This window comes from Acipenser ruthenus, chromosome 14, assembly GCF_902713425.1.
Source record: "Acipenser ruthenus chromosome 14, fAciRut3.2 maternal haplotype, whole genome shotgun sequence".
NCBI lineage: Eukaryota > Metazoa > Chordata > Actinopteri > Acipenseriformes > Acipenseridae > Acipenser > Acipenser ruthenus.
The window spans coordinates 38138915-38211003 of NC_081202.1; the positions used below are offsets into that span (position 1 = coordinate 38138915).

The window sequence follows — 72089 nt, forward strand, 5'->3', positions numbered from 1 at the left end:
CCTGCACAGATTCAAGGCACCCTGTGCCAGGCGCAGCAAAGCAGCCCCAAAACATAACCGAGCCTCCTCCATGTTTCACTGTAGGTATGGTGTTCTTTTCTTTGAAAGCTTCATTTTTTCGTCTGTGAACATAGAGCTGATGTAACTTGCCAAAAAGCTCCAGTTTTGACTCATCTGTCCAAAGGACATTCTCCCAGAAGGATTGTGGCTTGTCAATATGCATTTTAGCAAATTCCAGTCTGGCTTTTTTATGTTTTTCTTTCAAAAGTGGAGTCCTCCTGGGTCTTCTTCCATGGAGCCCACTTTCGCTCACAAAGTGTCGGATGGTGCGATCAGAAACTGACGTACCTTCACCTTGGAGTTCAGCTTGTATCTCTTTGGCAGTTATCCTTGGTTCTTTTTCTACCATTCGCACTATCCTTCTGTTCACTCTGGGGTCGATTTTCCTCTTGCGGCCGCGCCCAGGGAGGTTGGCTACAGTTCCATGGACCTTAAACTTCTTAATAATATTTGCAACTGTTGTCACAGGAACATCAAGCTGCTTGGAGATGGTCTTGTAGCCTTTACCTTTACCATGCTTGTCTATTATTTTCTTTCTGATCTCCTCAGACAACTCTCTCCTTTGCTTTCTCTGGTCCATGTTCAGTGTGGTGCACACAATGATACCAAACAGCACAGTGACTACTTTTCTCCATTTAAATAGGCTGAATGACTGATTACAAGATTGGAGACATGTGTGATACTAATTAAAGAAACTAATTAGTTTGAAATGTCACTATAATCCAATTATTTATTATCTTTTCTAAGGGGTACCAACAAATGTGTCCAGACCATTTTAGAATATCTTTGTAGAATAAGCAATAATTCATCTCTTTTCACAGCTTCTTTGCTTTATTCTATGACATACCAAAGGCATGTAAGTATACATGATAAAATAGCTTTTAATGAGGAATGAAGCATTATTTCAATGAGCTGTAAGGGTACCAACAAATTTGAGCACGTCTGTAGTTCACAGAAAACACTAACAGCTATGTATTGTGCTAGTATTATGTTGTTTTGACTTAGTTGTTTTAAGTGTAGCATTTTTGTCCCCTGTGCAACTTCGGAAGCTAGTGTTCCGGGCATTTTTTTAATAAAGCTATTAATTGACCAGACTGGGAGCCGTTTGCCACAAGGTACTTGAACCAAACCGATGTCGTAAGACCATCGTAAGATCAACGTCAAAAGCAGAAACACAACAGCTCGGCAAAGAAAAATGACTGCTTGTCAGGATGTGTGTGGTGAAGTGCAGAAAGGGAATGTCCACACAAGGTTCAGTAAAAAAACATGCTTTTGTTATTTTAAAAAGCTGTCAGTCAAAATAATAAAGTCACCCCTGCTACCAACCATGGTATCAGGGGGAAAGAAAAAGACAACAGTCTCCACAAAATACAATAATTAATCCGGCATAGCTGTGCCACCTGGATCCCTCCATGCATGAAAAGCTGTGCTCTCAACACCAGGTTATGGTAAGGGTCCATTACGTCCATAGCAATACGTCAAAAGAAATCCGATTAGGGGCAGTGGGGCCAATGGAGCTGGGAGAACCTGCTCCAGAGCTACCTGTTGACACTCTGGACACTCCGCCACATACCTCGGCACTGTGGTATAAACTCCCAGCCAATAAAATCGAGCCAATAGTCGTTCCAAAGTCTTTACGCTACCCAAGTGACCCGAACAGGGGATATCGTGAGCCAACCGCATGATCTCGTCTTGAAAAGGCTTTGGAACAAGCAATTGCATTACAAGCTGTCCTGTGCCCAAGGCTTGGCCTACGCTATACAGTAGATGCCCGGTTATCACATAGTGCGGAGTTACTGTTGTCAATCACTTTCCCCTCGATAGACCGAATCGGCTTCCAGAGGTTGACGAGGGTGGGGTCATTTTTCTGCTCCCACTCCAAGTCAATCTCTCGGTCCCAGAACTTCGGGATATCGAGCAGGACTATAATAGCCTCATCACCTGGGAGCCTCAGTAACCCGGCCCCACCAGTCACACTGAATACCAACCCCTTTTCCCTTGCATTTAACAGGCTGAGAGGACTCACCAGACCCCAACCTTGTCTCATTGAGAGCCCTTTGCTCCTTCTTTGTTTTTCTTGGGCAGAAACGAGTGGGGAATAGATTGGCCTGCAGCGGGAAAATGTGACTAATTGCTTCCCCCGCTGCCCCAATGGTCTTACCTGAGGCTGGCCCCACCGCTTTGGTGTCAATGCTATTAAAGTGCAGCCATTCTCAAGCCAATACAACTGGCTGTGGTAACCTTTTTGCTACCGCTACGGTTACGCAGCAGGTATGACGTCCCACCGTCAAATACATTTTTGTGGTCGGGTATGCCTTGGTGTCCCCATGGATACAGGAGATGGCCACAGTTCCTTGGGCCGTCCAAGACAAACCTTCCAACAGAGCAGCGTCAATCAAAGCGAGACCAAAAGTGAACGATCGTTTAGACCATTTATATGTGTTTCAAACATGCTGACGCCATCCAGTGTGAGTCAGACACCACTGTACGATGCACTTCAACAGATCGCTAGTTCATTTGTAGTTTCACATGGGGTTTTGGGAAGCACACGTGAATATCAATCGAAAGCAGCTACAGTGAATTTTCCAGAGTGAAAGCAGCTACAGTGAAGGAAGGCCCTTGTGCCTCCCTGGTGCATGCTACACGCTGACCAGGTGTGTGACCACGCGGTTAGGGTAGGCACCGTTGCATAGCTGCCCCCCAGTGCTTCGGTACCTCGGTAGACGCATAGCCCTTGGTGCTTCAGTATCTTGGTGCGTACGGTGCTCATTGCACATGGTACACGTTGCCCAGCGCTACAGCGTCAGTGCACGGACACAGCGCCACACAGTACACGGTGCACATAGTGCTCTCGGTACTTGGTGTGCGCGGTGCTTGGTGCCCACTCCTACAGCGCTAGTGCATGAGCACATGGTGCTGCACGGTACACGGTGCTACAGTACTCATTGCGCAGGGTACTCAATAGGTAGGTGTCTAGTACCTCATGCGCATAGCACCCTCAGGTGCTCGGTGTATGAGGTGCCTCGATGCCCTCTATCTGTAGACGGTGCTCCACTTCGCTGTAGGCTACGCACTGCCCCGGTCGTGTGACTGCACGTAGTCCAGGCCAGACACCTCTGTCCAGTTGCTGTGATCAAGACTGTGTGAAATAGCTCTCAAGTTTTCTGGAGTTCCCCTGCAATTTCATTGCTGGAAGCCAACTTGCCACTTCCCTGGAATCAGAAACCCTGCTTCTGTGAATTCAGCTATAAACGCTGCACAACTGCGCTGTGTTTACTATTTTTCTAACCTTGCTTTTCTAACTTTACGGTGTTTTCCTCTGCTATTGCAGTTAAAAAATAAGAGATGCGTGATCCTCCACGGGACCCCGACTCTGCTGCACCCCAGTAGACTCGGCTGGATTGTCTCGGCCCGCCCTCTTGGTGCGCTTAAAAATTTCAGTTCACCCGCGTTGCTGTGGTGTCTGTTGTATTTACCCTCACAGCTTTGCTGTTGTGTGCGTGTATGTGTGGTTTTATTTCACTGCCTTGCAATTGAAAAAAAAAAAAAAAGCAGTTACACGCGTTGCCGTGGTGACTGCTATTTTACCCCCACAACTTTGCTGTTGTGTGTGTGTTTTTTTGTTCTTTAATGCCTTTCAGTTTAAAAAGAAAAAGTAGTCATAGTGTGATATCCACCCAGCTCTGCTGCGCCCCGCTATTGAGTTGAATCAGCAGGCTTGTTTCAGCCCGTCTACTCGACGCTCTTAGTCACCCGCCTGGCGTAGTGAATGGGTTTCTCCCATAGCTGAATTGCTGTGTGTGTAAGCCTCTGTGTTTTCCTGTTACTGCCCTTGCAGTTTTAAAAAAACTACATTTTTCTTCCTGCCTAACACTTCGCAGCTCCTTGAGCCTGTGCTCCACTCTGGCATACGCTATGCGCTGCCACGCTGTGTGACTGCACGCGATCCAGAACCAGGTTATCCTGTGGTGCAGCACCATGCGTTCCTCTGTACTGCTCTCCTGATTGCCTACCACAGCCACTCGAGCCTGTGCATCCACCCCGGTGTATGCTATGCACTACCCCGGGTTGTGTTGACTACACACGGTTAAGGCTAGGCGCATCATGGTGCTTCAGAGCTCTCCGTGCTTAGACGCTCCATGCCTCCGTACTTAGTGCCACAGCATGTCAATAACACCTGTACTCAGTGCCACGATTCTTCGGTGCACTAATACTATATTCTACCTCACTCAGTGTCCTCGGTGCTTCTGCACCCTTGGTGCCTGAGTGCTTCAATACACAGGTCTACACCCGCCGGTGTTAAAACAACGCCCTTGGGGCTGTGCAGACATCAAGCGTGGCTAAAGTCCACGCTTGCACGTCCTGCACAATGCCCCCTGCTAGCACAGCTGAGCTGTATGCGTCGTTGGGAGTCCCTGGCCAGACAGCAGGCTCAGCTCAGCTGATAACGCCGGTCACGGTGCTGACCCCGCCTGCACCGGTGGTCACTCCGGATGTTACAGAACCGGATGTCAGCATTGCTGAGGAGGACCATGATACGATTTCGATCGAGTCCTCATGGGAAGGTAACTCCTTCCTTCAGAAGCAGCCCCCACCTCCCCTGACCATTTCTTTGGACCAGCGGTTGAGGAATTGCTGCAGCGTTCTTAACCAAAAATGCAAGGCGTCTCGGCAGGTTGCCGTACTCTGGTACGGGAGAGAATGAGACGCTGGCGTCCGCCGTACTCACCAGGTTGTTCGGCCGGGCGAATGGTTTATCACAGTGGACCGAAAGGACATGTATTCCACGTCCCTATTCGTCCAGCACACAGGAAGTATCTTCGCTTCGCTTTTCAGGGGAGTGTCTTTGAGTTTTCCATGTTGCCATTCGGCCTCTCCTCAGCCCCCTGCACGTTTTCAAAGTGCATGGATGTCATTCTAGCTCCCTGCAGCTGCAAGTGATCAGGGTGATGAATTACCTGGATGACTGGTTGATCTGTCCCAGTCGCAGGAAGCAGCAGTGGCCCACACAGCGATTGTGACGAGCCAGTTAATACAGGTCTACTTGGGTCTCCGGCTGGAGCTCTTTGTCTGTCACGGTATACGGACTCTAGGACAGCGCCTCTCAAAGCAGCGACTGTCGCATTAGATTGCGGACACAGTCTCGACTGCTTGCCCGCACCTGGGAGGGTAGCCGCACACTCCACTAGAGGGTTGGCTACATCTTGGCCCCCCTTGGGTTATGTGGTTCTGATGCGTTGCAAAAAGAGAAATGGCTTCCTCAGGATGACGGTGTTAATCCCTCAGTGGGCGGGACCCAGTGCGTCATCCCAGGAAGGGGCCTATCGGCAGCTCTGGTATAGAGAGCTCAGCAATATCCTCCCAATGGGCAGGCATATTGCATACATATTATTATTATTATTATTATTTATTTCTTAGCAGACGCCCTTATCCAGGGCGACTTACAATTGTTACAACATATCACATTATACATTATTTCACATTATACAGATATCACATTATTTTACATACAATTACCCATTTATACAGTTGGGTTTTTACTGGAGCAATCTAGGTAAAGTACCTTGCTCAAGGGTACAACAGCAGTGTCCCCCACTGGAGATTGAACCCACAACCCTCCGGTCAAGAGTCCAGAGCCCTAACCACTACTCCACACTGCTCCACACTGCTCCACATAATGTCGTTGGTGGTCGTCTTCGAACTGAAAGGGAAGCAGGGTAAGTATGACCTTTTCTGTTGTAAAAGCAGCCATTAACAACCTTATGGAAGCACACGCTCGGCCTCTTGCATTTTGTGATAACCCAGTATTACAAAATGCATCAAGTATCAGATTACATTTACACTGATATAGCAACACCAGGGGGACCCTTTTTCATAGGCTGGTCTATGAACAATAGTCCAGGAGGACCATTTTCCAGGGGGGCCCAAATTTAGCGTGACACCATCATTGGACGTTCTGCAGTGACGAATACAGGAAAAGCATTAATGACCAAAAACTGGTAACCGGTAATCCTTACTTGGATTAAGGTGAATTTACTTTAGTGTTTTGTTTTTTTTTTGGAGGGGGGGGGGTAATGTACAAGGATTATTTGATAAAGATTTGATTTTAAAATGTAAAGCCCACTGTGGCAAAGTGGTAAGTGAATACAGGTGAGTGCAGTGCAGAGTGGATACAAAACAGACAATGATTTCCAGGTGCAAGGGTGTTTATTGATTTAATTAACAATGTCCAGAGCCTTATGGCAAACACCTGTAAATAATAATGTTGGAGTGATACAGCGGCGTGTATCACTCGGTATTTGTAATTCCCCGGGTTTGACCCGTAACCAAAAAGTCCAGTTTTACACACCAGCACTAAACACAAAACACAAACACAGTTCTTAGTGATAGTGAATACGTGCAAGTGGTGTAATACAGTTCTCCGTGAAATCCAGGGGTGAAAGTGATGTCGGGGTTTATGATGGCTTTCGCTACAGCTCCGGATCTTGCAACTGGTAGTCTATTAAAAAAACAGACGACAGTTAACAAAACACTAACAAACACAAGACAAAACTCACGGTTTACGATACAGCACACAGACTCCTTGTAAGTTTTCAACACTAACCATTTACCAAGGAACAGATCACGTATGCTAAGTCCACTATTTATATCCTCGCTCATGACCCCTAGGTTAACGAGCGCATCCGCTCCTCCAATCCTCGGATGCCACACCGTATAAATTGTCGTGCCATTTAGTTAAGGGTACTCTGTTCCTTTTACACAGCGCCCTCACAGGTCGAGAGGGAGATCTAACACCAAGAATCATTCGATCTCTGTCACACCCACACACCACGCTTTTGAGGGGACATAGTAAAAAAAGACCAGAATATATATTTATTAATTACTGTATGTGTAAGAATTCATATACAGTATAGCCTAATGTGTAATATCTTTATTTCTAAAAATAGGAACCCATTAATAAGCGCAATAAGACACTCCACTCCTGGGTGTTGGGTGCACTAGAATAAATCCAGGGGCTGAAGGCGTATCCATCACCCTGTCGTGTCCTATTGCTTACTTAGAGTGTGTGTGTGTGTGTGTGTGTGTGTGTGTGTGTGTGTGTGTGTGTATGCGTCTCAGACTCTAAACGAATCTAAACAAATGTGTATCTTTTTCATAAAATACAAAATACTATGGGCATGACTGACTGATATGCAATCCTTAATTGAGTCTCCCCATCTGTTAAGGAGACTTATGTGAGAGCTTTCACACCTGCCTTGAGAGGAACATCAGAAATTGATGGTTTAGTCTACTAGATGCAAATACCAGGATCTTGAAGTTACTGAAATAAGCCTTCCGAAGCCCTACATTTGCCATGTCCCCTAGTGTTGATGGAACTGTGTGGTATCAGAGCACAAATACACAGTTAATGGAAGGTTTAAGGAAGGTATGTTGGAATGTTTTGTGTAGAGAATGCTCATAGTGTTCCTTGAGAACCTGTTAAGTCTTGTTGTGAGTGCAATTACTGGTAAAAAACCAAGGGTAAAACAAATCTCAATTCAAACACACAAATCCCTTTAACAGCTGATTGGGGCACTTAGAGGCATCATGTGTTTGGGATGTAACTGGTAAAATTATTCCCCACAAACTTTGCTTTTGTGACCAGGACAGTGATATTTTGAAATTTACCTATTTCCAATGAGAAAACGGGCGGGTTTGTCTTTTCGTTCACATAAAGTCAGGCATAGGCATATATCATCACAGAGACAGGCAGTCTATTTAAACAAACTAAAATAAACTAAACATGTCTGATGCAAAGAAATACAGTACATTTCAACTAATCGTCCACTAATTCTGGATTGTAAAATATGATGTGTTTAATTGCAGTTGTATGCAGTGAACAAATCCAGAATTAAAATCGTGTAAATCACACACCACACGGTACACCACACGGTACACCACACGTCCCGCACAAGCGCGTGATAAATAAACTACATCTTCCAGAATTCCACAAGAAGAGCGAGCAGTTACAGATTGAGCAATGTAGTCGTTGATTGGCTGAGACCAGAACCTAACATATTCAATGGAGCGACACGGAAGCCTGTTTGTTAGCGTTGCGGATCAATACAGTACTACCTAGTAACACTGATACCGAACTAGCATTGAAGTCGATTGTGGCACCTTTATTTAAATTCACCTTTTAAATATATCATTCTTTGGTAGCGTTCTTGTTACGTTTGTTTGTCGTATTGTATTTTTAGTTTTCTTGGATTCGGGTGAGTAAGGATGTCTAGAAAATTAGTTTGTCTCGAAATGTATTCACTTAATAAACTTGTAAAATAAAAAATCTTCTTTAGATTCTTCTTGTAAACAGTTTATCATTTTTAATATTAACTCATTATACAGAACTAGCAAACAAAAGATAAGTGATATACATTCGAGCACAGTACAGCAAGGTCCTGCATTTGTATAAGTTGAAATCTCCCGCTGGTGGAGGCGCCCTAACAGAAAAAACAGCGAATGGAAACGACAGATCTGTAGTACGTCCGAGTACTAGTTATTTTTATTCAAATTTGTTTTGTTTACCTGTCATATTTCGTTTTGTTTATATCTAGCATGGATGCAAGCATACAAATCTTTATACGCATTTATTTTTCAGTAATGTAGAGTCCGTGTTTATTATTGTATTTTACTTTTTAAACATAGCTGAAAAATAGAATATTTTGTATTTCATATTTTAGGTGTACGGACATTAGATCTGTAACGGAGTCCCCACGAACTCGAGACAGAGATTCTAAGCGGTAAGACTTTCCTTACATTTTTTTTGAAGAAATATAATTGGAGTAAGGTGACCACATTTTGAAGTCCTTAAACTGGGACAGTATGGAAACATTGTGAATAACTTCCAAGCGACGGTTAAGCTCTAGGGTTTTTATGTTCACTTTGTCAATGTCTGATCTAATATCACATTGAAAGTGAATTTAGAGACTCGTGGTGATATTAATTCAGAGTGGAATATTTTACTTTCAAAAACTTTGTTGTGAATAAATCCTATTGTCTTTGTAAGTTCATTTATACACAACAAGTATAGTTGTTAAATTACACAGTAGCAATTCAATAATATCAAATTCTTAGATTCTCAGTTCACAAAAAATCTATTTTATTGCTGATTACTGCTACAACTCTAGTCCCTTTTCTGCCTAAGAAACTGCATCTTCTCCTGATTTCCCCTTTCGAGTTTATCTCTCTCTCTCTCCCTTGTTCTCTATCTGTATGCTATCCTCCAGTGTTTAATCTGTAAACCAGGCCCTTCCTGTATGAAAACATTACACATCACAATATTTCTATTTATTAAATGGTTACTTCATAGAATATTTTTTCAAAATATTTAAATTCTTACCATTTAATATGCCATGGTATACATTTTTTTTCCAGCCACTTTCTACTATTAAGCAAAGTCATACATTTTCTATGATGTGGTGGAAAGCCTAAAGGTGATGAAATGTGTTAAATATCCAATCTTTTGACTTTGTGCAATAAATGAAGCCCACTGCATCACCCATAAGCTTCCCCACCATTTCACAGGTAATCAGCTTTTCTGAGTTTTGTTTAGAAGCTAACCTGATTACAGAAACAGGAATTACCTTCCGAAGTAGTTATTAAGTATGGTAAATAGTAATCTGGTTAGGCAAACCCTTTGGGTCAATTGCAGCGTACCAAATTGAGTCCACTTGATGTGTCTAACTAGTGGATTAAGCAGGTTTAGTTCACTTGGTTGGTCTACAGTTAGTACACCTGCTAATCCCGATTTGCACCGTACCACAAGTTAATCATCACAGGTAGATCATCTGATAAATCAGACTAAACAAGATCCTGATTGCAGTGTACCAAAACAGATTCGTGATCATCCTGTTCAAGTGGATTAACTCAGTACTGTGAAGGACAAGACTAACTTGGTACGCTTGCTTGTCCGAAGCATTTACTGCTTTTCCCTCTAAAATGACAAGTACATCTGAAAAATTTACTCTGTACATTTCTTATGACCGTCACCTTCGGGCAGTCAGATCTGTGAGAAGAAAGTCTCGGGCAGTATATACTGTATAGGCCCTACATTTTAAATAAACGTTTTAATCATGTACTTTTGATACAGTTTTCAGTTTAATGCAATACAATTTCAGTTAATATGCTTTAACTACAAACAAGTAATGGTCCATTATCACGCAATTAAACTTTTCTGTGCCAATGCAGCAGTGCCGGCATCTTAAATGCCAGCTTTGTGGTCCAGTGGTTAAAGAAAAGGGCTTGTAACCAGGAGGTCCCCGGTTCAAATCCCACCTCAGCCACTGACTCATTGTGTGACCCTGAGCAAGTCACTTAACCTCCTTGTGCTCTGTCTTTCGGGTGAGATGTAATTGTAGTGACTCTGCAGCTGATGCATAGTTCACACACCCTAGTCTCTGTAAGTCGCCTTGGATAAAGGCATCTGCTAAAGAAACACAATAATAATAATAATAATAATAATAATAATAATAATAATAATAATAGTGTGATCCGCCTTGAAATGTGCACGAAAAAGACATGACATTTATTTTTTCCACATATTGGATTAGTAAAGGGTTTATACAGCTATAATTTTAGGATTGAGGGAATTAAAAAAAAAATAACTAAGAACAATATGTAGTCAAAAACTACAACATGATATCGCAGAAGTCTACGGATGCCAATAACAGTAGTACAGTGTTTCGTGTTAGAAATGTCACATTTTTCAATTGTCACTTTTTTGTTAAATATATGGAAAACTGCAAAGTGGTATGCAATTTAATATGTTAATGTAACATTATTTAACAGGTTTCATCTGACTTTATGAAGCACAATGTGTTAATTCTATAGGGTGATGCAAAGCTTTTGGCTGTAGCTGTAGGTTAGTCCTCATTATCGATCTAACTTGTTCCGATCAGTTAAACCAGGGGTTCTCAAACTCTGTCCTGGGGACCCCCTGTGTCTGGTTTTCATTCCAACCAAGCTCTCAATTACTTAACTAGACCCTTAATTGAACTAATAATTAGCTTAATTAGACCTTTTTATTTGTGCTTCAGCTCTTAAACTGTAAAAAGTTACTTATAAAATGTTACAGCTAACTTGAAATCTGCAACTGTTTAAGAGCTGAAAACCAGCAGACACAGGGGGTCCCCAGGACTGAGTTTGAGAAGCCCTGAGTTAAACCAATTACCGGGATCGTCTGTTTGGTACGCTGTAATCAGGATCAAGTTAGTACAGATTGCAGGATTTTCTAGTCCGCATTTTAGTCCACTTGATGTGACTGAATCACTGGTACGTTGCAATTCACCCTTTAAGTTTCTCTGAATAGTATTTCCAAATTCTCCCTTTAACATGCTGTAAGGCAGGGGTGTCCAATCCTGGTCCTGGAGGGCCGGTGTCCCTCTTGGTTTTTGTTCCAACTGTACCCTAAATGAATTAACTGGCCCAATTAAGCTTCTAATAAGCACTTAATTTGTCCGGCCCTCCAGGACAGGATTGGACACCCCTGCTGTAAGGTATCACTTATAACGGAAAGGAACCTTGTTAAAAATTTGTTAATTGCATGTTGAAATTTCCTGCCTATTCTATTATTTTCAGTCTGCAGTTTTTTGCTACCAATCAGTGATCATGAGAAAGCATCTTCTGGCAATCTGAATTAGATAACTATGCATTTTACAAAGGCTAATTTCTTTGCTGATCTTGGCTGGAGTTAATTTTTTTTGAGTCAACAGCATAGGCTGAGACATGGATCAAGCTGTGATAAGAATACATCGTATTCCTTTTCTTATCAAATAAAATGTTGCCACTGCTTTACTTAGAAAAGGAAAACTGTTTAATCTTTCTTAATTTAAGTATTAGCCTATGTAAAATGTGCAGAGTAGTTTTCATATTGTCAGGAGATGCTTTCTCATTATCATTGATTGGTACTGAAAACAGGGTTGGCGATTATTATTATTTATTTATTTATTTATTTATTTATTTATTTTAATTATTCATTTTTTTGTAGTACTGTAGTTCTAGCTTTACAGTACCTCCAAACTGTAAATTTAAGGATGTTGGAAATGGTGGTTTGTGAATAGTTACATTCCAAACTACATTACTCACGCCAGAGAAAAATCCCCCTCACTCATCCCAGTCATTCTTTTAAATAGACCTGGTTTCAGCGATTCTTAACACAATGCTCAATTGTGTATTTAGGAATCGGTGAATATGTTAATGATGGGGCAGGCGCTCTATAACGGGGCAAGACATGTCTTCAGAATACCATTTCAGTGCAGTATTTAGTTTTTACGTCTTCCCTGCATTTATGCACCACAGAATCTGCGCCATTCGCGCTTGCCCTCACATTTGCACTGTGATCAGAATACAGCCCTAAGAGAGTTTATAGACAGTAAGAGTTTAAGATGTTTGTGTTAATAAAAGGTTTTTAAAACATACTTTTCATGTCTTTTCCTTGAGAAACTATATCAAATAGGTAGTAAATGAAAAAATGGTTTAAATCAGCCAACCCTGACTGAAAAACTAACATGTTTTTAACAGGTTCCTTTCTGTAAAGGGATATCTGTTGGCATAAAACATGTGAAAAAGGACACTTTGAAATAAAACTATTTGGAGGGATCAACCCCACCCCCAGCCCCCCAGTAATTCCAGCCCTGACAGTTGCTGAAGGAAAAACGTATGTTTTTATCAATGTGTTTTTTATCTTCTATTAAATTAATAGCAGTGATAAAGTAACATACCTTATATAACAATTATGTAACAGATAGCATTAATCTTAAATATGAGTACTACATTGTCTCAATTAAACTATACTACTTCTATAGTACAGTCAGCACTCAGATATCCGTTACCCAGCTACACGTCAGCGCTGGGATATCCATTACCCAGATACACGTCAGCGCTGGGATATCCATTACCCAGATACACGTCAGCGCTGGGATATCCGTTACCCAGAAACACGTCAGCGCTGGGATATCCGTTACCCAGAAACACGTCAGCGCTGGGATATCCGTTACCCAGAAACACGTCAGCGCTGGGATATCCGTTACCCAGAAACACGTCAGCGCTGGGATATCCGTTACCCAGATACACGTCAGCGCTGGGATATCCGTTACCCAGATGCACGTCGGCGCTGGGGTATCCGTTACCCAGAAACACGTCAGCGCTGGGATGTCCGTTACCCAGAAACACGTCGGCGCTGGGATATCCGTTACCCAGAAACACGTCGGCGCTGGGATATCCGTTACCCAGAAACACGTCGGCGCTGGGATATCCGTTACCCAGAAACACGTCAGCGCTGGGATATCCGTTACCCAGAAACACGTCAGCGCTGGGATATCCGTTACCCAGAAACACGTCAGCGCTGGGATGTCCGTTACCCAGAAACACGTCGGCGCTGGGATATCCGTTACCCAGAAACACGTCAGCGCTGGGATATCCGTTACCCAGATACACGTCAGCGCTGGGATATCCGTTACCCAGATACACGTCAGCGCTGGGATATCCGTTACCCAGAAACACGTCAGCGCTGGGATATCCGTTACCCAGATACATGTCAGCGCTGGGATATCTGTTACCCAGAAGCACGTCAGCGCTGGGATATCCGTTACCCAGATACACGTCAGTCGCGTTTTACCACCCTTGTATTAAGAATAAAATCAGTCCCCATTATATATATGTAACAAATTAATGCACTTACCCATCACACGCGATTTTCCAACTCCGTCACAAGTTTTCTGATGCAAAGCCCATCAGTCACAGCCTGCATTTAAAAAAAACAACAAAAAAAAACAAAACAAAAACAACCTAATTCTCTCTAATGCCAAACAGTTTGTCTTATATTGTGCAGTTACACAGCGCTTCTTCCAGTTTCACCTGCAGCCAAAACAAAGAGAACGAGACAAGCTAGGGTAATGTAACAGTTAATCATTAAACAGTTTTAGATACTGTGATGCATTTTTTTTATCTGTGATCATTTGTTGCTTTTGTGCATTTTCATTTGCAAGTGAACTGTGACATTAGGGCCTTATCAAGCACTCAATTCTGCAGTTTTGAATACTGACTTTGGATACTGTTTTAATTCTGGAAACTGTGTTGTTTTTTTACGTTTAACGCAGTTCTGTGCATGGATAACATTTAGATTTAATTTTGCTGTTAGGTCGTTAATGGGAAATTTTACATACCGGATTTAAAAGTATGTACTGTATTACAGTTAATGTGTTGTCTCTTTAGTTTTGGCAAGTGATATTTACAGAATCCTATCGTTCTGAATAAAAATACTACTTTTGTTAAAAATATAGTACTGTACCAACAGAACCACAGTACATCTAAATGGAAACCTTCTTTTTTTAAAACAGTCCTTTTCAGATATGTATTTTTGATATTGTCAAAAAAGATACAAGGGTTGGAACGGGCCAAAATGCAATAATCAGATATGCGTCACATGCGTTTAACCGTCACTGAAGTCAGAATTTTATAGGGTCGGATATGTGAGTGCTGACTGTACATTTAACAGAGAAATAAAAACCAAATTAAAAAGAGATGTATCCTGCCTCAGGCAGCTTATTTAGATATCTTTAAGAAAGGTCAAATGAAACAAGGGCGTTATTCTTTTTTTTGTAATTGTTTTAACTATTTGTATCATATACAGTACTCAACTATCAATGTAAATACATTTTTAAAGAAATTAAATGGGCACATGAAGACCTGAAACAATTGTATTGCTAAAAAAAAAAAAAACACACACACAAAATGTATACTTAAAGAAATCAAAACATAGAAACTAACTAGATCACACATTATTTTGTGTTATTCACAAACATATGTTTCTTAGATGGTACCTGTGATGAACTGAAAGTGAGTATAGGCTTATTTCAATAGGAAATCTGTTTCCAAATACTTTTGTCACATTTTACAGCCCTCCTATTATTGTGATGAGTTATTTTGATGCACAGTGTTCAAACCACGACACGCTTCAGTGCACTGTGTTGTAAACATGGCACGGTGATGTGACATGACATCATTGAATTTTGCAGTTGTCGCCCATCGCTACACACAAAACAAAGTCCCACAGATACACAAATGTTATTGATGAATGTCAAGAGAATAGTTCCAACACAATGCAATGGTACCTATATGAGCCGTTCATGTTAGACTACCCTAGTCTAACCTCTCAGGCAGTGAGAGTGATGATTCAGACAAGGATAGCTGCCACTTAGTTTTAGCAGCAGTCCGTGGATGAACCCGCCCGCTATTCTCTGTGATTGGTTGCAAATATGAACGTTGACTTCAATAATTCCTCAGATTTGCACAGCGCTGTACAGCTGCTTTTTAATGCTACTGGTCGTTCAACCTTCCCTTTAGTCACATCAAGTGTCATTGTACTGTAATAAGTTAGATATGGTAGTAACACAGCAGTCTGCATGAAAGTACAATATTCTGTTACCGGGGTGACGATCCGCAGGGGGGAAAAAAAGGGGACAAAATGAGCATCCCAAGAAGGGTTCTGGGGACAATGGGACCAGTGTTCCAAAAGTCGGACTGTCCCGTCCAAAACGGGACGTCTGGTCACTTCAGTTTGGAGGGGAATAAAGTTGGTTACCTGTTGCCGATTGTTTTTTCGTTTAAATGGTTGCGGATTGCTTTTTCATTTACAGATAGTGTGAAGGAGAGATGAATCGATTTAAGATTTGCTTTTTCAGAGGTTTCAGTTAACATGGAGAAAATAGATCAGACCTGTTTAAGTAGTTATAGCCATCTCAAGAAAGTTTTAGCCACCTCACGAAAGCGACTAATCCCACTATACATACATAAAATCTGCTTTAAGAAGTATTTAGGGCTGCAAGAAAGGGTACCACATCGTTATACGTAGCAACTCTAGTTTCCAAAGCACCGGGGCAGTACCTATAGCAGTTGTAGTGCTTCAGTAAAATACGTACAGAGTACATAGTGTACAAGACAGTGTATGAGAAGTGCTATGGTAGAATATGTTTGAAACATACAAACTATACGCTAACACTAATAATTTTAATTTCTAAAACGGAGCACCGTCCGCCCCTCCCACTCCAGCTTGTGTTATCAAGAGGCAAACCTTTAATTTCTTCATTCGTCATCTCAACAGCAAAGCGTTGTAGAGTGTAAGCTGTGTCTCCAGGGTCACTTGACAAGTGTAAGTTCATATTATTAATATTTGTAGTAGTAGTAAAATGTGATTGATAACCTGCTTGGAAAGGTGACTGTTAAAAAGTCTGCTGTAGTTGGTGCTGCTGCAATGCAAGCTTACTGTATATAACGCAGGCAGCATCAATTGTGTAAAATATTTTAATTTAAATTATAAAAACATGATTACTGTTCTATATAAAGTATTTTAAAATTACAATTGAATGTTTTATTCCATTTATATGGATTACCTGTAAACCAGTAGGATTTTCAATCAAATACAAACAAGTAGCTATTTTTTATTTATTTTATTTATTTCTTAGCAGACGCCCTTATCCAGGGCGACTTACAATCGTAAGCGAATACATTTCAAGTGTTACAATACAAGTAATACAATAAGAGCAAGAAATACAATAACTTTTGTTCAAGTGTGACAAACCACAATTCAATAATACAGCAGATAATAGTGATAGTTACATCAGGATATGATTAAATACAAAATACTACAGGTTAAACACTTGGCAGATTACAGTATCCTGAAGTACAGGATTAAATGCAGTAAAATAGGGGGCAGATAAGAGCAAAATAAAGCACATTTAAATGAAGGGTGATAGTGTCCCAGGATACAAACAGAGGAGTTTTACAGGTGCTGTTTGAAGAGGTGAACACCAGACGGGCAGCAGAGTTCTGGATGAGCTGGAGCGGACGGGTGGCGGACGCAGGGAGGCCAGCCAGGAGGGAGTTGCAGTAGTCTAGGTGGGAGAGTACCAGGGCCTGGACCAGGGGCTGGGTAGCATAGTTGGTGAGGAAGGGTCGGATTCTTCGGATGTTGCTCAGGAAGAATCGGCAAGTGCGTGCCAGAGTGGAGATGTGCTGGGAATAAGAGAGGTAGGGGTCCAGGGTGACTCCAAGGTTTTTAGCGGAGGAAGAGGGAGAGAGTGTGGTAGATTCCAGAGGAACAGAGATAGAGAGATCAGAGGAGGAGGGAAAGAAAAGGAGGTCAGATTTAGAGAGGTTATTGGTGACGTCATCAATAACTTGTGCAAATGAAATATCGAAGGTTTGAACATTCCTTCGGTAATGTGTGACGAACCTTCGAAGGTCAAAATGTACCCTTTGTTGCAGCCCTAAAAACTACTTGAAGCAGATTTTATGTATGTATAGTGGGATTAGTCGCTTTCGTGAGGTGGCTAAAACTTTCTTGAGATGGCTAAAACTATTTAAACAGTTCTGATCTATTTTCTCCATGTTAACTGAAACCTCTGAAAAAAGCAACTGGCAAATCTTCAGTCGATTCATCTCACCTTCACACTTTCTGTCAATGAAAAAGCAATCAGGAGCAACCGTTTGAATGAAAAAGAAATAGGCAAATCTGAAATTGATTGGCCTCTCCTTGTATGCTGATGTCTGTAAATGACAAAACAATCGGCAATAGGCATAAATTGTCAGCAAAATGTAATTTTATTATAGACAGCGTACTTAAAGGTGGGCTCCATAAAGGCAAAGGGTATTCAAATCTAAATTCAGTTATACATTCTAGGATATTTAGCAGCCTACTTTACTAAAACCCCATGCAGATAGATTTCTGAAACTTCCGCTAAATATTCTTGTTCCTAGGTATTGGAAATATGTAATCAGTTTTAGTTTGCTTTACTTTGAGGGCAACAGCAGGAAACAAATCGTTTTGTGAATCAAGAAGTTCATTTTCTTTCAAAGATCTTTTTGAAACTTTGCTGTTCACACAATTTTATTACTAAATATCTATACAAATCCTTATACCCTGGTAATTGACCAACTGATGGGTGCTCAAGTACAGTACTCTATTTCTGAATCAGGCAGTAACAGTTGACGGGTTTCCATGGAAAAAGGGTAGTGTGGGTTTCATTTGCTCTTCTTTTAGCCAGAGAAATTCTCCTTCCAAGTGGAAATAACCAAATTAATATTTAAATATGGGAGTAGTGTATTTTAAATGTTTCTGCTTGACTTGCAATTTAGGTTTGCGTGACTACTGATATCGTGCAGCTTTCTTAAACTGTGTTTCCACACTTTTAGTACTATCGTTGTACTATTTGCTAAACATTTTTAACTGCATATATACTTTATTATAAATCTATTATACATGTACATATATAATATATACAGGTTTTCCTTCAGCAGATCTGATCCTCATAGTCTATGAACTGAGCTAAAATACCAGCATTTAGGTTAATGATATAAAAATGACGCTGTCAAAATGTTTAGTACAGTACATTTTTTTTAATGATTGTATTAAATCATGGCACCCCAGCTGCAGGACACTTTGGGGTTGCGAAGACACTCCGGCAAAAACCCTCAAGCGTTCTACTGGGGGTGCTACCACCAATATGTAATGGACTATTGCCGGCGCTTCAACAAATGTGTTGCTTGGAATGGGCCCCCAGGCCAGTCCCAAGCCCCACTCCTGCAGTTTCCAGTTGGCGGGCCCATGGAGAGATTGGGGGATGATGTCATGGGACCCTTTCCTCGCTCGGTTTGGTGGAAGTGCTACATCCTGGTGGATTATTTTATGAAGTGGCAGAAACCTACACCATCCCGGACCAGGAGGGCGGGGATGATAGAGGGTGCCCTGCAGGAACTGCAGTCAGACTATGGGGCACAACTTTGAGTCAAGGGTCTTAGCTGACGTGTCAATGGCTGGGGATCCATAAGACCCGGACCACGCCCCTGCACCCCCAGAGCGATGGGCTGGCGGAGGGGTTTAACTGGACCCTCTCCACCCAGCTAGCCATCGTCACCACCAGCCATCAGCGGGATTGGGACGTCCAGCCTCCAATGGTCCTGCTAGCCTGTCGCACTGCTGTGTAAGATTCGACCAGCAGCACGTCTGCATTGCTGATGCTTGGCCGGGAGCTGCAGACCCCGGCTGAGCTGCTGTTTGGTCACCCGCCGACTCGGGAAACGGAGGCTGGAACACGCGTCCTCCGGAACCTGCTCCTGCCAAGTCGTCATTTTTCGCACTGCAGATCCACAGCAATGCCACCAGACCTATAGTGCCGGAGGACAACACAGATCTGGCGGCTCCACTGCAAAAGCACAGGCGCCCTATCGGCCACAGGGGTCGCTGATGCGCGGTGAGCTGTGGATTCCCCTGCCGACCTAAGCCCTCCCTACCCGGGCAGTGCTCAGCCAATTGTGCGTCGCCCCCTAGGAACTCCCGGTCACGGTCGGCTGTGACATAGCCTGGATTCGAACCTGCGATCTCCAGGCTATAGGGCACATCCTGCACTCCGCGCGGAGCGCCTTTACTGGATGCGCCACTCGGGAGCCCCCCCCGGGTTTTGGAACTTGTTGGAGAGATGGTTTACTGAGTAAAACTTCCACCCAGGGATTGGAAGGTGGTATTTATTTGTTTATTTAGCAGATGCCTTTATCCAAGGCGACTTACAGAGACAAGGGTGTGTGAACTATGCATCAGCTGCAGAGTCACTTACAATTACGTCTCACCCGAAAGACAGAGCACAAGGAGGTTAAGTGACTTGCTCAGGGTCACACAGTGAGTCAGTGGCTGAGGTGGGATTTGAACCGGGGACCTTCTGGTTACAAGCCCTTTTCTTTAACCACTGGACCACAGAGCCTCCTGTATCCCGCCATGACCGGCTGGGGGCAGGGAGCACAGTTCAGACCACAGCCAGGACTGAGGACCCAGCCCCACCTTCACTCAGGGTGTCTACATCATCAACCAAGGACCACATAGCGGCCAGCTGGGGACAACCCCAGTGACAGCCCTTTGTCTCCCTCACTGCAGTTCGGAGCAAACCAGCCATGGGGAACCAGACGACCACAGCGACGGCGGTACCCTCTTGCCGGGGACGAGGGGCGGGTGTGTGCAACGGCATGTCCAGTTGGGATATTGAGGTTGCATCGTTGTGCTTTGCTTACAGCAACACCATGCTGCAGCTATGCGTGCATGGAGCATGAGAGACAGAGCCTGCTGCAGGGCTGCCTCAGAAAGGACCCATTGGCTAACATTGATGTGTCACTGCACCAGCGGTGAGCCCTTGGCAGGGATGTACCTGGACTAAGAGAAGGGACCGGGGGACCCAGGGTGGGAAATTTTATTATATATATTATATTTTTGTTGGCGGGCTTTAGGCTATTTTAAGGGGAGCCTGCAGCACCTCGCGGAGTGTGAGGAAACTTGCCGTGTGTATTGTGAGCACTGTGTTCAATAAAGATCTTTTCAAACTCCACACTGTTCCTGAAAAGCTGGTATGCTACAATATATTACAAAGATGATAATTATTTACTTTGGTCTGCAGTTCCACTTATGACCAACAGGTGGCAAAACACTCCGGCGTAGACTTGTTCATAACAAAAAATGAATTAATATATTGTGGAAGAATGTTGAAAATATTTCAACCAATATCTTATTTGTAAATTGGATACTTTTCAGTCTACAGTAACACATGTTTATCTCACTGTTTTTTTCTGCAGCTCAAAGTCTGGTGGAATGTCCTGCCGTTCCCCACAGAGACAGACCCCAGAGCGGGATGTCACATCTCCCCTGCCACCCATTAATGAGCGCCTAGCATACTTGCGGCCGTCACGCGAGCTGCTTGAGTTCTACCGGCGGAAGGTGTCGGAGTTCGATGGGGAGCATGAGGACATGATGAAGGTGCTGGACACTTACAGATCCACCTATGAGGAGCAGGTAAAAGCTTTCAAACTCTTATTACTTGGCCCTGTGCAGTGATCCCATTCCCATGACATTGAATTGCTTTTTTACATTTCCTTTTTTATGGTGTTTGAGAGGTTCTGTTGCACCCATATTGAGTTTCACTGTAGTGCCTTTACCTGGCTTTCAGCTTGTGTGGAGTATCCTATGTGATGGGACTGAACAGCCTTCCTCATTCCATTCAGCCATCTACTCTAAATACATTTTGTTTATCTATACTAATTCAAGACAAGCTCAAAGCTAGGTACATACAGACGTCTAGAACAGTGCCAACAACTCAATATCGGGGCACTCAACGATTGCAAACAAATGAACACAACTGAAGCTACTTTAAAGGCTGGTAAGTGAACTGTTTGAGTCATTGTCTGACTGCTCCTGTTGCTCTCGTCTCCAGCACAAACTGCAGTGGGAGATGCGACAGCGGGAGGGAGAGATTGCAGAGCTGCAGAAGGCTTTGAGTGACATGCAGGTTTACCTGTTTCAGGAACGGGAGCATGCCCTCAGACTCTATGCTGAGAATGATCGCCTCAAAATCAGGTAACTGCTGTGGACTGTTGCAATACAGAAATAAGGGAGTGGAGGAAGTAGATTTTCAATTAAGAGTTTAAACCATAAAACAGCATTTGCATGTATTATCTTATGTTGTTTCACTTCTTGGTCAAAATTGCCTAATTGTTATGGCTGCCAGAAGAGGTACGACGGTAGAAACAGGATCCTCCGTAAAACAGACTTCATCAGGACTTCGCACTCCACAGTTTCCCTTCACATTGGCAGTGTAAAGTAATGCAAAACGGTCAAGTTTTCCTTCTGGTGATATAAAGTGTTTTCTGCTCTTGTAATGCAGGGAACTTGATGACAGAAAGAAAATTCAGCATCTACTGGCATTGGTTGGCCCTGATGACGGCGAGATCACATACTTTCATAAGGAGCCACCACATAAGGTAGGCACAGCTTTTATCTGAAACAGCCAGTAGAGGGCAGTGCCTTTTAATTCTGATCATGTTTTGGCTCCTTTCTGCAGTCCCTCATCAGCATTTACATTAGTTTTCCTGGGAATCCTGGAGTTGGCAGAGTTCTCCCTCATAATATACTTGTCTCTGCTTTTTCTGTCATTGCTTTTAATTGCATTTGATATTGCAACATCCATTTATTTTAGGTCACAATTTCTCAAAAGAAAGTACAGCCTAGTGACCAGAGTGGGCGTGAGGTCACCGGGACAACAAAACCAGGTACGATTTGATTTGCCCATTTTGAAAGTAAAAGAAATTGCAGTGAAGCAAACAGCAGTATGTCATCCATCTACATTTCCACCTGAATCATGTTTTGTGGAGATGACGGTTTAGTTACTTCTGAAACAAACACACATTGGAAATGTGAAAAAACGGCAAGTTATCAAAAGTGCCCAGCCATTTAAAGTGGAGATATGAAAAACACAGGCCAAGTTTCAAGAAACCATTGGGGCAACCTTACCCAGCACAAAGTATAGGCACAAATGTTTCTTCTGACTTGTATAAAAAAAACACAAGCTAAGTTAGAAGAAATAATTGGGGCAACCATGGCTGGGCACTTTTGATAACTTGGCTTTTTTTCACATTTCCAATGTATTTTTGTTTCAGATATCACTTCTTTTTTCACTTAATGGAAAATAACACACACACATTATGGGAATAGCAAAATTGTTCAACGTATATTAAGGCAACGTATTGCTGTTTGGATAGGGTAAATGTAAATAGTACCCTAGTCTGTTGAAAGGTTTAAGATGTAGTTGGAGTAAAAGTATGACTGGTTAGGGTTCAAATCCAGCAGGGAGGGGGTTAATATCATCCCTGCATGAAAACCTGCATGGTTTAATTTAATTGTTTTGTTTTATTGTTTAATTATATTTGTTAATTGTTTTATTATTAATTATCCCCTGTACCTGGTGATCATTGTAAATCAGAGCCAGGTGCAGGGTATTTAAAGAGAGCAGCCAGTCTGTTCAGGGCTGCTGGTGTGTTTAAAAGCCTGCTTGATAGGGTGCTCAAGCGTAAAAAGGAAAAGGTAGTGTAAAAACCTTTTGTGTTCTGTGTTAAACCTGTGTGGTTTGTGGTGTTTTGTTTGTCAGGTAAACGGCTTAGCCGCCCTGCAAGATAGTTTAGGTTCCTGTGTTTAGTTATTGCTCGAATAGAGCTAGGTGTTTGTTTTTGTTTTGTTTGTTTATTAAAAGTAGCACGTCAGCACTTTTAAAAATAAAGTTTTGTGTGTGGCTGGGTCATTAAAGTGCTGAAAAAGAACCCGAAGGACTAAATCCCTTCACTATATATATATATATTGTTATACTAGTGGGGTCTAGTGTATGTGAATATCTCCTGTGTTTGTATTGTCAACTGTATGTATTGGTTGTGTTTTATGTATTGAAACCCCCAAGCACTCCCTCCTCTGTCTCTGAAATTGTTACATTTGTGTGGCGGGAAGGAGCCTTGTTATATAAACTCGGAGCGAGAGTATTGGCACGCTCTGATTCCCAGCTGCGTTAGGGTGAGGTACTGTACTGCGGGACGGTGCTGCGGTATGAGTGTACTACACGCAGGGCCTTGCAGTGCTGAATACAACCTCTGTACTGTTACATTGTTTTCTTAATAAACGGTTGGTTTCAGTTAAACTGGCTGAGTCAGTGCCTTATTTTCTGCCGCCGGATAAAGCAAGCCTTTGGTCTCCATCCACCCTCCAACGATCTGCGAGACTCGCGCAGCGACCTGCCCGGGGTAAGCCAGTGAGTAAGCCGACCGAGATGGACGGGCAGGAGGTAACAACTGGTGTCAGAAGTGGAGATCGCACAGAGAGGGGAGATATGGATGAATTAAAGGCTATGCTGGTGCAGTTGCTACATAGTCTGAACGAGTTAAAATCTGATATACAAACTAGCACTAAGGCGGTCCAACAGATTTGCAAAGTCGAAATTGCAGAAACTGCAAGCCAACTCCGCGACGAAATGGAAGAGGGTCACAGAAAAATCGGGGAGAAGTTGGAAGGCTTCGAGTACAAATTACAAGCGGTTCGCAATGCCGCTGTTGGCGAACAGAACCTGCTGAAGGAGAGGATCGAGCAGCTAGAAAGACTGCCGACTACAGCGCTCTCCAACCCCGCTGCACAACAGAGCCCGCGGACCTCGCTTCCTGCTGCTGCTTCAGGGTCTGCACAACAGAAAGTTAAACCAAGCAAGTTTAACGGGAAAATGGACTGGGCAGCATACTACGAGCACTTCGAGACGGTCAGTGCACTAAATGGCTGGAATGACAGTGAGAAGCGTGCCCAGCTTGCTATCAGTCTAGACGGAGATGCTATGACTACACTTACCTTGCTGCAAACGGAGGCTGCGTCCGATTATAGGGGGCTGGTGGATGTCCTGGCTCTGCGCTACGGGCGATTGCAGAAGGAACTTGCCAAAGCCCAGTACGACACCAGGAAGAAAAAGCCAGACGAGTCCCTTGCTGACTTTGCTCAGGATCTACAACGTCTCTTCGCGCTTTCATTCGCTGACGTGCCGGAGAGCTGCAGAGATGCTTTGCTCATCGATAAATTCATCAGCTTGCTGCCGGACCGGGAGTTGAAAATCCGACTGAGGGAGGGGTCTTTTCGCACACTCACCGACGTACTCAATCGAGCGATTCAGCTAGAGTGCATCTACGCAACCGTTGGTGAAAAGAAGCCGGTTCAGCACATCGTTCGCCGCACTCAAAACCAGAATGACTCGACAACTGGTGAGTCTGCTTGCAAGGGAATGGGAGGTAACAATGATCTGGTTATAGGGGAGGTGTTGGCAAATTTGGTTGAAAAATTGGACGCCATGGGGAAGGCTATAATTGATTTGGGCAACTCTAAAACGGCTAAATTTGATGGCGAGTGTCACTATTGCCATAAGCGAGGACACATAAAAAGATTTTGTCAGAAATTCAAAAGAGATCGAAATAAGGAGGGTGAAACGGGGGACAAAGCAATGTCTGCAATTGATCAGGGAAACTGTTAAGTTCCCAGGTTGCGGGGCTGAACCTGGGAAATAATGTAAAGGAGGCCTCTAAAACTGTGTTTAAGGTTGGGAAACTGGGGACTGCGTGTGGTTTGGTTATCCGCTGTGTCATAGAAGGGTTGCATGTCGATGCCGTAATAGATACCGGATCAAATTTGACTGTCATGAGTCCCAAGCTATTCAAGAAGATAGCACCAAAAGTATCAGATTGTAGTGCTCCGGAGACTTGCAACATTAAGACTGTAACCGGAGATGTTACGTCAGCAACTAGGACTGGCGAGCTAAAATTTCTGATTGGACAATACTCCTTTCATCACAGGGTCTGGGTAGCTGATATTACCGACGAGTTGTTAATGGGTTTGGATCTATTACAGGCACATCGTGGGATTTTAGATATGCAAAGAAATGTACTGTCACTGAATGGCACAGAGCTTGCATTAAGCCACACGCAGACCGAATCAGAACCCACATTTTGTGGGCGTGTTGTAGCGGGGCGTAGACTTACTGTTCCTGCAGGCTCTGAGATACTCGTAGCGGCCGAGTTAGACTGCGAAAGAGCTTGTATCTCGCAGTGGGGCGTAATCGAAAATGATCCTAAAAACAAAGACTACCCTGACATCTTAGTCGCAAGATCTGTAGTAGATCTAAAGTCGAAAACGGTGCCCATAAGGCTGTTAAATATCTCCTACACCGACAAAGTGATTAAAAAGGGTCAAGTGTTAGCTGAATGGGAAGCAGCAACAATTGTACAAGCCGAGAGCGCAGAGTGCTGCTCACGCAGCCAGCCGCCACCCAGTGGTGATTTTAAGAATTGCTGTAGACTAAAAAGTGGTTTAGTTCTCAGAACACTGCCTGACTACTTAACAGGTTTGTGGGAAAGCAGCAGAGCTGAGCTAAACGAGGAACAACAGAGACTACTTAAAGCATTTCTGATTGAGCACCACAATATTTTTTGCAAAGATGAGGATGACTTTGGTAGGACTGCATTGGTAAAACATAAAATAAATACTGGCAATGCAACACCAATTAAACAGGCCCCTAGGAGGATCCCAATAGCTAAACAAGGGGAGGTGGAAAGCATTGTTAGAGACCTCAAGAGGCAGAGGGTTATTGAGGACTCCAGTAGTCCATGGGCCTCGCCTATAGTACTAGTGAAGAAAAAGAATGGCAGCACTAGATTCTGCGTAGACTATAGGAAGCTGAATGAGGTTACTGAGAAAGATTCTTACCCTCTGCCGAGGATTGATGACACACTTCAAGCAGTGAGTGGTTCTGTGTGGTTTTCCACACTTGATTTAAAGAGTGGGTATTGGCAGGTGGAGGTCGACAAAGCTGATAGAGCGAAGACGGCATTCACAGTTGGGCGGGGCTTGTACCAGTTCAATGTGATGCCCTTTGGTCTCTGTAATGCACCAGCCACCTTTGAAAGGCTTATGGAGAGGGTGCTGGTGGGCCTGCCATGGGAAGTCTGTCTTGTTTACCTTGATGACGTGCTGGTGCACGCACGCACATTTTCACAGGCATTAAGTAATTTAGAACAAGTGTTTGAGAAACTCAAGAAAGCTGGTTTAAAACTGAACCCTGCTAAATGTGAGCTGTTTAAAAAGGAGGTGGCTTATCTTGGACACATAGTTAGTGAACAGGGTGTTGCTACAGACCCCAACAAAATAGCAGCAGTTAGCAACTGGCCTAGGCCAGTAAATGTAACTGAGATACGCCGCTTCTTGGGTTTATGCTCCTACTATCGGAAGTTTATTGGGTCGTTTGCAGACATTGCTAAGCCGCTGCATGCTTTGACAAAGAAGGGACAGATGTTCTACTGGAGTGAAGCATGTGAGAGTGCTTTTATTCACCTCAAACAGGCTTTAGGCTCTGCCCCTTTATTAGGTTACCCTCAATTTAACCTCCCATTCACCCTGGACACAGACGCCAGTGACGTGGGAGTTGGAGCTGTCCTTTCACAGGTCCAGGATGGAGTGGAGAGGGTCATAGCTTACTACAGCCAGACCCTGACAGCACCGGAGAGGAACTACTGCACCACTCGCAAAGAACTGCTAGCTGTGGTAAAAGGTGTCACACATTTCCATCATTATTTGTATGGCCGACCTTTTGTTGTACGTACTGACCACTCTGCTTTACAGTGGCTTTTCAGGTTCAAGCACCCAGAGGGCCAGATTGCAAGGTGGCTGCAACACCTGCAGCAGTATGAGTTTAAGGTGTTACACCGGCAGGGCGTAAAGCATGGCAATGCTGATGCTCGCTCTAGGCGGCCCTGTTCTGTTACTAATTGCAGCTTCTGTTCGAGAGTAGAGCAGCGGGAGTGTAGCAAGGTGGGAGGGGAACATGCTGCCACGGTTGAGAAGGGCTGTGAGGGAGGTGCTGGAAAAGGGGACTACCAGAAGGGCCAGTGCGAAGGTAATACAGCTACAGAGCCACTATGCCGGTTAACACGTGGAGCTGCTGCAAGGCAGACCGAGCAGCTTATTGAGGGTCACAGTGCTGAAGAGCTGAGGGCTGCACAACAAGCTGATTCTGATTTTCATCCTCTGTTTGGCTGGAAAGAGAATGGGGGTCGTCCACGGTGGTAAAGTGTGTCACACCTCAGCTCAGACGTCAGAGCATACTGGGCTATTTGGGATAGTATAGAACTAAAAGACGGGTTACTGTATCGTAAGTGGGAGGCTCCCTCGGGTGGGCGCTGCAGGTATCAGCTGTTAGTTCCAGGGTCCCTGCGAAGTGAAGTGCTAACCCTGGCTCACAGCACCCGAGCCGGTGGGCACTTTGGGGTAGACAAAACCCTGGGGAAGGTAAGGGAATGCTTCTATTGGGTAAAGTGTCGGCAGGACTGTGAGAGGTGGTGTAGGAAATGTACAGACTGCGCAGCGAGGAAGGGTCCACGGAGGCGGGGCCATGCTCCAATGCAGCAGTATGTAGTGGGGGACCGGCTCCAGCGTGTAGCAGTCGACATCGCTGGCCCATTTCCAAGGTCTGAGTCTGGTAATCAGTATCTGCTGGTTGCTATGGACTACCTAACTAAATGGCCGGAAGCCTTCCCCATTCCTACCCAGGATGCCAACACAGTGGCCCAGACACTGGTCTCTCAGATGTTTACTCGGTTTGGCGTGCCCGGTGAACTGCATTCAGACCAGGGCCGCAACTTTGAATCAGAGATTTTCTCCAGGATGTGTCAGCTGATGGGTGTGCGGAAAACACGCACCACGCCACTAAGGCCTCAGTCTGATGGCATGGTGGAGAGGTACATACGCACTCTCAAAAACCAGTTAGCCCTGTTTGTAGATCAGAACCAGTGGGATTGGGATACTCACATCCCCTTACTGTTGTTCGCCTATAGAACGGCTAAACATGAAATGACACAGTGCACACCTGCACTACTGATGTTTGGAGAGGAGCTCCGTTCACCAGTGAGGCTGGTTTATGGAACTCCCGATGCGTCTCTTAGCTTTGAGGATCCCCTGGACTATGCTGATTGCCCGCAGCAGTCTCTCGAGCGGGTTCACCGGTTCGTAAGGGAAAACTTAAAATCAGCTGCTGACCAGGTAAAGCGGCGTTATGATGTAAGAGCTGTGGCTGACACTTATGAAGTGGGAGACAAAGTGTGGTTTCATAACCCACGGAGGTACAAGGGTAGGTCACCTAAACTGCAAAAAGATTGGGAAGGGCCATATACAGTGTGTAAGAAAGTAAATGAGGTGGTGTATGGCATTAGGAAAGATAACAGGTCCACACCTAAAATTATTCATCAGGACCGCCTTTGGAGGTACAATGGGGAGTAGCCCTGTAGGTTAAAATAAATAAATAAACCCATACAAATGGGAGCAATGTGGTGTTAATGCAATCTGGTGTCATCGGGACGATTGACCCTTAAGGAGGGGGTATTGTTATACTAGTGGGGTCTAGTGTATGTGAATATCTCCTGTGTTTGTATTGTCAACTGTATGTATTGGTTGTGTTTTATGTATTGAAACCCCCAAGCACTCCTTCCTCTGTCTCTGAAATTGTTACATTTGTGTGGCGGGAAGGAGCCTTGTTATATAAACTCGGAGCGAGAGTATTGGCGCGCTCTGATTCCCAGCTGCGTTAGGGTGAGGTACTGTACTGCGGGACGGTGCTGCGGTATGAGTGTACTACACGGAGGGCCTTGCAGTGCTGAATACAACCTCTGTACTGTTACATTGTTTTCTTAATAAACGGTTGGTTTCAGTTAAACTGGCTGAGTCAGTGCCTTATTTTCTGCCGCCGGATAAAGCAAGCCTTTGGTCTCCATCCACCCTCCAACGATCTGCGAGACTCGCGCAGCGACCTGCCCGGGGTAAGCCAGTGAGTAAGCCGACCGAGATGGACGGGCAGGAGGTAACAATATATATATATATATATATATATATATATATAATGTAAATATAAATATAAATAAAGTACATGGATGAAGGCTATATTTGCATCCTGAGCCATATATATTTGCATCCATATATATTTGCATCCTGAGCCATTAAAAAAAAAAGTGATAATACCACAGTAGTGATGTTTCCTCTAGAGCAGGGGTGGGCAATCCTGGTCCTGGAGGGCCGGTGTCCCTCCTGGCTTTTGTTCCAACTGTGCTCTAAATTACTTAATTAGACCAATAATTGGTAATAATCAGTACAATTAAGTAATTTAGAGCACAGTTGGAACAAAAGCCAGGAGGGACACCGGCCCTCCAGGACCAGGATTGCCCACCCCTGCTCTAGAGGAAAATACTTGCACCTTGACCCATTCGACTCCTCGAGACCATCACTTTCAATTCAAACACAAAATGTCTAGTTTTCAATCACTCGACACCCACAGTACAGAAATGTTCATTAATGATCAACAAAATGAGAATACGTTAAAAAAAGATGTAAGGCTGGTACATTCGTATCTCGGAGAACCTAAACGGATAATGACATAGAAGGTCTGTACAGCACAGAAAAACACTATTTAAAAAAAAAAAAAAAAAAGAACTCTACTGCTGAACCTCGTCTTTTTTAATATTAGCATCACAAGGGTATCCATGTATTATAAAAAATAATAGCTGGGCCTCTTCAGTGAGTTACAGGGAAACAATTCCATCTCGGGTTTCTGTGACGGTTTATAAATTACTCAACATTAGGTCTCGTAATTTATGAGGTCACAGAAACCCTAGATGGAATTATTTTCCTATAACTCACTGAAGCCTCTCTAATATTGTTTTAGATTTTATATATGTATGTAAGGTTTTTAAAAAATGTAAACAAAGTTTAAAAGATTAAACAATCTTTCATTTTCAGGACGTTTCTGGTAAAAGCCCTTCATCAGCTGTTTAAAAAGAAAAGTAAACACAGTGCAGTAAACTTGTTATTATACAAAAATTCTGTGGATGATGTCATGATTATTAGAATAGAATGTTCCAAAGTTCCCAGTTTGAAGATAAACTCTCATTCTCGGATAAAAAATAATAATGGGAAAAAGCTTTTGTAGCAAACGTTTTGCTTTTGAGGATGAGGGAAAAAATTTACAAGAAATAGATGTCTACAGTTATTTATTTAGCAAAACTCAAAAAATGCTAATTCAAAAGTGTTCATACTGTGACAAGGAAAATGCATTAATAGCTAGTTGAGGCACCTTTAGCAATAATAACCTCTTTTAAACGATTAGGATATTTGTCAATGAGCTTTTGGCATGATTAGTGATTTTTGACCATTCTTCAACATAAAATTGTTCCAGTTCATTCAAATTCCAAGGACTTTTCTTTGCACAGCCTTCTTCAACTCGTACTAAAGATTCTCAATCAGATTTAGATCGGGACTTTGACTAGGCCATTCCAGAACCTTGATTGTATTCTTCTTTAACCATTCTGAAGTAGATTTTGATGTGTGCTTTGGATTGTTGTTGTGTTGGAACGTCCAGTTGTGCTTTAAACCAAGTTTTGTAGTGGAGGGTTTCAGATGATTGGCCAATATCTTTTGGTATGCTATGGAATCCATTTTACCATGTATTGGAACTAAATTTCCTGTGCCATTAAAGGAAAAACAACCCCATAGAAGGATATCACCGCCTCCATGCTTGACAGTGGGTATGGTGTTCTTCTCTTTGTACGCCTCACCAGACTTTCTCCAAACGGAACGATTATCAGCGTGACCAAATGGCTCTTTTTTTTTTTTTGTTTTTGTTTCCATCACTCCACAAAACCTTTGACCAAACTTTAAGCGATTGTCCTTGTGACGTTTTCCTAAGAGTGGCCTTTTCCTTGGCCTGCTACCATTGAGACCTTCACTATGTAATACTCGACCTGTGGTTGAAATGGAAACCCCAGTCCCACTTGCAGCCAATTCACTTTGAATATCTTTGGCAGTCAATCTCGGATTGTTATTAACCTTCCTCACAATTCTTCTACTTGTTCTTGGTGAAAGAACCTTCTTTCTCCCAGACCGAGGGAGCGTTGTGACAGTACCATGAGTCTTGTACTTCTTGATAATAGAAACAATAGTTGAAATTGGGATATTCTAATGCTTGGAAATCTTCTTGTATCCTTCTCCAGCTTTATGACAATAAATAATTTTCTGCCTGAGGTCTTCAGATAGCTCTTTACTTTTCCCCATATTGGCTTATTGGTAATGACAGCAATCATCCTATGTCTAACCCTTTTATATCCTCACCTACAATCCAGCATTTCCTAGACTTTTCTAGAATTAGATTCTGCATTATTATATTGACATTTTTAACACCTTGTAGACAATACTATCATAGCATCAAAGGGTAGGAATACTTTTGAATTGGCAAAAAAATTGAAATCTGTTCTCACCCCTTCCCTTTTGAAATTCTGTTTCTGTCCAGTGACCAGAAGGACTGTCTCTAAATCAGCTGGGAGAGCAGAAAGCCCAGCCTCCCCTGAGCGCTACAAGAAGGATAACCAGACCCTCTTATTACAGGTAAAGTACAACTGCAAGAGCAGTTCAAACGGTGGTCACTGTTTTTAGATTGTTGTTCTAGTCAAGTGGCTTTAGTTTAGCATCCAGTTTCTCTTACGCATATCCCCAGTAACTGTTGATAGTAGAGGCGCATGTACAGTACCTACAGCTCTGGCCAAAAGTTTTGCATCACTCTATAGAATGAACTAAATTAGCTTCATAAAGTCGAAAGAATCCTACTGAATAGTATTACATTCACATATTGAATTACATACTAACCACTTGCATTTTTATACTGGTATAGATGCAGGACAGTATTGCAATGTCTGTTCACACTGGTGTGGGACCGGTATATATATATAACTGTATCGATGCGAAACACATTCAAGAGCAAGTTTCATACGGGTACGAATCTGACAATTCGGGTTGCAATCTGACAGTTCAAGTGTGGACACGTGGATCAGTGCGATTGGTATACCTCAGAGAATCTGGGTTTCACTGATAACTGGGCTAGCTTCTGGGAGAGACCAGGGGTTGTAATATAGAAGAACAATTTCATACCTTGCCTTCCTATCTTATCTTTCATGGCTAGGATAGGATTTTTCCTAACTTGGTATTACAAAAGCATTTCCTAAGTCAGCAGTGCCTACAATTTCCTAAGTGCTCATCCTATCCTAACATTAGTTAGGAAATGCTGTCTAACGCCAATCTTATCTGTAAACGACTGATCGAGTCTGAATGGAGCAGGTTACAGCTCGAGCTTCAGGGAACTGTCACCAGAATAGACATTTTTAAGTTATGGCGTCTAAACTCGATTCAGTTGTGGAAAAGAAACGCAGGGCTCTAAATTTGGGAGGAGAATATGGTTTTTCAATAAAATCTGTTTAACAACAATAAATAAATACCACTATTTAAAAAAAAAAAAAAAAAAACTAAATGAAGCAATTCTTATTCAATTTCAGTCATAAACACCATTTTATTTTAATTTAGGAATACACAACAATATCTCACAGGCTAAAGTAAAGCTAAAAAATAAGAACAGTCCTCTGATGTCCGTGCCTCAGGTGTGTAATATAATTGTGTACATAAAGAGTCCAAACTTGTATTTTTTTTACATTACATTACATTACGTTACATTACAGATAGAGCCGCTGTTTATAGTTCAATGGAGCGCCTCGCTGTGTAATACAATAACACAACAGAATCCAACGTGCTGTAATATGCTATTTCCTGTCTTAAATTAAGATAGGAAAATAAGTTAGGAGAGCATTTTCTGTAATATCAACGGTCCCGAACTTGTAGTTTAGACATTTTATCTCTGAAGAGTAGATAAGAAAGTTACTTTTGTAATGTGGCCCCGAGATTCTGTAGGAAAGTGGTGTGCACCCAAATAGGAGGGATTCAGTTAGATTGGCAGAAAATATAGAGAATTAGGTTTGGGACGATTTACGATAACTCGGTAATATCATATCGAACAGAAGTCACAAAAATTGCATTCTAAAAATAATTTGAGCTATCAGAAATCTACGATGATGTATTAATTATGACAAATTCAACTGCATTTTTAATGCTATTTTTTGTTTCATTATTCCACAAGTAATTCCAAATATTCCTTCTGTTCTAGTAATATTCAATTAGTAGATCTTGTAGTGTATTAGTGTTAGGCTATGTGTTTTTCTTGCAGCCACACATACACTATAATCTATTCTATGTGCATTTAAAATGTATTTATTAATTTGTGCAGTATATGTAATGTACTGTATGGTAAATCCATCTCGGTTACATTAAATTGTAATGTCTCCCCCATTTCCCTATTCCCAAAGGGTGGGGACAAGAAAATAAAATAAAACATTGTTCACAAAAAAAAATGGTCTGAACCTTGTATTTACGACATCTGAGTTAAACAGAGATTTTATATCATTTTTACGGATGAGGTTTTATAAAATGTATGTGAATTGGGCATACATGTAAAAGGTTTGAGTAACATTTCCAAAAAATGTTTGCGAACTAGCCTCGTGTGATGTATCGGGTTGATCCATCTGGTAAAATGACAAGTCGTAAGTGAAGTACTTTCAGAATTTCTTTTTCTACAAAGTCAAGTTCAAATTTGCTTCTGAAAGTGGTCCAAATTGGCACAGAATACATGTGTACAACCTCAGAACTTCAGGTAAGACAGAAGTTTTGCCGTTAGGTTCTTGGCAATAACTAGAACTTGCAAGTGCTTTAAAATAGATTGGGCAACCTTACCTCTAATATAAATCCTCATGTTAGAAATGTGGGGGCTGTATTTGATTCTGATTTGAGTGTTGAGGCTCATATTAAAGAAACATCACAAGTGTATCTTTATCATCTGCAAAATATTGCTAAGCGTGGTCTTTTCTTTCTCCGTATGATGCCAAGAAGTTAATTCATGCTTTTGTTTCATCCAGACTTGACGATTGCAATGCTTTATTTGCTGGGCTTCCACGTCATGCTTTATCACGTTTGCAACTTGTTCAAAATGCAGCTACAGGGTTCCCACCAGAACAAAGAAACATAGACCTCCTGGGCACTGGCTTCCAGTGGGTTTTAAAATGGATTTTAAAACCTTACTATTGACATAAAGCACGAAATGGCTTGGCTCCAGATTACCGGAGAGATTCTGTCCCATATAAACCTCTGCGTGCATTAAGGTTGGCTAACGCTGGCCTTTTATGCCTCCCAAAGGTAAAATTGAAGAGGAGAAAGTGCATTTATTTATAATGCCCCAGATTGTGGCACTCCTTGCCCTTCTCTATTAGAGATGCTGCTTCACTCAATCTTTTACAGTCAAGATTAAAGACTTCCTTTTATAGTCTAGCCTTTTTTAAATGTGTTTTATGGTTATTTATTGATATTGTTATTATAATGATGCATTGTTGTTTTGTAACTGTTACTATTTCTTGATACTGCAGACTGTTTTCTGTTTTAACCAACATGTAAAGTGCTTTGAGATACTGGGGTATGAAAGGAGCTATATAAATAAATACAATAAAAATTGTGATTCATTTAAGCCATCAATAATTAGATCAATGTATTCCGGGATTCACAATTCTCTTATTTAATTGTGTATAAAAACAAAGCCCAAATATTGCAAAACGGTAAGCAGTCAATATGGCTGGCTGTTTGTTTATTAATTCATTCTTTTTTTAATAAATATATTTACATAGAAGTTACAGTAGTAAACAATCAAATGAAATTTGAGTAAATGGTAAAAAACTAAAAACATGAAAACTGACATTTAATACCAATAAATCCAATTTTAAAATTGCACCAGTCTACTCTGTACCGTGTGAAACGCTCATCTGTTTTCTGCTCATGCAATCTCTGGGACTGCATTCACAAAAGTGCGTTTTTCGGTATGTCATTATGGTATGTCATTGCCACAGTTTATGTTTTTCGTCCAGACACTCTGAGCAAGAGAGAAACAGACTCCATCAGTTTTTAATATTTTTAAATATCAATATAATCAGCACAGTCCGACACGGCTTCATTGCCTCAATTGAAAATCTTCTCCCAAGCTCTCTATATCCCACAACCCTTTGCGTGCAGCGTCATGGAAGTCCCCATAGAGGATCAGCGGAGTTGAGTTTCTTGTTATAATAGAATATCTTTGATATACATGTACTGATATAAATCAGCTTAAATGAGGACTGGTATATCGCAACAGTATCGGTCTTGTATTGGTGCTGAAAAGTGAGTTAGGATAGAATTATTATTATTATTATTATTATTATTATTATTTGTTTATTTAGCAGACGCCTTTATTCAAGGCAACTTACAGAGACTAGGGTGTGTGAACTATGCATGAGTTGCAGAGTCACTTACAACAACGTCAATTAATGTTGTTGAAGCTGACACCCTGGGATCCTTCAAGAAGCTGCTTGATGAGATTCTGGGATCAATCAGCTACTAACAACCAAACGAGCAAGATGAGCCGAATGGCCTCCTCTCGTTTGTAAACTTTCTTATGTTCTTATGTCTCACCCGAAAGACGGAGCACAAGGAGGTTAAGTGACTTACTCAAGGTCACACAGTGAGTAAGCGAGTGAGCTGGGATTTGAACCGGGGACCTCCTGGTTACAAATAAACCAATTTTCTTGAATGTGCCGCTGCCTATGTCCAGGTGGAGGCGCTGCAGGCCCAGATGGAAGAGCAGACCAAGCTGGCCAAGGAGCAGGTGGAGTCTTTGTTGGAGGACCGGCGCATTCGTATGGAAGAAGCACAGGTGCAGCACCAGCGTGACCAGGACAGGATCACTACCCTCACAGACAAGTGAGTAAGCTCCACTGGTCTGTATCTCAAAGGTGTAATAAATAATTTCTTGCCTTGCTGAAGAATAACGCTGTTCATCTTTTTGTTTTCCAATACCAGTAGATGCATTTACTGTTTTGTTTGAAAAATCTAAGGTGATTAACAAAAAAGAAAGATAAAGGGTAGAAATAACCAGACCATGATTGAATCTTTAGTTTTTGATATGCAGTGGCACCAAGTCGTTCAGACAATTACCACAAGTTCCAGTAGGTTTCTTACTTTTAATTTCTAGTATCGGAACTTGTAATGTGCGAGCCATACCTTGCGCTTTGAGTGACCAAAGATGGCGCTTAGTCTATGCATCGACTTGTTCTTCTACTGTTTTACATTTACTGTTTATGCATTTATGCAACTTCTGACTCGCAGTGTTTTAGATGTGGGACTGAAGGGCATATTGTAAAAAACTGTCCTGAGAAAGAAAGCGGGGCGGGAGTGTGCGGGATGAGATTGTGCCAATTAATGATAAACAGCAGCCAGTGCTGTGCTCGCTGGTAGACCAGTACCTGCAGGGGCTAGGGTGAGGGAGCAGCCAAGCTCCAGAGACCGTGGATACAGGAGGCAGACAGTGACGCCGTGTTGGGGGGCGGACAGCCCAAATGCCAATTATTTCTGAGAGTGGTCCGGGCTGTTGGAGAAGCACAGACTGCGGCAAACAATAAACCCATTGACAAGGAGAGAGGGAGCAAACAGAAGCCATGACAGTGGCTAGTGTATGGGGAGAGGTGCAGATGTAGGTAAAAGGCAAAGTCTGCAGAGGACAGTGAGGGTTTTAAACTTCCTGGGAAGAAAAGGGCTAATAAATCAGCGGACAGTGCTGTCGCGAGAGGCTTGAAGGGTGTAAAACGGAAAAGGTATTATTTTTAGGTGGAGATTGTAATTGTACAACTAATAGTAGGTTATGTAAGAACCACATTTAGCTAGGGAGCTGGTTAGGATTCTAAAGCATGTTGAACTGGTTCATGTGTGGTGGAATTTTAATGAAAAGGAAGGCAATACACTTCAGTTAAGTATATGGCACTAAGGTGTCCTTGGCCAGACTGGATCAGTTTTATACTTTTTTAAAACATTTTAAAGTCTTGTTTTATCACTACCACAAGCCTGTCTAATCACAGCTTAGTTTCTGTTAGTCCTGCTCCGATCTCAAACGTGCATACTGGCATTTTAACACTGCTTTAATTGGCGAGAAACATTTTTTGCCCTATTGGTTTTTCGGGTCACAGTGCTGTGATTTTATATAGGTTTTATTCTTATGGGGGGGGGGGACTGACTTTTCTTCCCTTTTCTTCCCTTTTCTTCAGTGGTGGGATGTAGCCAAGGTACAAATTGAATTGCTTTGTCAACAGTACATTACAGAAAGTACTAGTGCAGTAATGAAAGAGCTGAAGGCAGACATTTATTGAGCTCCACAGAACTCTGGAGTCTAGCTATGGGTGCTTTGCTAAATTCGCTGGTGCTCTGCATCGCTGAGTCGGAAGTGACATCACTTGGTGCTCATCGGTGCGGGGAATTTAACAACAGTTTGGTAAATCAACATGGCTGATAATAATAATAATAGAAAGGTTGCCGCTGCGGCATACAAGGCTGTGAAAATAATTCCATCTCGGATTTATGTGACGTCATAAACTACGAGACTGTCAGGTTGAGTAGTTTTATAAACTGTCACAGAAACCCGAGATGGAGTTATTTTCCTACCTATCCTATTTTTTTTTTATAATACATGGATATTATCTGTGATAATTCGGGGACGGTGAATTAAACTGGGTAGATAAAGAACTGCAAAAAGTAATGTATTTTTAAGGAAAAGGTGTTTCAATGGGTTATGCTATTTATTTTATTTTTTAGTCGCTGTCAGAGTCAAAGATTATTTGTCTCGTTCGCTTGGTTGGTGTTGCCGTTGGTGGAGGATGATTGTAAATCTTCAGAGACAGATTTTTAAGTGCCTAAAAACCACGAATTGTGGTTGTTATCGAGTGATTTAAAATGAGACATTTTGTTTGAAAGTGGTTGAGGTGCACAGGAGTCAAATATGGGTCAAAGGTCAAGTATAATCTTCTAGACGAATATATTACTACTGCAGTATTATGCCTTTTTTTTACAAATGGCTCAGGATGCAAATATAGCCTTCATCCATTTATTTTTTATATATATATATATATAATTTTGACTGTAAATCCAATGTATTTGCCTTATAGTTATATTACAATATGTATTCTGGCTCGTGTTTTATTACAGTGACTCAAAAGTATTCATCCCCCTTGGACTTTTCCACATTTTATTGTGTTACATGGAATCAAAATTTATTTAATTAGGGGTTTTTGCCACTGATCAACACAAAAAAAGTCCATAATGTCAAAGTGAAAAATAAAATCTACAAATTGTTCTAAATTAATTACAAATACAAAACAGAAAATAATTGATTGCATAAGTATTCACCCCCTTGAGTCAATATTTGGTAGAGGCACCTTTGGCAGCAATTACAGCCATGAGTCTATTTGGATAAGTCTCTACCAGCTTTGCACATCTGGATCCTGCAATTTTTGCCCATTCTTCTTTGCAAAATTGCTCAAGCTCCGTCAAGTTGGATGGGGACCTTTGGTGAACAGCAATTTTCAATTCTTTCCACATATTCTCAGTTGGATTGAGGTGCAGACTTTGACTGGGCCACTCCAGGACATTGACCTTTTTGTTTTTAAGCCACTCCAGTGTGGCTTTGGCTGTATGTTTGGGGTCATTGTCCTACTGGAAGATTAATCTTCTCCCAAGTCCCAGGTCTCTTGCAGACTTCAGCAGGTTTTCCTACAGGATTTCTCTGTACTTTGCTACATCCATTTTGCCCTCTATCTTCACAAGCTTTCCAGGCCCTGACGCAGAGAAGCATCCCCATAGCATGATGCTGCTACAACCATGCTTCACGGTAGGGATGGTGTTCTCAGGATGATGTGTGGTGTTAGGCTTGCGCCAAACATAGCACTTAGCGTTGAGGCCAAAAAGCTCTATTTTGGTCTCATCAGACCATAGAATCTTCTTCCACTTGGTCTCAGAGTCTCCCACATGCCTTCTGGCAAACTCTAGCCGAGATTTGATGTGAGTTTTTTTCAACAATGGCTTTCTTTTTGCCACTCTCCCATAAAGGCCAGTTTTGTGAAGCACCCGGGCTATTGTTGCCGTATGCACAGTGTCTCCCAGCTCAGCCGTCCATTAAGGGTCCATTTTAAATACAGTAACCCTAAATGGTTACTAACTTATCAAAAAACACACAAAATCATATAATAAAGTATATAGACACAAATACATAAAACAACAAAAAAGAAAACCAAAAAATAACTAATTTCGACTAGCAATTGAAGACAGAATGAAACGGTTAATTTTCCTTCTTTAGCCTAGCATCTCTACCGGCCTTAAACATATCAGCTATAAAATATACCAGCCAAAAACAACAATTCATATTCCCAAACTTTTAGTAATTTCTGTTGTATAGTAATTAGCAGTAAAAATCACACAATCCCAAACTTTTAATAGTTGGCATTGTATAGTAATTAGCAGCAAAAACAGTCCCGAACTTTTCATAATTAGTGTTGCATTCCTCTATTCGTCCACCTTTTGCAACAAAAAAATAAATAAACAGTCTGACCTGTATCCAAGGAAACTTCTGTTAAACCTCAAAGCACAGAACTTGTCTCCGGCATTCTTCAGCTCATCACCGCTATTTAAATGCCAGAAAAGCCCCGCAGTATACAGATAGTATTGCGTCCAACAACCAGTTCCGTGTTCCGTGTTGCTTAGTACTCTTCTTTTTAACACACAGCAAAAACCAGCAGCTCCGTTGTACTAATATTACATTTATTTTCCCACCAACAACCTAAGATTGCGATACGCTGTTTTAATTTAAATACCGCAACCTGATAAATAGTAAACATTCAACTTTATAGAAATCTGCACTTCAATTAACTCACAATGAGTAACAAAGAGGAAAAAAAAAAACATGCACGCTCTCTCCCTTTTTTCTACCGCCTCCTGGCTCCTTAAACATCATAACACGCCCCTTTTTAAATGGATAGCCTAATGCATCCAACCATCACTGCTACTCACATACAGAGCCCACCCCTCTTAAAGGGACCGTACCCAAAAGATGCTACAACTGTAACTCCTTTAGAGTTGCAAAGGCCTCTTGGTGGCCACCCTGACTAGTGCCCTTCTCGCCCGGATATTTCTGAGGACGGCCTGTTCTAGACAGATTCACAGTTGTGCCATATTCTCTTCGTTTCTTAATAATGGACTTTACTGTGCTCCGGGGGATATTCAATGCCTTGGAAATGTTCTTATATCCTTCCCCGGATTGGTGCTTTTGAAGAACCTTATTCCGGATTTGCTTTGAATGTTCCTTCGTATACACAATAAAATGTGGAAAAGTCCAAGGGGGGTGAATACTTTTGAGAGCCACTATATATGTTTTTACAACATTTAAAGAAACGAGTGGATTCAAGCAGATAGTATTTCATTAACTAAATTTATCAGGTATGTTTTATTTTCCTTATTACTGATAATAATTAAATGGACTATTTTATTTATAAATATTTATTTTGAGAAAATAATCAAGAGTAGTGTCCATTATTGCTTCTAAAGACCTTGAGAATAAACGTGTATTATGTCATTGCAATCACTCGGGTGAAACAATGTCTTGTAATTTGCCCAAACATCAGTATTTTTCAACTTTCAGGTAGTATGTGACAGCCATTTACTTGGGTGTTATATTGTGTTCATTTTATTTGCAGTTTTGTTTAAAACCTCTGTTTTGTTCCCATGTTTTATTTGTTTTGTAGTTTTCCTGAGTCTGGGTACTATTTCAAGGGCGCAGATGAATAACTGACATTAGTGTTAGTCTATAGTGGTGACTATACCGTGGTCTCTGTCTCCCCGTGCTTGCAGACTTGAATCCCCTTATCTCCTCCTTCTCCTCTTCCCAAGATTACATCGGACCCAGACCCTGCTGTACGAGAGCACCAAGGACTTCCTGCAACTGAAGTTTGAGGGGCGAGCCAATGAAAAGGGCTGGATGGCAGAGAAGGACCGCCTCCTGCGAGACCTGGACACGTGCCAGGAGCGGCTGCGGGAGGGCCAGGACATTGACCATGAGCCATCCCACCTAGCCCTCCCCCCTGACCAAGAGAGTCGGCGTGTCTACAGCCAGGAGGTCAAGGTGAGGAAGTTACAGGAGTCAGGATGAGCACCACAGGGACCCTGGGTATCTTTCCATTCTGAGCAATTCATTCCCATGAACTTGTATTGTTGTCCACATGGAACCAAGGAAAAAAAAAAGAAAAGTTTTAAAATTGAAAAGGGTTTTAGTAGATTGAATAATCAAGGGAGGAGTATAGATGCATAAGTGAAATACAGTGCTTCTTTATAAGACATCCCTTTTTACTGTGGAACAGGTTATAGGGCGGTATGGACATGGCTCCCATTTGCCCCATAATGCCGTTACACTGGCATTTGTTCCCTTCAAGTACGAAATGTAATCATTACCGTATGACTTTTGTGCTCTCCCCCCAGGCTGCAATAGCTCCAGTTGGAGTTATTTATTTCTCGTTTTGGTGCTAAAGTCACCGACCCGGTACCAAAGTCACTGAACTGGTACCAAACAGACTCGATACCGTGCCGGTTCCGACGCAGTACCGACCCGGTACCAAAGTCACCGAACTGGTACCAAACAGACTCGATACCGTCCCGGTTCCAACGCAGTACCGACCTGGTGCTACAGTCACAGAACCGGTGCCGACCTGGTCCCTCTCCCTGTCGGCAGAGCTTCTGCTGCTGACAAGAGGGCCACTGTAATTTTGCAAGTGCCCTAGCCTACAGAAGCCGAAACAAGGCAGTCCATCTTTGATGATGTGCCTACCACCTCTCCCGTATCCACCCCAGTGTACCTGGATTTTCTTTTTGAAATCCAGTCTTCCTGGAATCACCCGGCAACAGCTCCTGCTGTTTCCCTGTTGATGGATGGATATAGGGTACGTGATGCGGAGAAGTTGGACCTGGCCCAATTTCCTCCGGTGGAGGCTTCTATTGCCGCCTTGGTCCAGGCGCCTAATTTAGTGCTCCAGTCCAAGGATGCTGCCTGCCCCAACAACCAGTGCCGGGTCTCTGAATTGCACCTCATTCGCACCTATTCAGCCAGTGCATTTGCCGTATGACTAGGCAATTATAATAGCATCCTGGTAGCCTACCAGTGCCATTTGCTGAGGTCCCTTTCTGAGAACCACAGGGCCTCACCACAACAGTTGAATGAGTTAACAAGAACCTGCTCCGTGTGTCCAAACTCAGCGTGCAGGCTGTGGGTAGGAACCTGGCTGCGCTGGTAGCTGCACATAGGCAGCTTTGGCTTTCCCAGGCACATGTGCCTCAGCAGCCTCAAAGACCAGCACAGCCAGCTGTGCCTGCTGCCAGAGGTGATGTTCAGAACCAAGTCACAGTCTAGGCCACAGGCTAAGCAGCAGCCCTAGGAATTTGCTGCTACAGGCCCAGGCTCCCTTCTCAGACAGCCATCTGGACTATTGGCGTCAGTGCACCACAGACATCTGTGTGCTTACCTACGTTCACATCGGCTACTCACTGCAGTTCAAGCACGGTCCCCCTCCCTTTCGGGGAGTGACTACAACATCAGTCACGGACCCACAGGACGCTGCTGTGCTGTCTCAGGAGGTAACAGGTCTGCTGCAAAGTTAGGCTATTCGCATGATATACCCTCTCTAGTTGGGGGAAGAGTTCTACTCCAGGTACTTCCTAGTGCCCAAGTGGGATGGTGGCCTCAGACCGATCCTCAACCTCAGACAGGTTAACCTGTATCTGAGCCGAAGGAGGTTCAAAATGTTGACAGTGCAACGGCTGATAATGCCAGTCGCCTATTTCCACATCCCCATAAAACCATCGCACAGGAAGTACCTGCAGTTCACCTTTCAGAGAACAGCGTACGAGTTCCGTGTCTTGCCATTTGGCCTCTCCCTAGCGCCCTGTGCCTTCTCGAAGTGCATGGAAGCTATGCTTGCCCCATTGAGACTCAAAGGCATCAGAGTGCTCAATTATTTGGACGACTGGCTCATTTGTGCTCAGTCTCCAGTGCAGACAGAGGCCCACACGGAACTTGTCACTGGCCCCCTTCAACATTTGGGCCTTACAGTGAATCATGCAAAGCCAGCTCACGCCTTCCCAGACAGCCTCCTATCTAGGAGTGTGCTGTCCACTCTGTCAGATGGCAGAGTGCAGGGAATAGCCGTCTATTTAGAGCTCTTTCAGCTCAACAGAGCTCTCACGTTAGTGACGTTCCAGAAACTTCTGGTCTTGATGGCAGCAGCTTCCCAGACCCTTCCATTGGGTCTCCTGCACATGTGCCCTCTGCAGGCCTGGTTCAACAGCAGGCTTGTTTCATCACTGTCTAAAGGCACAATCTTGGTAGAAACAGCCGGCCCATCGATGCCTCTGCGTATCGCTGAGCAGTGTCACCAGAAGAGAGGTTGCCAACACGGTCGCATCCAACCTGGGCTGGATGTGCTGTGTGCTTGTCCGTAATGTCACGAATGAACCTAAAACCTGTCTTCCTTTGTACAAGGTGCAATCGCCTTTTTTGAGTGAAAGGTGTATGCGGCAGAGAGAGATGTCTCTTTGATAGAAACAGTTTCATTTATTTTAAGTCTTCCCACTGATAGTGGGAATGTAGAGATGGAAGCTCTGCTAACAAGATTTAAGTTTTTGCAGGTATCAGGCTTTTAAAGACACACCTGTGGTGGTTTTGACAAACTCACTGAGAGCAGAAACTGATCCAAGACTGTGACAGCTACTGGAAGCAGGCTGATCTTTGTTATACAAATTGAACATTTGTGAAACTGCATGTGTGTTAAAATGTTGTAATAACTGTACTGTGTTTTAAAGAATATAAAGCCAGCAGAAATACTAAACAAATTGTTAAAACACACTGTTCATATAAGAAGTTATAATATGCTCTGTATTAACATATAGTTTTGCGAGAGCATTCTATATTCCTGTTTATTATGTTATAACAGTAAAAAATATTATTGTATCTTTAAGTCTGAGTAAAAAGGGAGCTAGGTTGGGGTCACGCTGACCAAAAAAAAGGATTTAGTGGAGGGCGTTTTTATTTCCATTCATGCATAGTCTTAGGGCAAAACATGTTGTTTAAATGTTGTTTACATAGTCAGTAACTACTCAATCCATTTAAGAATTTAATAAACTGAAGGAGTACTGATACTACTCTGATTCGATACAACTTCAAATCGAATGAGTCTTACAGGAGTCCGAAACATCTTTATGTCCTCCTGAACGTCTCCCCTGAGTTTAAGAATGTGCTTAGAGTATATATAAATAAAAAGAGGACGTGCGAATCTGACAGTACAGACAACACAACAGTGGTAGCTTACATCACTTGCCACCAAGGCGGCCTTAGGTTGCCCAGTCTCCATCGTGGTGCCCAGAACAAAGAGTAGATGCCTTGGCACACCAGTGGCCGAGGCAGCTGCTGTATGCCTTCCTATCGCTCACCTTGCTCCCGCTGTGTCTGGAGAAAATCAGGCAGGACTGGACCTAGGTGCTCCTACTAGCCTCTTATTAGCCCAGGAGACTAGTTTTCAACCGTGGTGCAGCTCCTGAGCAGCCAGCTGTGGAGACTGGCCAAACGCCGTAACCTGCTCAGTCAGGCACGGGGGACCTTATGTCATCCCGACCCATCGAGCCTGCAGCTCTGTGTCTGGCCCCTGAGCTATCTGGGGCTTTCGAATAGGTTCATTGACACCCTGCAGAATGCCAGAGCACTGTCCACGCAATCCCAGTACGGGTACAAGTGGGGTGTTTTTCAGACGTGGTGTTTGCCTTGTGGGTTCGACCCCATGACCTGTTCCATGGCAGTTATACTGCAGTTTTTGCAGGACCTTTAGGTGGGTTCCTCCTCTCCATGTTAAAGGTCTATCTAGCAGCCATTTCAGCTTGCCATGTCAAAATTGACTCGTCTTCCCAGGAGCTCACTTCCTGGCGGGACAATTCTTGAAAGGGGCTTGCCAGCTTTGGCCGCCTATGAAGGACGTTGTTCCTCGCTGGAGGCTAAACCTGATGTTTAATGCACTCGTGAAATCTCGAGCCGAAATTTTTAGCATTTAAATCGTCTTTCTTGCTCACTATCACCTCTGCAAAGCGAGCGAGTGAGATGCAGGCATTTTCTTGCGAAAGCCTGCTTAATTTTTTACAGAGGCCAGGACAAAGTTTATGCTCCATACCAATCCTGCAGTTTTGCAGAAGACTATATCTGCATTTCATGTAAACCAGTTTGTGGAATTGGAGGCTTCCTTCCACCTCTTTTCCAGTCTAACAGAGAGCGACAGCTCCATACGCTGTGCCCAGTGTGGGCCCGGGCGTACTACATTGATAGGAGGAGGCAGTCTGAACAATTTTTTGTCTGCTATGGGGCAAAGTCCCATGGTCAAGCCCTGTCTAAGCAGCGGCTGTCCAAGTGGATAACAGACTCACTTATTATACAACATGGACCAGTGATTGTGTGGGACACAATATTAACAGCTTCTAAAATGAGGCAAATGACAACTTGGTCTAATGAAATCCACTGTTAACAAGGGGCCAGGGACAAATTACTAGGATATTGATGATTTTGTTTCCTTAGTCCCTGGAGGAGCAATTAAAGCAGGCCCATCACTTGGCAGACATGTACCGGGAGCAGTGTGTGGGTCTGGAAACTGAGCTCTCTCGGATACGAGAGGAAGGAGACGTGGGCAGAGAGATTTTCAAGGTAATTTCTTTGTTTTGTGTTACCCACATTAAACCATCCCAAAACACTGACATACATACTGTGATAGGCCAGTAAATGGGGCCCGGTTTTGCTTTTTGTATTTATTCATAGCGCTGGCATGAGCATAGGTTTTTATTTTTGCATAATCCTTCAAAATGTAAACAAATATTTAGTTTGGAATTAGCTGGAGAACAAAAGTATAATTTGTACCGTATTCAAGTTTTAAAATAACTGGCAGCCTATCTAATTCCCTAACCCTAACCAATTCTCTATCCCTATCTAATTCCCTAACCCTGTCTGTTCCCTAACCCTATCTAATTCCCTGATAAAGAAAGCAGAGAAACCCTTCTGTGCAGTAGAATGCGTGTAATTTATTTCAGATGTCACTTTATACAGTTCCTTTTCATGAAAGTCATTTATAAATGTTATATGATTGGACATGATGGTTTTTTCTATACATTTCCTTTTGATGAGATCTTTTAAATTCAGTAACTTTACATTTCCAGCAGTAGTTGTTTGTAATATTTGTATAAGCACTATTTATTACGGAGGTGGTTCAGCCTCAGGTCTAGGTTGGTAAGCTGGTGCCCTGACAGCCCTCCCTTCTTTCCCAGGATCGCTCTGGTAAGATGGCTAAGAGGCTGCAGTTAATGACCCAGCGCTATGAGGCTCTAGAGAAGAGGAGATCTATGGAGGTGGAGGGCTTCAAAACAGACATCAAGCATCTGAGGCAGAGACTGAAAGATGTGGAGAAGCAGCTCTTCAAGGTGGGTCTTTTTATTAGGCAGGTATATTTAAAAATGATAAATATACAGAGTCTATTTGTACATTTAGGGTATAATGTTTTTCAGTGGTTTTTAATTTTTGTTACATTCTCACTCGTTCTCAATGAAATTTCTGGAAACCGTCACTTACCTTATTCATTAGGCTTCCAAGCCAGAATTTCTTCTTCTTCTTCTTACTGTTCCTGTTCACACACGGTGTAACCAATCAACATGAAACCTGGTAGGTATTATCCTGTGTAGATTATTATTATTATTATTATTATTATTATTATTATTATTATTATTTAGCAGACGCTTTTACCCAAGGCGATTTACAGAGACTAGGGTGTGTGAACTATGCATCAGCTGTAGAGTCACTTACAATTACGTCTCACCCGAAAGACGGAGCACAAGGAGGTTAAGTGACTTGCTCAGGGTCACACAATGAGTCAGTGGCTGAGGTGGGATTTGAACCGGGGACCTCCTTTTCTTTAACCACTGGACCACACAGCCTCCTAGATTACATTCCATCATCTTAAATTTAAAACTGCTTCAGTTTAAAAACAGTTTACTTAAGTGTGGTACTGGTACTGGGGCTTGGGAGCCGTAAAAATAAAACACAGTAATAAAACTACAAAACAGAAGTGCTGCTTACGCAGTGCCCCCACTGCCGCTAAGCCGGTCAGAACGGGCCTCCGACCTACACTCAGTTAATTCCTATACACTGGGGTGGCCAGAGTTCCCTGTACAGCTACACACGTCCCCTCGGGTACGTAATTATTTCTTCTACTTTTTAGTTTCTTTCAAGGCAGTCTATCTCACGCAGCCGTGCTTGCCTGTTCTTTGTCTACACTGACATCTGTCTGACACTGACGTCTCTCCGGCCCCCCGAATGCACAACCAAGCGCAGTTCTTATGGGCTGAGCAATCCCCTAAGGCCCGCCTCTCAGCCACTCAGAGAGAGGGAAAGCCAACACACCCTCTTCCCCACCTCTCCGTGTCATCGCCATAACTGACAAGCGGATCCTGCGAGACTGCTGCCCTCTTCCTGCAGAACCATGGATACACCAGATAGTCAGCACCGATCCCCCTGTTACATATAGTAATTTATTTTTTCTAAGAAATAAAAGTATTGTGACTAAAAGTTTAAGGGTAGTATTTCAAAACTCACATTTTCAGAATAGTCTACCACTTCACGAAGAGTGCGCCATGACTATTGAGTAGGTTATTCTCATTACTTCTATTCCAAGGAGAGCCTGATATATTCTTAACTGCCTTAAAATCAGGTGACCTTTATCCTTTATCTTTTTGTGACAAGGAACCACCTGTTTAAAAGCTTATTGCTGATAACATTTCACCTCCCTATTCATTCCCTGGCCCATTAACACTGATGTAACCAGTTCACCCACATACAGAGGGTCCTCATGACCTCGGCCTACATTCATCCAAAAGGTTATCATACTGTGGACTGCTTCTAACAGTAGGATGTTATGATTAAAATATATATATATATAAAATAGGGCTGTCAAGCGCTAAAATATTAATCTTAGTTAATTTTGGTTTTAATCGCATATTTAATTGATACAATTACTGCATCCCTCTCATTTAGTTTGTTTTATTACTGCTTTAAAGTTCTTATTACCTATAAGGCCTTACAAGGCCTTGGACCTTCTTATCTTCAAGATCTGCTGACCCCACATGTCCCGGGTCGTTCCCTGAGATCGGAAAATGCTAATCTTCTGACAGTCCCTAGAATTCGTTTGAACTCGGTCAGAGCCAGGGCATCTAGTTATAATGCCCCTCGTCTTTGGAACTGGCTCCCGATTTCGTAACAGGAATTCTAGCACAATTGAATCTTTATTTGTAGCTGGATTATATATTACACACAGGCGCTTTTATATTTATTTTGTAAAGCGCCCTGGAATGCTTGCATCAAGAGCGTTTATATATAAGTGAAATTTGTATCTTGTTGTTGTTGTTCTCCAAAAAACATCCCAGCATAAAAAAACCTGTTGTCCTGTTTCTGGATTCATATTGTTGCTCAATCTGTAATCAGTCTCTAGTTATGAACATTCGATGTTTTAATTTAATTTAAACCATGTTAAAAACGGTATATATAAACACACACACACACATACATTATTATACATGACTATTATTTCTTTTGGCAACACAGATCCCGATAATGTATAGACTTGTCAGCATTAATATACCAAAAACGGTTTTATTCACTGATATGTATGTGCCTGCAAAAAGGTCGAATTTCATTAATGAGAAGAATATTCTGTAGAAAACAGGCAATGCTACGTTCAGTGTGATTCTTTTGTTACATCGCATATCACTGCCTCGCATCAGCTGTGACAGAAAGAGACGCTGCAAAGCGGGAGTTTTGTGTTTTTTTCGGCACACACTTCCTTGTCCCTCTGTTACCAGGGGAAGCCAGGAAGCAATCGCACAAACAAACTAGATGCTGATAAAAGCCTGGTGTATTAATACAAAAATAAGTAAAAAGAAGAAAAAGTAACCGTCAAGAAATAATGGAGACAAATGCATGATTAATTGACAGACCTAGAAATAAAATCTGTTTATCAGATTATGCCCAAATACAATCTTAAAGGACTTTATCCTGAAAGCTGACTGACTGCATTCCATGAAAGGAGATCAAGGTACTCTTCCTTCAGCATGATTGCTTACAGTTTAGCTCTATCTTGAACTGCTTTACTATGGTTGTCATCAAAACTTTGTATAGACATTATTTACCACAAATTAAGGTTCTCGTAATTTGAGCTCTGTTGTGTAATTTTAGTTCATTTGGTTTAATGGTTCATTGTGAAGTGCATTCATGGCATGATTCCTAAGTTTGAAATGTTTCTCTTGTCTTGGGTTTCCAGGTGACTCTGAATGTGGGCCCAGACCAGGACCTGGCGATTCTTCACGAGGTCCGACAGACCAACACCCGCAGCAGGAAAATCCAGGGAGAGCTGAAGACACTGAAGGCAAAGATTTATGGACTGGAAAATGAACTTAGATACTGTTAAGGGAACTTGGCTGGGCTGTCTTTTCAGACTTCCCACACAGTATACTTTGGATTCTTCGTTTCTTGTTTTTTCATTTTTTTCTGAATTTTTCTGGCTTTATTTTTACAATTGACAACCTGGAAAAAATCAGGTCAATGATGTTTGGAAAAAATCTATATCATTCTCAACAATGTGATTGTTTTGGTACAGTACGCTGTTAAAATGCAAATAAGTCAACAAACTTATGCTAATGAAGACTTTGTCCTAAAAGCTGGTTGACTAAATTTCACAAAGCTTGTTGCAAGTTATTCAACATACTGTGAAAGGAGATCAAGGTACTCTTCCGTCTGCATGATTGCTTATATTTTAGATCTGTCTTGAACTGCTTTATTATGATTGTCATTAAAACTTTGTATAAACATTATTTTAAGTGTCTCGATGAAGTTCAACACACTTTAAGTTAGTATTATCTCAGATTATCTTAAATATGATACTCAAGCCTTTTCATACATAGGCATGCTATGAACTAAAATTCCTGAAGCTTTAGCCTTAACCATTATAAAAACAGCTGCAAATTGTGCCTTTTTAAGCAAAACACAGAATCATGGCAAAACCATATTGCAATGATGAAGAGATCCAAATTATTCATGTAAAGGTTTAAACAGAATAGTATTACGGGGATCCGATGGAAGACATGGAATCCTTGGCTTAATTGGACCGTTTATGAAGATCTGATGTGGAGGATAAAGTGGTTTCCGGGGATTTGAGAGAGACCAGAGCGCTTAAGGTCTAGAGCTGGGAAGCTGGAAGTTGATGGAGTTGAGAATTCTGCACAGTGGAGAAATCCAAAGGCGACGGTCAGGCACAGGGTTTCCATGACGATGTCGTTGAATAGGTTGAAGCATCCTTGCCGGAGAGCAGTGATGAGACAAAGGAGAAGGTCTGTAGAGATTGATTAACTTGATGGAGAGGAGTGGAGCAGGCTTTTCTCCATGCCTCTGAGTGTTCTCTCTAGAGATCCGCCATCTCTAGAACGGATGAGGGGAGATAGATTGAAGGCGAAATTGATACTGAATGCCTGCTAGGTAGCATCTAAATAGAGGAGGGGGCTAAACATAGAGACAGCCTGAGGTGAGTGATGAAGGTGAGGAGGTGCAGTAGGTAGAAAGAGGTATGAGAGATCCGTTTTTTTGCTTGCAAAATTGAGTAAATGAGGACCAGACAGTCGAGTAGGAGTAACCGGTAGATGGGGCGAGAGCGTTCTCCATGAATCCACGTGCTGATTGAAGGAGGCCGGAGAGAGAGTTATTCAGTTGAATATTGTTTTGCTTGAGGGTGGAATGAGACGAGTGTTGGGGTCTGCTCTTGGGACCAGGTTGCGGAACTGTCTGTTTTTATATACCTGATGAATAGGAGGAAGTTATTTCCGGGGACTTGAGTGAGGTGAAAGTGCCGCAGGCTGATGGCTGGGAAACTGGAGATTCCGATGAGATTGGTTGTCTTGATGGAGAGGAGGATGCGAGACTCTCAGGCGGACCTCCGGGATTGAAAGGCACGGGTGGGGGGAGGAAGAACTGGTGCTGGATACCTGAGAGATAATTCGTGATGGAGGAAGGGGCCAGGTTAAGGGATAGCCTGAGGTCTGACATAAAGGCAAGGAGGTGCTGAAGGTGGTGAGAGAGATACGAATCTGGGCACAGAATGTGGTGAAGGAAGACCAGGCAGTAGAATAAGAAGAGCGAGTGGAAGGGGCGAAGGCAATTCTCCCTGAAGCTGCAGGCTCTTGAGGATCTTTCTGCGTGTCAGCAAACTGATGGGATGGATAGGAGTGTTGGAGAAGGGACGGAGATGAGGCGGCAGAAATACTGAATTCCAGAGATGTAGGCTTTAACGGTAGTGGGGGCTAAGTGAAGAGAATCCCTTGCATGGGCGATGGAACTAGAATCCGAGTTCATTAAATCGCAATGGGATGTATTTTGTTTTGAGTGCAGAAAGTTGTAAATGTTTTCCATCCAGTGGTAAATGAAGATTTGGTCGCTGGGGCTAAGGGTGTGGCCATGTAGTGATGAGCAGATTGCAGAAGGTTGGAGAGTGCTGTATTTAGTTGAACGGCAGATGTTGGTGTTGCAGAGTTTGATGAGGGCTGAGGTGGCAGTTGCACCTGAACAAATATATGAAATCGACTGCCGAGTTCTTTCTAAAAACGAAGGCAGAGAGATGAGATGCCGACCATCCTGTGTTAATACGGGATTGATCAGCGGTTTGCTACCATCATGTCTGTTTGGAATGGAAAAGGTGAACTCATAAATCAGAGATTTGGGTTTCACAACTCCAGTCATTATCCAAATAGTGGAACTCCTTAATTCATAAAATAAAACCGATTTCCAGTCTAGTACCATGTATTAAAGCTTGTAGTATCTGAGAGGATGAGCAGACATATGACTAAATTGCTGAGGAAGTCAAGCGCGCTGTATATATTATATATATATTTTTTAAAATCCAGGTATTGGTGGAAAGTTGGAGCGTTGGAAGCTCTGGAGGAGAGCAGTTGCAGACTTAAACAGTAAACTAAAGCAACTTTTGCATGCTGCAATAGTGAGCAGATCTGAAGAGGGAGCCGAGATCTGCTGTAATGAGGAGATATTAACAGTAGAGGCAAGATCTGCTGAACGGGCAGAGTTCTGAGAGAGTAAACGATGGAATGCTGTCAGTAGTGTGCAGTGGCCTGCTGTAGAGAGCAGAGAGCTGCTGAATGCGGTGGAAATTGGTATTTGAGAGTTAAGGTGTTTTTAGATGATGTCGGAGATGGGGCTGCCTTTGGGCAGAGATGAAGAATGTATAGATCTGAGGCCGCTGCAGAACCTGAGAGGATGGGAATGCGTTGCTCGGAGGCTGCTGCAAAACCTATTGATTTGATCAGGAGCAGTCTAAGAGTGTATTGTCTATTGCGGGGTAGGAGGACGCTTGACTGAAATGTTGATAATCGTAGCACATAGGTTATCGTATGTGACTGGTAGCTCAAATTGAATGAAATAGACTTTGAAAGTTATATTAAGTGCCTTGATAAAGTTGGGGGCAAATGAGGAAGTGCAAATCCAGGAACAGGAAGGTTGCAGGAATGGCCTGATGCAGGAAAGCTGGATAATTAATGTTACGGTGGATTCTTAACATCTCAGAAAGCTGATAAGCTTGGCATCATGACGAGGTCCTCAAGGGGAGGGGTTTGGATTTGAAAAATTCAAGTTAATATAATGTAGCAAAAGAGGTTGAGGCAGGAGGGTACTGAGAATCCCTTGGAATGACAACGAACTGCAGGAACTGTTAGAAAGTTCGGAGAGTGCGAGATTCGCAGCAATAGCAAATCAGCTTAAATTATATAAGGCAGCAGTGTGGAGTAGTGGTTAGGGCTCTGGACTCTTGACCGGAGGGTTGTGGGTTCAATCCCCAGTGGGGGACACTGCTGTTGTACCCTTACCTAGATTGCTCCAGTAAAAACCCAACTGTATAAATGGGTAATTGTATGTAAAATAATGTGATATCTGTATAATGTGAAATAATGTATAATGTGATATCTTGTAACAATTGTAAGTCGCCCTGGATAAGGGCGTCTGCTAAGAAATAAATAATAATAATAGAGCTTGTGGTGTTATGCTGCCATCTATAGGTTGTGATTGGAATTGAAACTATTGGCTTCAGTGAAGCAGGGTAGCATATATTTGGTTAATTTGATTAAAATCCTTGTCTATGTATAAAACATTTGCTTTAGAACAGTTAGTGATGATATAAGTAAGTTAACGTAGGTATAGAAGAGGAACCTGCAGTATTTAGATGTCACAATTCGGCGAGTTGAAGCTCATGTTGCAAAAGCGCAGCAGCAGGAACCAGAAGATTGCAGTAGTCAGGCACAGGCTAGCATTGCCTGTTAAAGCTGCCTGGTCGCCGTGGCAACTTACCACTCCAAGTAGTCACTCGATGAGGTGTTGCCGTGGTAACCATGGTCTGTGAGGCGCCGGTGGGAAAGAGTTGCAGTACAGCGCTGACGTTGGAACGTCTTTCTGATGAAAACGCAGACCAAGTTGAGAATGACGCTGCGCTTTGAACGGTGCAGACTGGGCAGGTAGGAAAATAGCTGATACTATCTTGCGAGCGCAGAGCAGAGAAACGGCCTGCAGTGAAAGAAACGAACAACAAAAAACAAACACAGACAAGGAAGCGGAAATAGTGCTGGGTTAAAGTAGAAGAAGAGAGAGATAGACAGGAGGGGCAGCCAATAACATACGTGGAGCAGCGCTGGCCGTGCCCTAATAATTGACGAGGCGAGCGCTGCATTGTGTGATTGGCTGGAAATACTAAATGAGGCTGAACTGGGAGCAGCTTCCACCCGGAAGAGATCGGCGGACGCTACCGGGCAGGATGCCACAGAGGGAAGGTAAAGAGATATAGGATAAGAAAAAAGCAGCGCAAAGCGGGAGAGAGCCCTCTACATCATCCCCCGAATTACGCCTAAAGGCTAACATTTAATGTAAAATGGGCGTTGCATTACACCAAATACAACGATAGACAATACATGCTGGAGTGGACACCACACAAAACGTTTAAGAAAATACATTGATTTCTGTACTAATTGCATTTAGTTATTTATTTATAGAGACAGTACCCAAATACACAGCCTGTCTAATTCTGCCCCTCTTCATAACGGCATGCTGTATCGGCATAATTTTGGGGTCCCGACCAAATCCCAATTGAAATGAATGGATGGAATCTAGGCATGATATGTCAGTCTCTAGTTTGGCATCAAGTCGCACTCTCTTTTCTTCATTTATAATCAAGTATATTGCTTAAATTAAAACATGTCCTGTTGGTATGGTACATCTGTAGTAAAATACATGGATAGATCAAGGAGAGTAAAATTCAATCCTTGAATTCAGGGTATACCTGCACAATACTCCTACTGTATGTACTGTCATGGAGTTTTTCAAAGTGTTCAACTAGTTTGTGTAGGTACAGTATTACTGTGTTACAGTGGCTATCTCTATAAATCAGCACCCCGGCACATTTTGCTGGTCCCATGCAATGCCAGGTTAGACCTGTTTTTTCTATGCACTATGGAGTGCTACAAATTCTCTAAAGTTTTCTACAAATGCTCTGTTGTTGTGAGTGTCTGCCAGTAATATGTTTCACAGTTTGTAGGCTTTGTATGAACATGCCATATAAACATATTTAACTGAGATACTATTTGTTAGTGCTTATATGTATATATTTATTTGATTTAAGTATTGGAACGGTCCAGCTGTAGGCTATATTTTCATTTTCAGCCATTGTTACGTTTTTTGCACAAAACGTAATATAGGAAAACAAACATTTATTGTAAATGCTTTTAAAATTGTATTTTATTTTAGAATTAAGAGAAAACAAACAAACAAACATTACAACCTGCAGTAGGCCTATATAATCCAGAGGCTAAGCACACAAAATAGGCAAGACTTTGCACTTTTCATACAAATGTGAAACTTTGCATACTTCTACAGCTTTTGGTGCTGAACATTTTCTGATCTAGTGCCAGTTAGTCACCTGGTGGCTGACCCGAGCAAGCAGGTTACCAGTCTAAGGGTTTCATTACTGCTACTATTTGAGGACTCGGTTCTCTCAGTTGCAATGATGCGACATTCAATGACAATTGTACGGAATGGAGTACGGCACATGAACCCAGGTCAGATCCACATTCTTGCTTGTGGACATGGCCAAATATGTTTGGTGAGGATAAATGTGTGCTTATGTTTGGTGGTATGCACATTGAAATGGCAGCATGGAAAGCAGCAGGAACCTGGTTGGAAGGAAGTGGATGGACAGACATGCTCACTCAGGCCGATGTTGCTACATCAGGCAAAGCAGATTCATACCTTCAAGCAGCCCATCTGACACGTACAGGGTGTGCTCATCAGGTTACGGCAGCCTCCCTGTACATCCTGCAACATCAAGCCTATACTGAATATGTTGAAGAGCTAAACATTCAGAAACCAGACAAACCTTTGATGCATGGTGCTATGAAAAGGCAGAACACAATCCCCAGTTCAAGTATTGGTCCCTTGTTTTGGAATTACAGTTGGCTGTTCTAGTCTTTGTAAGGTCTCTGAGGTCATCATGCTTCCAAATGCACATTGACATCTCATGCCATGGTTCTTCGCATTGAAACGTACAAGCTATTCCCGATGGTTGTCCGTGCGTATATGGGACATGCAACAACTCTTGAGTCATGCATCCAGAAATTGCCAAAGAGTTTGAAGCGGGAAATTCACTTTCAGCTTGAGGAGAAGCTGAAACTGAAAAGATTAGCACCCGATCAGCCTGATCTGACACTTCAGCAATCTGCAGAAGACAGGGGTAAGGAGTATGTTCAGAAGTTATCAGAGTCGTGGTACAAGAAAAAGAAGTGGCTGTGTGGTAGCACTACTAGAAATTCGTTGTTCTGCTTCCCGTGTTTTCTGTTTGGAGGGGATATTGCTTGGACAAAAACATGAGTGAGTGCATCTTTCCAAAAGTATTAAAAAACACAAATCATCTAAATCTCACTTGGACAGCACGATTAAACTTGCCATGTTAGGGAGTATAAATACACAATTAAACAACAGCTACTGTGTAAGAATAAAAAAAAACATAATGCAGAAGGTGATAACAACAGATACATCCTGTCGAAGCTGATTGATTGTGTGCAGTTTTGTGGTGCTTTCAGACTGGCATTACATGAAGAAAAACATACAGTGCGTGAATGCAACTTGATGAACCTTTGAAGGTTTAAAACTACCTTCGAATTCCTGGCTAGCAAACAAACTTCGAACCTTCTAACACAGCCCTAGCTAGAAGACAGGGAGTTTCTAATCTATCTTTTTTTATTTTTCATGAAATCATGCCCTATATTGACATGTTGTACAGCCAATTCCAGAAGCGAGATATTGACACAGTGTATGTTGAAAAAGTTACCACCACGTTTGTCAGCAGCATCTGCAAAGTGCAAGACTCGGTCAGCAATCTGATTTCTAAACTGCCTCCACTGTCTGAGTCATCCAGGCAAAGTGCTGACATGGCTGGAAACGAGGAAATAACTCGAGAAGTGTGTGACATAATAATCGTCAATGCCAGGGAACATTTTGCTTTCACGAAACATCTTGTGAGTGCCAAGTTGCTGCAAAGTGAATTATCTGAAAGGCACAGTAAATGTTTTCCAGTGGAAGCACTGGCCGACACGATACAGGCATATCCAATGCTGGACAGAGGAAAGCTTCAAACAGAACTTTCTGTCATTTATGAGAAACCAGAATTTCGTTCGGCTAGTGGGGCTGTGGCACTCTTCAGTTTATTTACTGAAAACAAGCTGCAGGACATATTTACTGAGACTGTGACATTGTTCCGTATAATTGTTACAACACCAACACCACTGCAGAATCAGAAATATGTTTCTCTACGCTGAAGAGAATTAAAAACATTCTTAAGGAACACAATGCCGCAGGATCGACTCAGCGTGCTCTGTTAAAGCCCCTGATTGTATACTGTTAATTTTGATATATAATTTGCATGTTTGTGTGAAAGAAAACTTTTTTTTCATGACACTTTTTTTCTCATCAGGAGTCACTGTATGTGCGTAACCTTGAAAACATACTCTTCCAAAAACGGTCCTTTTAAAAATATATATTTTTTGTTTTTAGATTATCGCCCCCCCTATTTTAAAATTCACCGGCCACTGCTGCGTTGAACGTACCCAGCCGGTCGATGACACACCACCTCAAAGCTGCCAATGTTCATGTACTAAGTACGATCCAATGCGAAGACCATGGCATGAGGTGAATGAGTGAGTCAATGTACATTTGGAAGCATGATGACCTCAAAGACTATAACAGACACCTGCAGTTCCAAAACAAGTGACCAATATTTGAACTGGGATTGTGTTCTGCCTTTTCACGGCACCATGCTTCAAAGGTTTGTCTGTCTTCTGATTGTTTAGCTCCTCAACATATTCCTCTCATTCATCATGATGAGCACAAAGCCACTTCTAGCAAGGTGCTCTTAGTGGGTGAATCTATTGTTAGGAATGTCAGCCCAGCAAACACACAGACAATGTCTGTTGAATGTTGTCCTAGTGCAAGATTCCTCGATATTACTGCCAAATTGGAAAACCTGATTACAAACCAGGGTCAAGTATCTACATTAAATTGTCCATGCAGGCACTAATGACATTCGGTTCAGAAAATCAGAGATTCTCAAAAATAACTAAATCACTTTGTCAAAAGGCAAAACAATTATGTGACAATATAATTATCACTAAAACACTATTGTCTCTTAGGTGGTGTCCTATCATGGTTTAGGTCATATCTTTCCAACATATTCCAGTTGTCTCCATTGGGGAGAATAAATTGGTATTATCGGAAGTTATCTGCAGTGTTCCTCAGGGTTCTATTTTAGGCCCCTTGTTATTTTCTTTATATATGTTGCCATTCGGCGACATTATTTGCAGACATTGTGACGCCAATGACACACAACTGTAGTCTGTAAATCCAGGCAACCCCTCTAGGGGTGCTATTAGTTGCATGCCTTGCTGATGTAAAGTGTTTAATTTTGAATTCAGACAAAACAGGTTATGTTTTTGGGAAGTCAGAACCAAATAAAAAGCATTGACTTACAGGAGTTAGGGTTCTGCAGTCTCTCATCAAAACAAACTAGAACTGAAGATTTTGGGGGTCATTTTTGATCCTGCTCTCTCATTTGAGACTCATATTAGGGAAGTTACTAAAGTATCTTTGTACCATTTGAGAAATATAGCCAAACTTAGACCAGTTATTTCTGTATCTGATGCAGACAGACTAATGCATGCCTTTGTTTCATCCAGAATTGATTATTGTAATGCACTTTTTTCTGATGTCCCAAAACGGGTGGTATCCCGCTTGCAGCTTTATCAGAATACCGCCGCTAGAATTCTGACTAAAACCAGAGAAAGTGAACATATTACCCCTGTTCTGGCCTCCTTACACTGGCTCCCTGTGCAGTATAGAATCGATTTTAAGATTTTGCTGTTAACATACAAGGCCCTGAATGGATTAGCACCTAGTTATTTGCAGGAGTTACTGACCCTGTATCTTCCAGAACCACACTCTGAGATCACAGGATGCGGGGCTGCTGGTTATTCCTAGGGTCAACAAAAGCAACACGGGAGGTAGGGCTTTGTCTTGCCTAAATTATGGAATGCTCTGCCTTCGTTTGTCAGGGAAGCTGGGACTGTTACAGTTTTCAAATCAAGACTAAAATGCACTTTTATAAAATGGATTTCTTATCTTAGTGGGTTTTAATGTAACTTTAAAATTGCTGCTTTTGTATTTTGAATTTGGGACTATCCGAAAACCAAAATCGGCACCTGTGCACATTGTTAAACTGCAGCTTTCACAGGCGCCAATAAGCAGACCCGCGAGCCTGGTAACAAGAGCTAAATGCAGCACTTGTCTGTCCTGTAAAACTAGAGAAAACCCTGTTAAACACCCTCCTGGACCTACGTATTTGCAGGGAAGGAAAATACATTGCAGCAAGTGTTCAAAGAAGAACAGAGTCCTGAGGTTTATTTCTACATTTACACAATGCAGAGTGATCAGAAAGGGGGCGGGGCCATTCACCAGGATCCAAGCAAATGAGACATGACTGACAGCCCTGTACTGCAAGTAGCCCTTGACTTTAGCTTTTCATAGGGACAGAAACAGAAGCTTTTCTATTGAACCAGTCCCCATAGCTGCCCGTTCCCTAACTCTCAACTATTCTACTATTCTACTCTCAACCTTGTAACAACTTTCTTAGTTAAAACTGACCCAAAATGAACCATCAAACATATAGCAACTAAATAGTTACATTGTAATAAGGGAATTTAAAGGGTACAAAGAGTATAATTTACCATGCAGGGTTTATTGTAAATGAATTCTAGAGTAGGTACAGTATTTTGTTGGATTAAACATACAAATAGCTCACAGCACAGGACAGAAAGATAATTAAAGTCAGAATTTACTAGCAAGGGGGCAGCGCAGGATAGAAAACAAACAGGTGACCACACAATAAAGATACACCTACAATACCAACAGGTGACCAGACAATAAAGATACACAATACAGTGTACAAGACATCACTAGCAAAGCAATGTCCCAATCCCGTTCAGACAACAAGCAAAAACAAATCCAAACAAAAAACATCTGAATAGAAGAAAAAAAAAAACATAATGGCCATTCAAACATTTGTTATCCACTGCAGCTGTTAAGTAAAAAAAAAGGTTTGATCTCACAGTGCTGATCCCTTCTGTCTGTATCCTGTCGTTAATGCAATGTGGTTGAATCTTTCCTTGATCCAGAAACTTTGAAAAAAAGGTCCAAAAATATAGAACCGAAAAAACTGATTTGCTGTGTAGCCGGCGGTTCCCTTTTCTGGGGCTCCGGCCCCAGACTTTCCAGCAGCGCAAAGACTGCTGCTGCGGTGCGGGACAGGCAACCCCAGGCGGTGCGGGACAGGCAACCCCAGGCGGTGCGGGACGGGCAGCCCCAGGCGGTGCGGGCCGGGCAGCCCCAGGCGGTGCGGGCCGGGCAGCCCCAGGCGGTGCGGGCCGGGCAGCCCCAGGCGGTGCGGGCCGGGCAGCCCCAGGCGGTGCGGGCCGGGCAGCCCCTGGCGGTGCGGGCCAGGCAGCCCCAGGCGGTGCGGGACAGGCAACCCCAGGCGGTGCGGACCAGGCAACCCCTGTAGGCGACGGCAGAAGCAGACCCTCGGGAGGTGATGGCAGCAGCAGACCCTCGGGAGGAGACGGCAGGAGGGGAGCCCCTGTCCAATAAGGTAGCAACAGGAACTCCACTTCTTCCCCGGATATTGGCAGCGCAATAGCTCTCAGCTTTTTAATTAAATAATACAAATAAACAGTTTAAACAAAACACAAAGAAACTGGCACATTGGCCAAAACAAAATAAACAAATAATCTCTTTATAAATAACGAGTACCTTGGTTCGCTTCCGGGTAGCATTCGCTCTCGCTCCTCACTCCTTTAACTCTCTTCTAAACTCTGAGCCCGGAGTGAGTCTTTTATACTGTGACTTTTCGCCGGTCTCAAACAATGACGGACGATTTTTCTGCCTGCACACAAATACTTACAATAATAATACAATACAAACACTATAAATGAACATACATACATAAATATCCCCGAGGGGAGGGCAAGCCGTCACAGGCTAACCAACAGAAAAAGTTACACATACAACATACAACAAACTGCTGGCTCTTGGTGATTACCAATGCAACATCTCCAATGAGGCTGGAAAAGTAAGTCAGTTTATTTCACCATTGCCTGTCCCTTCCTGTTTTTAAAACTCCCGGTAACTAACAACAGCGGATGCTCGACAGGCCAAGCGGAAGCCTCCAGTTGAAGGTCCTGGTTTGTGGTGTTATTTTTAAGGCTTATTTTGTATTCATAAACGTGTTGTGTACCGGTACATTTTCAAAGTATTTATTCATTGTCACTCAGATTCTCAGTTTCTTTAGTGTTTACACCCGACTGCACTTTCCTGCTGAGATTTCACCCCTGGGTGCACTGCTGCAATCACCATTAGCAGGTGTACTAACTGTAGTGCAATCAAGTGGACTAAACCTGCCTAATCAACTAGTTAAACACACCAAGTGGACTCAATTTGGTACGCTGCAGCTGACCTTCTCTTACCAGCGAGGGTGTCAAATAGAGTCTCTCTTTGGAATTTGTTCAGTGTTGCTTTGTTTGAGCCGGAATTGTATCCGTTTCTCTGTTTCAGAGTGTAAAAGCAGGCCGGTGCAAAAACACAGGTATTTCATGAAAGAATGCTTTTCTTTGGATAAAGGTGTCTGCCAAATGAATACATAATAATAATATTAATATTATTATTATTATTATTATTATTATTATTATTATTATTATTATTATTATTATTATTATTATTATTATTATTATTATTATTATGATTATGATGAATAAGGCTTGTTTGTAAATAAATAATTGCGTTATAAATCATATTTCCTGACATCCTTGGGAGGTGACCAAGGCCCATAAGTTTTTAATCACATAAATCAGCTGGGCAAAACATTTGCCAGGAGAAAAAAGTCCAAGTCTAAGGGTCACGTGTATCCAGATTGTACTCCACTGCAAGAATGCTGGTTTTCCCACAACACACCACTGATTTCAATCAGACCACCAGCACTATTACAGGAAGGGAGCATGAACTGAATACACTGTGATGTTTAGATGAATAAATCTCTTTCGCCTGGTGAATGTTGACAAGTAAAAATTGAAAATAAATCAATAGTTTATTTACCTATGATGTGTGAATAAAGAAAATATCAAAACTATTGGGAATATGTTGAGAAAAACCTCAGCAACAACATCAAAAGGACAGTAATATGTGTAATAATTCTAAAAGGTATTGACAATGTCGACCCAGGGGACTTTTTCGACCTGAAAAAAGAAACAAGGACCAGGGGTCACAAATGGAGATTAGATAAAAGGGCATTCAGAACAGAAAATAGGAGGCACTTTTTTACACAGAGGATTGTGAGGGTCTGGAACCAGCTCTCCAGTAATGTTGTTGAAGCTAACACCATGGGATCCTTCAAGTAGCTGCTTGATGAGATTCTGGGATCAATAAGCTACTGACAACCAAACGAGCAAGATGGGCCGAATGGCCTCCTCTCGTTTGTAAACTGTCTTATGTTCTTATGTAATATGCTCCTGGTAAACATGGGATATGTCATAAGCAGGGAAATGTCATTCTTTAATGTGACCAGATCCAGTTTCAGCTTAATCAATCTGAAAGAGATAATTGCAGTTGATGGTTTTATATTCCGCATGAACGGAATGTAAAGGAGCTAGCTCATTTCAATCTTCACAGTGTGTCTTACTCAAGTAACCCCTGCCCTGGATACCACATCCTGGGGAGGTGACCGAGGCCCATCCCCACCCACCCCATCTGTCTGATTGCTGCCAGAGTGGCAGTGGTTTGTGAAACTCCTACTTCACTGCTGTTGTTAACCTCAAGGTGTTATTTACCTTGAACCCAGCAGCTGTGCTATTGTCCTCACCCAGTAGCTGCAAGACTCCCCGACACATAACCCCAGCACTCCTGCACCAGGACAAAAGGGGAACATGAGAGGGTGGGGTAGCAATCAGAGCTGTGACTCCATTACAGCCACACAATAGGCATTCAGCCCACACTCTCAATGGAAAGATCTGTGTACCTGTGATACAGATTACCTGAACAAGGGGTCAATTTACATGGTTAACTAAATTACTACCTCATTACCTGATAAGGTCTGGAATGAGTCACCCAGATATAGGTTTAAATTGTCCGATTTGTTCCCTAAAAATATCCGGAAAATCGACTCTGCCAGACATACAGTCCATAGTCCTGTTTGAGTTGTGCAGTGTTGTAGTGCAGTGTTCCCCAAACTTTTTGATTGGCGACCCAAATAAACACAGCAATAATGAATCCATGACCCAAAATGATTCACTATTCGGTATTTTAACCAATCAAAAAATGTATTTGTAATTGTACTATACTATATACGCATTCAGGCTGTGATAGTTTTACAACTTGCTAAAATGTTTCCTTTTATCAAATTAATTATTAGTACAAAATGGTATTAAACTGCATAGCAATTTAAAATTGTGTTGCAACATACTGAATACCAGTTTTAATTTTCAATTCAACATCAAGCATTGCAAACATACCGACACCCTGTCAAAGAAGAGGCCAGTCAGTCACTCCTGACACTTACTACACTACACGTTACCTACATGCAGCCTGTTTCTGTATTTTGTTTTTAATAGTGTCACAACTGAAAATGCTGCTTCACACAGATAGGTGGTGGTGAATGGCAGTAAAATTGAAATGGCCTTACCCAGTTCTGGGTATTTGCCTACAGCAAGGAGCTTGCAGAGGTAAATTGTTAAATGTACCTTTTATTGAGCGGTCACATGACAGATCGATGAGCTGTGACTGCAGATGCTATGATAAAGAGTGATTTGCTACCTCCACGGCAAAAGGATCAGCAACCCAGCCGTACCTGAGATTTAACTGAGACTTCTGACGTAAGAAGCGAAGCAAAAACTCTATAAAAACCAAGGGAAAACCTGAGTCAAGTGTCACTCAACTTGCTAACTACAAGCTGATGTGATCCATGCTCTGAAGATCTCTGATCGAGCTGATTGCTGTTGGTGATGTATTTAGAAGTCTTTGCCTTATATTCTACACTTCCATATATATTTTGGAAGGTAAGAACTTTTGAATCTATAGCTCTTTTATATTGATTCATTGCTATAAGGTATATGACTTATGTTTTAGTCTAAGAGAGTGATATATATTGGATGTTCTAGGATTTAGCGGTGGGCATTATTGGGCTTTATGCATGCATAGATTAAGGGCAAAACATGTTATAACCATAAACATATTGAAGTATTAATGCTATTATACCTGTTCAGGCACTGAACTTCCCAGATTGCCTGTCAGCTGGGATTTGACGAAGTCTTTACCTAGTCAATCCATTTTTAAGCATTTAATAAACCGAAGGGGTACTAATACTACTCTGATTCGTTAGAACTTCAAATTGAATGAGTCTGTGTGAATTTCTTGATTATTAAAAGTCATCTGGATACGTTGCAAGCCCAGCGTACGAACGATCCACTTACAGGAGTCCGAAACATCTTTATGTCCTCCTGAACGTCGCCCCTGAGTTTAAGAGTGTGCTTAGAGTATATATATATAAATAAAACGATTATGTGCGAATCTGACAGAGTGAATAAATCTGCAAGGTATCCTAGCTAAAGAAGCTAATTATCAGCATCAATAAAATCAGCAAGGGAATGCTATTTTCAGTGAGGATGGAACGCACCTCTTCTCGAAGCTCAAACAGACGCTGCAGCATCTTCCCTCAGGAAAGCCAATGTATTAGCCAGTGCTACACAACAAAGGACACACCGAGTACGCGGATCATTCTCGTTTCCATTGTAAGATACACCGAAGTTAACATAAGAAGACAGGTATTTTTTGTTTCTTTGAGCTGCCAGTAGGAGTCGACATTTTTCGTTTTCCATCCATTTGAACAACTGTTTTCAAAATCACAAGACACTGCAAATAAAATGCCCTCTTATGCTTTCTGGTTTATATTTAAAGCAGAAGACTGATGATAAGAAAATACATTGTTTATATAATTAATGCTAATGATTTGTATGCAAATTATATTTATTTTGAATATAAGCACAAGAAGTTGTGAAATAAAATCTTAATCGTGTGCACTGAACGTCATATTTTGTAGATTGTTGGCGCCCCATCAGAAACCGAGCAGGGGCCCATATTTGGGACGCGACCCCCACTTTGGGAACCGTTGTTGTAATGCACTCACCATGTATGACAGACAGACAGATTGATTTAATGATTGTAAGCAATAATACCCTCCATTATTACTATAATCAGTGACTTGCTTACATCTGTATAAACTACGGGAGTCAATTGCAGTGTATTTCAAAATTACCAAAGAACTGAACTAAATTAGTCCAATTGCAGCATATTAATCACAAGGTCCAATTAATTAGTTTAACTGATCTGAACAAGATCTGGAATTTTAAGTTTAAGTGAAGTCCACGCTCTATAAATGCATATCCAGTAACAGAAAGGAGTCTTCTGTCTGCACACACTGTACATCTTTCTATGTGTCACACTTACATTTTACAATATATCTTGAGATTCGCTCATTCAATTGTTATTAAACTTGGTAGTAACATATTTAACATACGTTGTTGAGAGTAACAGATATAAGGAGTGTCTGTGTTTGTATATCCATCCGTCTGTCACACTTACATTTTACAAAATATCTTGCGAGCCGCATATCCAATTGTGATTAAATGTTTCATTGCTATTTCTTATTCTATATATGTCACATGTCATAATCATTATCTTTTCCATCAGTTGTATTCCATTTTTAAAAGCTTATTAGTGAACAAACATTATTGTACACAAATTCTGTACAATAAAGTACATTCTTGTAACATTGATAGGGTCATTACAAAGCCCTGATACCATTATACCCTGATACCATTTCTTATACAAATTATTACAAAGACAAACCAGGTTCAATATAGTGGAAACTAAAACAGCCAACATTGGTCCTGGAGTCCCATCTTATTATAGGGATATTAGGTATAATTAAACGATTTAAGTGGTTAAATTGTTAAACAGTATTGTAAAGGTCTTGGTAAACAGTAGTAAAAAGCACAGCATAGCACATGTAGTAAAGCCTGGGAAAGCACAGGCAAGCATGGGAAATCATTGGGAACAATGGGAAATCATTGGGAACAACGGTAAAGCATGGGAAAGCACAGGCAAGCATGGGAATCATTGGGAACAATGATACATCATGAGAAAACACAGGCAAGCATGGGAAATCATTGGGAACAATGGGAAAGCACAGGCAAGCATGGGATGTCTTTGGGAACAATGATACATCATAGTAGAAAGCACAATAAATGCATAGTATAAACTTTGGTTAAAATGACTGGGCAAGAAATCATATTTTAGAATATAAACCTGATTGTGGAGCATTTCTGCTGTCCCTTGTGGAACTTCGCAGTCTCATTTAGGCTGCCTGTGTATCACATCAGGTTCATTACCTGAGCTCGATAGTTTGACTAGGCCAGGTGGCATCATTTTTGTAACAAGGCAAAGCCTGTGGGGACTCTGAAGCTCGCTGAACAGGCTAGACAGGAAGACCCATTTGTCAGACTGGAGACAAAGCTGAAAGGGCAATTGTGTCTTTTCTGTGTGGAGTGAGTGAGTGGAGGATCATTTTACTGCTGAAAGTGCTTCCGTAGTATACAAGGGTTAGAGAACAAACAAACAAAAGGATCAGTGAGACAGGAAGCAACAAACATCCTGATAAAGGCTCACACTGGCAGAGCAGAGCTGGTCTGCTACAGATAGGGCAGCAGTGTGGAGTAGTGGTTAGGGCTCTGGACTCTTGACCGGAGGGTTGTGGGTTCAATTCCAGGTGGGGGACACTGCTGCTGTACCCTTGAGCAAGGTACTTTACCAGTCCAGTAAAAACCCAACTGTATAAATGGGTAATTGTATGTAAAAATAATGTGATAACTTGTAACAATTGTAAGTTGCCCTGGATAAGGGCGTCTGCTAAGAAATAAATAAATAAATAAATAAATAAATAAATAAATAAATAATAATAATAATAATAGGTGGTTTATCACTCACTAAGTTTGAGTGTTTAGTGTACAGTGTTGTATTAAAATGCCACACACTACACACGTTTGCCATTAACACTTTCAAAGAAACATGCCAAAGGAAGCTTCCGTGATAAGAGGTCCGCTGGCCCATTCATAACTCCTGGCACATGAACTGCCCTAAGGGATAGGATGTTGTCGTGTGCCCAAAGCAGTAATTTGCTGGCTTCTCAAAGGAGGCGGGGTGACTCCAGGCCGCCTTGGTGATTTACATAAGCCACCACTGTAGTGCTGTCCGTCCGGATCAACACATGCCTGCCTTGAACCTCTCTGGAAAAATGCTGCAAGGCCAAATACACTGCTTGCAGTTTGAGGACATTGATATTGCTGCCCACCCAGGGGGGTTGCCACGCTCCCTGCACTCCTTGCCCGGTTCACACCATGCCACGGCCTGTGCCAGAGGTGTCGGTGGTAATAACCTCCCTCCTGGTAACAGTACCCAGAGCCACTCCCAGGCGCAGATGGGTCAGTTGCTTCCACCAGGATAGGGTCACCATGCAGTGACGCGTCACTGTAAGTAAGCGACTGGGGCTCACCGCAGGCTGAAAAACCTTACGATTGAACCACACTTGAAGGGGGTGCATTTGGAGGAGACCCAGAGGAAGTATCTGGGAAGCTGCTGCCATAAGGCCCAGGCGCTACTGGAAGGTGGACACTGGGCGAGGGGCGCCTCACTGCGCTGGGGCGGCCGCCTGCCCCTAGGGAGCTGTTGGGGTAAAGGGCGCCACTGTGACAGATTCTAACTCTATATTCAATTGCTCTTCTTAAAAGCTGTGTTGGCCTGACTGGAGCTGTTCTAAACTGGTTTAAGTCGTGTCTAACTAACAGACACTACTTTGTTTATTTGGGGAAATCTGTATCAGGATTATCCAATATTACTTGTGTCCCCCAGGGCTCTATACTTGGTCCAATATTATTTTCTTTGTATATACTACGACTGGGCGAGATCAGTCGTAAACAGTGTGAATTGTCACGGTTATGCTGACGACATACAACTTTATATTTCTGTAAAACTTGTTGACACCAGTGCTGTTCAGCCTTACTAAAATATCAAAAGTTGGATGTCTCAAAATGTCTTGCAATCAAACTCAGATAACACATAAGTTTTGTTATTAGGTTCTTAGCAACAACTAGTTTGCAAATTCCTTAAAAACAGATTTGGGCAACCTGACCTCTAATATAACACCTGATGTGAGAACTGTGGGGGTTATCTTAAAAAAAATATATATATATACAAAAGCGTGGTCTTTTCTTTCTCCATCTGATGCCAAGAAGTTAATTCATGCTTTTGTTTCATCCAGACTTGACGATTGCAATGCTTTATTTGCTGGGCTTCCATGTCAGGCTTTATCACGTTTGCAACTTGTTCAAAATGCAGCTGCCGGGTTCCCACTAGAACAAAGAAACATAGACCTCCTGGGCACTGGCTTCCAGTGGGTTTTAAAATTGATTTTAAAACCTTACTATTGACATAAAGCACAAAATGGCTTGGCTCCAGATTACCGGAGAGATTCTGTCCCATATAAACCTCTGCACATTTTAAGGTTGGCTAACGCGGGCCTGTTATGCCTCCCAAAGGTAAAATTGAAGAGAAAGTGCATTTATTTATAATGCCCCAGATTGTGGCACTCCTTGCCCTTCTCTATTAGAGATGCTGCTTCACTCAATCTTTTACAGTCAAGATTAAAGACTTACTTTTATAGTCTAGCCTTTTTAACCTGACTTACAAATATACTTGTTTTTATCAGCTTATAATGTTGTGTTTTATTTATCACTTATTCATTTCCTATTTTCTTCCACTGTTTTATTATTTTTTTTTTATTGTTAATTTATTGATATTGTTATTATAATGATGTATTGTTATTTTATAATTTGTACTATTTCTTGATACTGCAAACATGTAGAGCGATTTGAGACACTGAAAGGCACTATATAAATAAACAAAATGGAATTGATAAATGTTATTGAATTAACATGTCTACAATACGATTGTGTCTTGTATCCAGTATTTTGGAGTACGTGTTTATTTGTATTATGTTATAAATAGAGTTGTCATCTTCCCAATGCAATAAAACACTATATGAATGTCAGTACCATATCCCCCGTCAAGAAGACAAATCCAACATGAGAGGTCAGTTTCATGAAAAAAGTCACATATCTATTGAATGTACAGTACTCCATAAATTCCCTTGCAGTTTAATGAAAACTCTACCAGACGCTTCCCAGATATAGCCTACGTTAGCTCAATCAATGGTTTCCCAGATACAGCCTACACCTGAGGACTGTGAAAAACACCATGGCCTTGCCCATGTAAAAATGTAACATGTGTGATGTAAATACAAAAGGACATTAAGTATGCATGTACTATAATCATCTTTACTGTTACAATAAACATGAACTCAGCCAGACCATAGACACGCAGCCCTGCTCTGCTTCAAAAGAAAGCCACAATAAAATCAACACAGTAGACACAGCCACAGAATTCCACGTGTGTGTGGTGGTTTACTGACTGTTTGCCCATGACTGTTATGCTGAGGTTACCAAGACCTTTCCCTGGTGAGGAGAGGTATTTCAATGCTGATTGTGACCTGCACACAGTGATACACACGTCTCCTTTTTCTAACATTAGATCCACATTCCTTGATAACAAATTTCCCCAAACATTTGTTGTTCTTTACAGATAAGAATGCAGAGAATGTTGTGTTCATAAGAGCATCTCCTTAGGGGTGGTATCCTGTTGGATAAGCCGATACTCAATTGGATGTTCTTGATTGAAAGGCTGGGTGTGTTCTTGTAATTCAGAGGAGTGACTCGGAGCTGCACCACATGACTATTGCAGCTATTGATGCCATCGCCAACACACTCCTATGCTTCAAAAGTCTGTGGTCTCTTTATAGTCGATGCACCTGTGATCGCCTTTCTTGGAGCATGGCACGGACTTCATTCACAATCAGAGGGGAGATGAATATTAAGCTCCCGCCAGTCTATAAAAATACAATAAAATAATTACTCTCAGTTTGACAGACTGCATTCATTTTATTTTTTCCCAAAACACCATATCAAAAATACTTCCGAGATTCGAAAAACGACAAAATTGATGATTACATAATAGTCATATGCACAGTTTAAACCTATACAAGTTATCAAAGGTCATCATGTCAAGAGTTAAAAGCAAACCACCTGTCCATGTTTTATACTACTTGTCATACCTTTTATTTCCATTTTTGTATACATTAATAAACACAAAACATTTTCATCACCGTTTTCCTTCAAACCGAGTCAAAAGGTAAAAACAAAAGCAACATGAGCATGTACTGTTAAATATTAACCACCCTCCTTCCAAAAAACATCCCAACAGAGTAATGAAAGACAGCGTGCAGTTGAACATCGCAATCCATTTTAAATGGATCTATAGGAGGCAGATGCTCAATTTTTTAAATACTAAATACTACTTACCATGACAATGAAGAAGTAAAAGACACACATCCAATTCAGTTTGCTTTCAATCAAGGAGACCAGGTACTGAAATAAATGGAAATAATAGTCAGTGCATCTCCCTGGCACAGCTGTGAATACAGTACGAGAGTGATCAGTGTTATAAGAAAGGCAGATCCAAAGAATGTACATGGAAAAATGTGACATGAACAAACTAGGGATGGCGGACAGTACCGTTACCAACAGTATAGCGCAATGTTCCAGTATCTGCACTCTGGGGAGGCACGGTACTACCGTGATTCATCGTGCGGTTTAACAAAGAGAAGCATTAATAATGGCCCAGTCAAAACGAGCGAAATAGCCCAATACTTGTTTTTTTAAAAAAAAATAACACAACAAGTTTGATTTGGGATTATTTGGGGTTTTTGGCCAATGAAGATGGCCACGCTACTGACAATTCAAAGCCAAAATGCCGAAGATGTTTGAAAGAAATTCTGGCAAAAGGAGTCAATATGTCAAATTTTTTTAAACATCTGTCTGATCGACATCCGTCTGCAGAAGTTAAACAGCAGGTCTGCAAAATTATTAAATATTGGTCCTTATTTAAATAACTATACAAACTAAAGATTATTTCCAGTGATTTTAGTAGTTTTTTCTTTTTTTTTTTAAATATAATGCTGGTTAGACAACACAGCGCATATATATTGTAGCGTTCACGTGTTTGGGGAATAACAGGATGCATTTTGTGAGTCAAACTGCATTTCTGCCCAGACTTTACTAAACAGGCTCAAACAACAACAGCAGGACAACAGAAGGACAACAGAACAAACAGCATGCTTGGTTTCAGCACACGATCATGCTGACACAGCGGACACACTGCAGCCCTTCCCTCACACAGCAACCACACGCAGTGGACACACTGCAGCCCTTCCCTCACATAGCAACCACACGCAGCCCTTCCCTCACACAGCAGACACACTGCAGCCCTTCCCTCACACAGTAACCACACGCAGCCCTTCCCTCACACAGCAACCACACACAGCAGACACACTGCAGCCCTTTCCTCACACAGCAGACACACTGCAGCCCTTCCCTCACATAGCAACCACACACAGCAGACACACTGCAGCCCTTCCCTCACACAGCAACCACACACAGCAGACACACTGCAGCCCTTCCCTCACACAGCACACACACTGCAGCCCTTCCCTCACATAGCAACCACACGCAGCAGACACACTGCAGCCCTCCCCTCACACAACAATTGGAAGCAGAAAATTAATAAAAAAGAATTGAAATAAATACATACATACATACATACATACATACATACATACATACATACATACATACATACATACATAAACGACTATTTACAGTTAAGGATAGTAATAATAATAATAATAATAATAATACTAATAGCATCAGTAATAAAACACATTTAAATTAGATGGATGTAGTAATTGTATCAATTTAATATGCAATTAAAACTAAGATTAATCTTTTTAAATCACAAGATTAATCACCATTAATTTTTTTAATCGCT

At 42.1% G+C, this 72089-nt stretch overlaps 2 protein-coding genes across 4 annotated transcripts in view; one reads left to right on the forward strand and one right to left on the reverse strand.

Annotated features, from left to right (window-relative positions):
* The first annotated feature begins 8101 nt into the window (after positions 1–8101).
* On the forward strand, positions 8102–50218 carry ccdc77 (coiled-coil domain containing 77). Of its 2 annotated transcripts, none has more exons than XM_034032740.3 (12): positions 8102–8315; positions 8781–8840; positions 20710–20926; positions 21345–21487; positions 21795–21891; positions 22107–22179; positions 31806–31900; positions 36024–36172; positions 41177–41408; positions 45888–46013; positions 46628–46780; positions 49669–50218. In XM_034032740.3, the coding sequence occupies exons 3-12, from the start codon at positions 20726–20728 to the stop codon at positions 49813–49815; spliced, it is 1416 nt and encodes a 471-aa protein (XP_033888631.2). In that variant the 5' UTR covers positions 8102–8315; positions 8781–8840; positions 20710–20725; the 3' UTR covers positions 49816–50218. The 2 variants fall into 2 exon arrangements, with proteins under 2 accessions (XP_033888631.2, XP_058842467.1); XM_058986484.1 differs by lacking the exon at positions 8102–8315 and adding an exon at positions 8561–8579.
* A 19244-nt stretch (positions 50219–69462) lies between these two features.
* Positions 69463–72089, reverse strand: part of slc37a3 (solute carrier family 37 member 3) — a 55782-nt gene continuing 53155 nt past the window's right edge. For both annotated transcript variants that reach the window (XM_034032057.3, XM_034032058.3), the window contains exons 14-15: positions 70565–70630; positions 69463–70092 (exon numbers count right to left, since the gene is read on the reverse strand). In XM_034032057.3, the coding sequence (XP_033887948.1) occupies positions 70000–70092; positions 70565–70630 (159 nt within the window). In that variant the 3' untranslated portion in view covers positions 69463–69999. The remainder of the gene's footprint in view (positions 70093–70564; positions 70631–72089) is intronic.

Bases quoted from the DNA above. Each gene is read 5' to 3' on its own strand.
- ccdc77 (XM_034032740.3), top strand. From the start codon at position 20,726: ATGTCCTGCCGTTCCCCACAGAGACAGACCCCAGAGCGGGATGTCACA. The intron at 22,180-31,805 runs GTACGATTTGAT...GTTTCTGTCCAG, and splicing joins CACCGGGACAACAAAACCAG to TGACCAGAAGGACTGTCTCT. The intron at 41,409-45,887 runs GTGAGGAAGTTA...TTGTTTCCTTAG, and splicing joins TCTACAGCCAGGAGGTCAAG to TCCCTGGAGGAGCAATTAAA.